This window comes from Acomys russatus, chromosome 21 (assembly GCF_903995435.1).
Source record: "Acomys russatus chromosome 21, mAcoRus1.1, whole genome shotgun sequence".
NCBI classification, from domain to species: domain Eukaryota; kingdom Metazoa; phylum Chordata; class Mammalia; order Rodentia; family Muridae; genus Acomys; species Acomys russatus.
This window is the reverse complement of record NC_067157.1, coordinates 6,932,593-7,004,225: the sequence shown is the minus strand read 5'-3', so window position 1 is coordinate 7,004,225 and position 71,633 is coordinate 6,932,593. Positions and strand designations below refer to the sequence as shown.

Here is a 71,633-nt window from a genome sequence, read left to right as displayed (position 1 = left end):
ACACACTTATACAACTACTAGTTAATTTTCCTTCTCTGTGCTTTTCGCCCATTCTAGACATTCTAGGAAACTAGGAGGATGATACACAGTCCTTTGTGTCAGGTGTCTTTCACTTGTATAATGTCCCAGGTTCCGGTCTGTAGTAGATCAGGATTGCTCATCTAGAGTGACAGAGGGTCTTTGTACGATGTTGCCCACTGACAGGCATTTGGATTGTTTGCTCCTTGGGGCTCTTCCGACTGTGCACCCTATGAGTGTCCTTCACAGCTTTTGTGGTGATCACTTAAACTCACGTCTCCAATGTGGGCATTTAAAGAGCATAGTTGGCAGGCTGTGTGCTGACTGTGTGGTTAGTGTTTGAAGCACTGTTAGTGTGTTTTCTAAAGCCTCTTCACCATGTTCCTGCCCACAGTGAGTGAGGGTACCAGCATCCTTCCTTGCCAGTGCTTAGTTTTGTCATTTTCATCACAGTACTCTCCCACGGTCCAAGGGCCTCGCTTTGCAGTTTTGATTTTATTCCTCTAATTACTAGTGATGCTGCTAAGACACCTTCCCCTGTTGCTTCGTGTGTATCTTTTTATGAGATGTAGCTTTTTTGTTGTTGGGTTTTTGTTTGTTTTGTTTTGTTTTGTTTGAAACAGGGTTTCTCTGTGTAGCCTTGTCTGTCTTGGACTCGCTTTTTAGATCAGCCTGGCCTCAAACTCAGAGATCTATCTGCTTCTGCCTCCCTGAGTGCTGGGACTACAGGCGTGCGCCACCACGCCCGTCTTATGAGACATATCTTTAAATTACTAGCTTTTGTTTGGTTGGTTTTGTGGTTTATTTATTTAGTTATTTTGTGGGGAGGTGGGAGGATGTTTTGAAACAGGCCTGCAGCTCAGTAGCCTAGGCTGTCCTTAATTGTGCCTTGTAGTTGAGGGATGACAGTGACCCCTGCCGCTCCATCCCAAGTACTGAGAGCATAGGTATACCCAACATGCCCAGCTGTCTCTGCTCATTTACTTAGTTATTATTTTTATTTTGTGTGTGTACACATGATACATATGTGTATCTATGTATATGTGGGCACACATGCCACAGGGCACATGGATAGGTTAGAGGAAAACTTTGTGGAGTCATTTCCTTTACCTTATCTGGGTTCTGGGTACCAACTTGGGTCTTTAGGATTATGCAGCACACACCTTTGATCATTTTTGGGTGAGATTGTCTCTATTGTTTTGAGAATTATTTCTATGTTCTCTAAATACCAGTCTTATCAGATGTATGATTTACAACTTTTCCCTCTTATTCTGTGGATTTTCTTTTCTTGATGGTGTCATTTGAAGCACATACTTTGTAGTTTTTGGTAAACTTCAGTTTATATCTTTGTTGCTCATACTTTCAGGTTGTCCTAGCTAAGAAAGCCTGGCCTAACCTTGTTGACCCGCAGCTGCAGGCTTCTTCTTTGAGTTTTTTTCCAAGAGTTTTGTGCTTTTGTTCATTACTTTTCTTATATTTCATAATACTCCAGTGCTTTATTTTTAAACTTACTAATCAGCATTCACGACTATGAAATATCACTTTTATATACTGCTTCAAAACTTTGAACAGGAATTTTCCTATAAGCTCTTGGTACTTCATTGGTATATACTGAAAAATTATATACATCATCAATTAATTCTGTCCCCGCACGGCATGGCATGCTCGCACTCACTGTGAAGCTCGTGGAGCGTGTTCGGAGGGTGGGCGTTAGCGGCAGTCAGCTTCTGTGCAGAGTCACGGGTTCTCGGCTGGGTTTAGACTCAGCATGTCTCCTGGGGGAGACAGTTGACTGGTCTCAGGACAGCCCCACTTCTGAGATCAGCATGGCTGCTTTTACTCACACGTTTCCTCTTGCTACTTTTTTTGTACAAATTGAAAGTGCTTCTAATTTACTTTATGTTAATGTCTGTAAAGATAAAAACTTCATGCAAAACTGCCCTTTGGCCTTTCAGAAGAAAATAAGCACACTATTAGTTAGTTACATTATTCTTGTATTCATCTAACTTTTTTAGTGTGGCATTCAATAAAATTAGCAAAACTGTTAAAGCCATTAAGTAGAATTAAATTTCATGATTCTCTTATAATGACTCTGAATTCTTTTAGAGAAAGTTCTTTAGCATATTAAGGTAACTATTTCTAGACTCCTTAATAGTACTTTCTTTGAGTCTTTTTCCTCTGTCCATACTACTAAAATTTTCATATAAAAAATATATTGGGGCTAGGGAGCTGGCCCAGTTGGTAAAGTACTTGATGCACAAATATGAGACCCCGCGTTCAGATCCCTAGTGCACATATAAGCCACAGGTAGCTGTGTACTGCTATAAATCCACGGCAGGGTATCCCTGAGTCACTGGCCAGCAAGGCTAGCTGAAACAGGGGGTTCTGGACTCAGTGAGAGACCCTGTCGCAAAAAGTAAGGTGCGGCTGGAGAGATGGCTCAGTGGTTAGGAGCACTAGCTGCTCCTTCAGGGGGCCGAGCTCACAGCCATCTGTAACTCCAGTCTCAGGGTATCCAGTGCCCTCTTCTGGCCTCCATGGCAACCAGACATGCACATGGTACACAGACATACATGCAAATGACTTACAAAAATACATGTAAATACATTAAAAATGCACCAGGCAGTGGCTCACGTCTTTAATCCCAGACTTGGGAGTCACAGAGGCAGGCGGATCTGTATAAGTTCTAGGCCAGCCTGGTGTGCAGAGCGAGTTCCAGGCCAGCCAAGAGTACACAGAGAAACCCTGTTGGGGGTGGGGGGATTAAAACATAAGGTGGAGTTATTGTTGTATTTTAATCTAGATGTCAGCCTCTGGCCTGCGTGTACACACGAGTACAGCACGCATATACAAAAACACTAAGCAAATATTCTTGGGCAGCCCACCTCTTCTCTCTGTAGGCTCAGCATCGCGTTGATCCCAGCCTTGTACCACACAGTTTTCAGTGAAAGGATGTGGAGAGGACCCAGACTGTTACCTATTTTTGCTTTAACTATTGTGTGACAAAGTATACTTGGCATTGTCTAGACAGAATTATAATGAATATAATAATTTCAATGAGACAAAACAAACTTTAAACCAGATGTGAGGATGTACTTGGATGTATGCTGGTCGTTTAATCATAGTCTCAATTAAGACTCTGGTGCTTTGGAGATTAAGTGTTCCTAACTGTAATAATGACAGCTTTTCAAATGCTAATTATTATTTCTTGGTGTCGTTAGGAATATTAAAAGTAGGCGGCAGAGTCTTCTAGCAGGACCACTCACCATGCTCCATTTCACTCCATAACGGATAAAGAAATCAATCCCTCTGTTCTTCTCCCTGGCCCCCCACGCACCGCCCACCTGAGACTTTACTGTAAAGTCCTCAGCATTGATTTAAACCACTCTGTTATTTTTATTTAATGCATCTTGTAAGTGTCTATATTCTTAAGCTAATTTAAATATGAGCCTGGTTCTAAAAGGATGTGATGCAAAATTTGACATGCATGGATATATCTTCAGCCACATGTGCCTGTGACAGTTTGAAGCCCATGTCACGTTACTGTTGGTAAAGTCTGGCAGCACGTCCTGTGTAAAGCTTCTTCTTTGACTTTGTGCCATGAGCACTTACTTGAATTAATAAAGTATCAAAGGAAACTTAAGGTGGAATGTTAATTACTTTTGTTTCTCTCTGTAATTGGTTCTGTAACAACTCCGGTTCCTTTTATTTAATAGTGCTTTAAAAGTCAGAAGTGAAGAGGGTTAGCCTTTGTTACCACCTGCTTCATATTTATTTTACGCTTCAGGTATTTTCTGTCTTATTATATCAAAATAATTTTGCACAGATAACATTTCCCAGCTTATCACATTGAGAAATGGACGCCCAGTGTTGGATTTCACTTAGGGACAGCATTTTATGTTAGGAGGTTGGGCTCCATCCTTGACTGGGTTTTGTTATCCAATAATTTCTAACAAGTACTCTTATTCCAGGTCCCCATGAAAGAGGAAATGTGATCATCTCTTTCTGTTTTAAATTGGAAGTTTGCCAGCCTTATATATGTCACCTTGGTTTTCATCCTCTTTTGAAATGATGTGCTTTAAAAGTTTGCATTCAGTGTGCTGTGCAGTTCCTGCTGTTACTTCATGTAGAGGTGTGTCTCTCACTCTTGGAACTTAACTTGCTTTACTTTAGTCTAATGGTCCTAAAGACTCAGCCTGGTCATGGCAGATGAGCATTTCATCACTGAGCTGAGTGTGACCTGGGCCTCTGAGGGAAATGTTTTGCCCTTGCCTTATGGTATTTTCTCACAGCATCTAGTTGGTGTTTCTTCTGTCACGTCACTTACTGCTGTTACAGTTACTTACATGCATGCTATCCATGTAGGAGCGTATTAGCATAATACATGTCCTACTAAGTACACGACAGGTCTTTAATGAAGATTCCTAGTGTAATCCTCTAGAGATCCTAGACTTCAGCCTCGGTCCTGCTTGGACAGCTCTCCCTGTTTTGCCACCCGTGCTTCTGTTTGTTTGTTTGTTTTTTAAGATTTATTTATTATGTATACAGTGCACATCAGATCACATTATAGATGGTTGTGAGCCACCATGTGGTTGCTGAGAGTTGAACTCAGGACCTCTGGAAGAGTAGTCAGTGCTCTTATCCGCTGAGCCATCTCTCCAGCCCCACCTGTGCTTTTGTTACAAGCAGTCTTGAAGCTGTTTTAAAAAGAGGAAACATTACTGTCCTTTGCAATGCTGTTCTTTTTTTTTTTTTTTTTTTTTGGTTTTTCAAGACAGGGTTTCTCTGTGTAGCCTTGGCCATCCTGGACTCACTTTGTAGACCAGGCTGGCCTCGAACTCACAGTGATCCGCCTGCCTCTGCCTCCCGAGTGCTGGGATTAAAGGCATGCGCCACCACGCCCGGCTGCAATGCTGTTCTTCCCAGCCTTTGTGATGCCCTTATGATTATGAATAGAATAGCAGTTGTCTGGTCTACTATAGAGTCTTTCAGTGAAGTAGGAAAAAAATTCACTACTAGCAAGGAGATTTGGTGGCCTATGTATCATTTGTGCAGAATTGGGCATGCTCGCAGGTTTTGTTTTTTGTTTTAAGGGTTTTTAATTTAAAGCATAGTTACTCTAATTCCTGAGAGATGCTAAACCTTTAGGGAGACTACTGTTAGGAAATTCTGCCCAGACTTCAGTAAATCAAGCCCCTGTCATCATTAGGCTATGCCGAAGAGAAGTCTCAAAGTAGAAGTCTGTCTAAGACGCTGTTCTCACTTACCTTTGAGTTAAAGCTGTTTCTAAGTTTTGCTGTCCTGTGAATTATTGTTGTGTGACAAGACTTTTCCTGGGGAGACATAACACACACATCTACTCACCCCAGGTAGGGATCCAATAACAGACCAAAGTATGGACACCTCCAGAGTCCAAGTTCGTGAACCAGTGAGGTTGAAGTTATTTATAGGAGTATAGATGAGGGGTTACTTAACAGGAACAGGAGTGACTCAAGGACAGCAACATCACCAGCCTGACCCAGCATGAATGACCGTTCACAAAAGCCGAGAACCTGGAAACACTGTGCAGGCTGCAGGCAGCTTAGCAGGTCATAGAGTATGCTTTGTGCCTCAGTTGGTCTGAACCCCCTTCCAGGCAGCTAATTTTTTCTGAGTCATCTTTGCAGCTCAGCTTGTATGAAAGTCTTAGTAGCTCAGCTTGTATTGTTTGCTGTGGCAGGGAGAGGCCTATTGAATCTGCTCAGTTTCAGGGACTTCCTGAAGCTATTTTTAATCGTTTACTTTCCTGCTTGAGCTTTTCCGCAGGGTGGAGTGTTTTACCCTTTTTTGTACACAGCCGTGTGTGTTTGTATGTAGTTACTTTCAGAGAAGTTGGGTCATGGTGTCCATGCTTCTAAAATAAATGACAGCTGCCCACTAGCTCTTTAACACATCAGTCTGTGACAGTACCTTGAGGTTTTTGCTGTATAAATGCCCAAAACTCAGACTTGGTTTGTGTGAATGTGATTCTTACATGGTCTATATGTTTTCTAATTTCTAATACTAGAGTAGGTCTAGTAAATGGACTGAAACAAGCTAGAGTTGTCCTGTCAACACTGATGCAGTGCTCGGCTCTGCTTGGCTTTTTCTTTGGTGTTTTGTCTGTGATAGATGCAAACAGCACTTTCCTTTGCAGAACTATTGGTCACCACTTTATGGCATTGAGTTAAGATGTGTTGTTGTGCAAAGTTTGGCCTTTATTGTTACTGGGAGAGTGAAAGCAGGAGCTATTCTAAAAAAAATAAATAAATAACAGGACATTTTTTTCCATAGTGGAATTAGAATATCTTTTCTAACGTGTAACCATGTCTCTTTGGCTTTTCCTGTTTAGCCTGTTGTTAAGTAATTTTATTATAACTCAGCTACCTCATGTTTCTGCTGCTAATTAGGAATGAGTGCCAAGCGAGCGCCCTAGAGTTGGCTGTGTCGTTGCTACTTGCACTCCAGCTAGTGTGTTCTGCTTGCCTCTCCTAGTTGGGAATGCATTGCTGCCCTTGCACACCTCTACCACCCCACCCTGCCCCTGCCGCCTACCCTCAGCTCACCCCTACCTAGGCGTCCTGTGCTGCTCTCAGTAGCCTGGAGAAAAGGTGTCTTTCAGCACTTTACTTCCTTTACGTAAATAGTCTTAAAAGCCTCTTGGTGACCTGGAGGACAGACAGCCATAAGTGGGTGGTGGCGATTTTAAGTGACTGCCTTAGTCCCTTTCCATTTCTTTTCCTCTGGGCCTCCACAGTTAGCCACTTGCACACGACAGGTTGGTGTGTGTGTGTGTGTGTGTGTGTGTTTAATGTATGTACTAAACTATAGACTTGAAAAAAAAAAAACCCAGTAAAATTGTAAACCCCTGTGTGAGCCAGTTAGTGAAGGGCACCAAATTATTTCTGATGCATGTTGCTGAGCTTTTATCTTGTACAGTTTGCTTTTGTGATTGCCACAATTTCTCAGCTACACTGTTCACATACAGCTTTCTGAGTTGCTCACGTTGACACATTTTTCTCATGTTTTAGTTTCTATTAGTTCTTAAAGTAATAGCTATTTCAAAAAAAAACTGAGAGCTTCTTCTGATTAAAAGCTACTAATATACTTTTTTCCTAAAGGTTTATCTTTTTGAGTAGGTGTTTAAAGTTATATTCTTAAGTTAGGCATTTTTGTTCTTAGACTTTTTGTGATTTTTTTTTCATACCAGGAGGCTTAAAATTAAAACTAAACATTATAAAATGAACTAACAGCCGAGCATGGTGTCATATGCCTTTAATCCCAGCACTCGGGAGGCAGAGGCAGGCAGATCGCTGTGAGTTCGAGGCCAGCCTGCTCTACAGAGTGAAGCAGGACAGCCAGGGATACACAGAGAAACTTTGTCTCGAAAAAACAAAACAAATAACATGGCTGACAGCTGAAAAATATTTTTTATTCTCTGAATTTGTTCTTGGCACAGTCTTCTAACAACAGACAAAGGAGATGGGGATGTTGAGCTGGTGTTGCTAGCCAGCTCAATCCCAGCACTTAGGAGGTTGAGTCGAGGTAGCATGGTAAGTTCCAGGCCGGCCTGGGCTACTTGGTTACAGAGCTCCTGAGCTATGGTCTTTGAGGAAAAGAAAACACTCTTAACAGTGGGTAGAGTGCTCTATTAGGAGTGAGTTCTGTTGTACTGATATCCTGATTCTTTGTCAAGCCTTAGTAAGAATTCAGTGCTCTCAGATGCCTTGCCTGTTGCCCCGTGCCCTCACCCTCTCACAGTGGCCTCCTTCAAGAAGTTCCCTTTGTACTGCAGGAGTTACTGGGGTTCTTTTATTTCAGATATTTGTTTTTGAAGGATCTTATTGCTTATTCTTGAACAATTTCATATAAATGCAGTTACCTTGGTCATACCCAATCCAAATCCCAGTATTTCTCTGTTTCCCTCCATGTCTCCTTTTCCTTTTATTTTCCTCCTCTTCCTCCTCCTCCTCCTCCTCCTCCTCCTCCTCCTCCTCCTCCTCCTCCTCCTCCTCCTCCTCCTCCTCCTCCTCTTCTTCTTCTTCTTCTTCTTCTTCTTCTTCTTCTTCTTCTTCTTCTTCAAGAAACTCACTCTGCCCAGTTAATATTCACTCAGTCCAGTTAATACTGCCTATATGCACATACTGAGGCAGGGCAGCCTACCACACACCTCAAGAATAATAATTTTGCTATCAGCCAACAGCTGTCAGCTCCTCAGCTCTGGATGGGCCCTACTGAGCCCCTCCCCCATCTGCACTGTAACCACAGCCATGTCATGTCCAGAGGACAGCATTTCGCAGCACTCCTCTGCATTGTCTGGCCCTTAATTCCCCACCCCACCCCACTGCTGGGAGCTCTCCGAGCCTTGGGATAAGATGATGATACAGGCATCCTATTTAGGAATGAGCACTCAGCACTTAAGCCTGTGCTTTGACCAGCTGTGCATCTCTGTATCACTGCCTACTGCAAGGAGCTTCTTGCACCACAGTTTAGAGCAGCACTTCTCCATAGGTGGAAATAGAAATGTGTTGAAACCAGTCCAACAGTGTGACGGCCTAGCAAAACAACAATGGTGGGTTCTCCACTAGGGCTGGCAGCCTCCCCAACCAGGGGGTTTGACCACGTTTACAGTCAGGCTTGATCTCCTACCTGTAAAGGAGGCCTCGGGTCCTGTTAGAAAGCACATGGCACCCACCCCCACCCCCATAAGGGTCACGCCAGTATTTCAACATCTGGGCATGTCTTGTCTGGCAGGTCAGTGATGTTGCAAGCAGGGACCACCACTGGGTAATACTATTGATGGTTTTTCTCCCCCAGTGGCCTGTGTAGCACCTTCCAGCACTATGAAAACTAGCAAGCAGGGAGGAATTTTCAGGTCAGTTCCAAATTGATTTCTCTATGTCCTGCAACCAAAGTGTGTGGTGTCTTTAGGAATATGACCGCCATATCTAGTTATGGTGAGCAACCAGGAGCAGTGGCATTAGCCTGAGTTTTTTGCGTGGTCTCTGGGGCCTACTTGACCAATAACTTGCAGCGAGGTATCCCACACCTGGCACTGAAACCCTTATCTCTATCAAACCATGGGCGCTTGCTGTGAATGCATTGTTATCAGATGGCTGTTGCTCCACTTAACTCCTAACTCTCTTACAATAAACTCACTTGAAAGCTTCTTTTTAAAGATTTAAAAAAAAAAGGGTGTGAGTGTTTTGCCTGTGTGTATGTGTGAACACCACTTGCATGCCTGGTACCCATGGATGCCAGAAAAGGTGTTCAGTCTCTTGGAATAAGAGTGGCAGGTGGTTGTGAGCTATGTGGGTGCTGTGAACCAAACCCTGGTCCTTTGCAAGAGCAGCCAGTGCTCTTAACCCTTGAGCCATCTCTCCAGACCTTTTAAAATCTTCCTTTTTAGCGCAGTAGTCAGCCATGTTCATTTCTGTATTTGGTGATTGTATCATATCACTTAAGAGTGTCCAACATTCCTTACTGCATGAATCTGATTTATGGGCACTTACGATGTTAGCAACCCCCACCCCCACCCCCCCACGTCCCGCTGATATCGCATCAGTGATACTTAGGATTATTATGTGTATTTATGGTCAGGCTACATTAGAAGACACTAATGCCGGGTTCATGTTTGTGATCTGTGTCTTACTTGCTTGGACTGTTGTTTTTTTTGTTTCTTTTTTCAAATAGACCACCACTGAACGACCCTTCATTCAGAAGCTGTTCCGTCCTGTGGCCGCAGATGGACAGCTGCACACACTTGGAGATCTCCTCAGAGAAGTCTGTCCTTCTGCAGTGGCCCCTGAAGGTAAGGTACTTAGCAACCACAATGCATTGCAGTCATGTTCTCTTCCAAACCTTCGGTTGCTGACGTGAAATGAGTATTCTACATGGGTATATTTTAGGAATAGTTTTTCTTACCTTTTAAGGGGGAAAAAATCTTTTGTAACATTTGTAAAACATTTGTAACAAAACAAGAAGGCAATTCAGTTTGACAAAATAAAATACACTTCTTGTACTCTGAGGTTTAGTAAGGACTATTCTAATGAATTTCTGTTTTGAAAATCAGCATACATGAATGTGTATTTGAGATGATTGGCACAAAAGTTATTTCACATTTCTTTCAGAAGCTGAAATATTTGCATACATGCAATGAATTATTTTGGGGATAGAACGCATGCTTAAACACCAAATTTGTGCATGCATACCTATCCACCTACCTATACCTATACGCACAGCCTAAAGGTGATTTCCATGGTATTTTTAGTGCGCCTACATTTTTATGTGGGCTGTCACGTGTGGTCAGCTGTGGAGTTTTTCACATGTGCTGTTACATCAGTGCTAAAAGCAGGGTGGGCATTTCAGATTTCCACCCAAGAGCTGCTCTGAGTGTGCGCATGGGCACATGGATGTGGACGTGTGTGCAGGTGTCCTGTTGCTGCTTTTCTAACTAGGCGGCCAGCTCAGCCCTGTGGTCCATTACAGGCTCATTATTGCTGCGTTTTTAAGAGGACTTTTCAGTGGTCTTTGACCATGTTCATTAACACTGAGCAGCCTTGGTCTTTTTGACCTGGTAGGAAGGAGGTAAGGAATTATTAAATGTGAAAGCAATACTTCAAAAGTTTCTTATGAAATAATCTGAGGAAGTGGTTTCCTAAGAAATAGAATTAGAATCAGAGTATTGGGAGGAGGGGTAGGGGCGAACAGGACCAAATCAGAGGGGGTTAAAAAAAAGAGATTGTGACCCACAGCACAGAATCACTGAACTCAGACAAGAGTTACTGGTTTTAGAGGTTCTAAGTATGCTTTATGAGGTCCTACTGTGAAACTGCCTTTCCTGAGCTCCTCTAAGCCTTGTCCCCCTAGGAGAGGTACTGACAGTTTGAATTCCTGGGTTGTGGTGTAAGGCGTACCCCAAATCATATTATTTATGATAACCGCGCTTGAAGTAACACTAAGCTATCGCATGGCTGTCTCTCTTTGCTGTTTTACAGTCTTACCTCACATTGAAGGCTTCCTTCCATTTAATATTTTTGATATCTCAGCAGCTTTTTAAAATAAACTCTGCAGAGCTATATAGCTGTTCTCATAACTTGAAATAGAACATTTTTGTCTCCTCAGACTGTTGCCTTCTACACACTTGGAGCTGAATGCTAGTCATAGCAACCGCGGGGCTGCTTTCTAGGATTTGCCTCTTAACATAGTTCATGTAAATTGAATTAATACAGTAAGTAGACTTGCAACATGACAATGTTTTTTTACTTTTTAAAAAACAAGTCTAAGTAGCTTCTTTTTCTGGATGAGTAATACTACTACTGATGTGGGCATGCCACATTTGAGCTGCCTGTTCACCTATTGATAAGCATGTGGATTATTTCCAGGTTTTTACTTTTAGGATTAATTCAGCGTGAGCACTGGCATGGATTTTTCTGGGAACACGGTTTCATATTTCTTAGGTAGATTCCTCAGGGTGCAATGACTGAGACCAACAGTAAGCTGAGGTTTTTTTTTTTTCTAATGTGACACAGGAAGACTGGTTTCTCCCCATCGCTGACATGTTTTATAGTGATCCTAATGGTTGTGTATTAACACCTCACAGTGATTAGACTTTGTGTTTCCCTAATCTGAATTTTCCTGCTGCTGACTGTGCCCGCTGTGTGCGTTTGTGTAAAGAGGACTGTATGTCTGGTGTCGGAGGACGCTGAGGGCGGTGGGCGGGTGGCAGCTCCTGTTCCCATGCCCTTAAGTCCGCTTGCAAGTGTTTGAGGAGCTGGCCCTCATTTTCATCACTTTCCTATTACTCTGTTTTGAGAAATATTTATATATTTGGGAAAAACTTTCTCTGTAGATCCCTCCCCCCCAAATCTATGAAAAGTAAATGGTTTTAGCCCTGATGGAGTTCTATTCAGTTTGTAATGGGTTGTGTTTAGATTTTTTTAATGTCTTCCAGTAGATTGATTGATTTATTTATATATATATATATATATATATATATATATATATATATATATATATATATATATATACACACACATACACACACACACATATATAATGTAAGTATGAATATACATTTATAAAATAATGAAAGAACTCAGAACACTCTCTGTCTTGGGTCCCCTTTGGAGGCAGAGTCACATTTTCCCATGCGTATTTCCTTGTTTTAAATTAAGCCCTGTAGTCCCAGGGCTGTCCACAGTATCTGGCTTTCAGATGCTAATCTCTTTGCACTAAATGTTTCTATTTTTGAGTACCTTGTAGTACGTTTTAAAGACTTTTATCAATTAAGAGTCAGTGAAATTTGAAGTTCAACTGTGTCCTAATTGTGTTCAGTTTTTTGTTTTAAACAATTCCTTTCCTTGACCTGGTCTCACTGTAGCCTCAGCTGGCCTACAAGGCACCATGTAAAAGGCGACAACTCCTCCTGTCTCTCAGCTTCCTGAGTGCTGGGCTCACAGGCATGCACTACCATACTTGGCCATAATCTTTTTCCAAAAATAAGTCATTTTAAGTTTCTTTATATGGCCCTCTAGGATCCTTGATTATTGAGTGTGAGAACATTACATTAAAACCCAGTCTTGCCTCTGTTGGCTGCAGGACATAAGGGCTTTCCCTTGGTACACTTGTGCTCTGTTTATTAGAGTAACTTAAGAGTTCTTTTTAATCCAAGAAATAGGATTTGAAATTGAGGTTTCTTTTGCTGCCTTGCTGTTTGAGTTCCTTTACTTCCTGGTTGCCTGTTTCTTGCTGTGAGGTGAGGCTGAGGAAGTTTACAGGTGAGGAATGGAGGGTAGTCGGAAGCCCTGGCACTTGTGCGGGGGTGTGTAGGGTGAGCCTTTGCCTTCAGTTAGCCCAGTCTTTGCAGTTTTCAGACATTCCTGTATCTCCTGGCTATTTAGTTGGGGAATGAAGTTAAGAATTCCTTCCCTCCCCGCTTCTTTTCCTTCCTCCTTCCCTCCCTCCCTCTCTCCCTCTCTCCTTCCCTCCCTCCCTCTCCCTTCCTCCCTCTTTTCCTCTCTCCCTCCCCCTTCCTTCCCTCCTTCCTTCCCTCTCTCCCTCCCTCTCTCCCTCTCTCCCTCCCTCCCTCCCTCCCTCCCTCCCTCTCTCTTCTCTCACATGGGGATAGGGGAGCAATCACAAGAGCTGGAGTTCACATAATTCATGTCAAGTTAGAGGACAACTTTGAGGAAACAGTTCTCTCCTACTGCTGTGGACTCCAGGGATCAAAGTCAGCTTGTCAAGCTTCTGTGGCAATCATTTTCACCTGCTGGGCCACCATGCTACTTAGCTGTGGTGCCACCATGCTACTTAACTGTGGTGGCCATTGCTTTCATTTTCTGGGTTTGTTGTTGTTTTATTTTGTTAAAAATCTTAGTCTTTGGGCTGGAGTGCTGCGCAGGGCTCAGGAGCACTTACTCCGACTCTGCAGAGGACTGTCTTTGTTCTCAGTACTGTGTTTTCTAACTACATTTCCAGAGATTCTGTACCTTCTTCTGGCCACTGCAAGTACCCACATTCATGGTACACCACAGTCCTTAAACAGAACCTTAGTCTAGAGGCGTTCTGAAATGTGTGGTTTTTCCTAAATTCATTCTGAATTTTTTACTCTGTTCTCTTGACTTAATTCAGTGCGACCCTAGGAATCCTAGCTGCTCTGTTTCTTTGTTGTGTTGGCATTTGACAGTACCCTGTCAAATGCACTAAAGTGGTGACTGTGGACATCGAGCCAGTCCAAGAAAGTCTGTCACCCTTTATCGGAGCATTTTTGTGTTCACTTTTGCCATCCTCCACCCAGGCCACAGTGACGCATACAAGATTCTCGTGGCCTTGTGTGAGTGAGGATAGTGAGGAAATCTGTAATGTTCTGGCAGAGCTTCTTTGTCCTTCCTGATGCAGGCCCTACTTGCATGCTCTTTGCTAGAGGATGTACAGCATGCCTTTGCTGCTGACAAGGAGAGGCATGAGGAGAGCCACTCGGACTGCAGCCCACGGTCTGCCTGGGCCTCTGCCAGGTGCTGTGGGTGAGTGGCAGACTTTCCCATTCTACCCCTAACCCACCAGGCGCCAGAGAGGGGGCTTAGAAGCTCCGAGCACTGGCTGCTGTCCAGAGCACCTGAGTTCAAGTCCTGGCACCCACATGGTGGCAGCTCAATGTAGTGCCCAGACATAGCATGCAGACAAACACCATATGGTAATAAAAATAAAAATAACAGAAACCTTTCCCCTGCAGGTCTGCTTCAGACTGTCTCAGGTGCTATGAGATACTGGCAGGCTTCTCCTCCCCAAACCAGCCAGCACCCTGGTTGATGGGAGGACTTGAGCTTCAGTGATAGGACGCAGGTTACAGTGCGTGCCGGGGAGTTGCCTCTTCATTTCATATTTATCTTGAGAAAAAAGGAAACGTTATTGTTTAAAGTCTGTGGAGAGTGTTGAGAACTCCAGGGCTCTGAGCACTGCACTGTGCCGTGCAGTTAAGGATACCTGTACTGTCGGAGTGGAGCATTTTGGCACACCTGCACTCAAGCTGAAAGTGAAAGACTTGAAGTTTGGGTGTGTGTGGCTAAGAACTAGCTGTCATCACATGATAAAAAAAGAAAGTACGCACAGACCCATGCGCCACATTGCCTGTTCCTCCCTGGGAGAAGTGATTTGGGCGTGGAGGAATCCAGTCCTATTTCATCATGACAGTAGAATGTGCTGCATTATGGCAGTGAACTTGGGGTCATTGGAGTATTGCAGTGAGCTGTTTGTGTTCTTTTCCTTCTGATCTGTATGTAGCTAGGGGAATTAGCCAAGATAGAAAGAACAGGAAGCAAACCAAAGGTGAGCACAGGTACATGTTGTCTGTGGTTTCAGTGGAATGACTCAGAGAGCTGCGCTTCTGTTCTAGGCCCAAAGTCCTATACCTTCCTCTTTCAGTACACTACAGTGTCAGCATCAGCAACCAGGCCCAGCCCAGTGGTTCAGAGTGGCTGGGCACCTGCCACCAGATTTCCAACCCGACCTCAGTCCCTGGGACCCACGGTGGAAGGAGAGAATAGCTCCCAAAAGTTGTCTTCTAATACGCCTGATAAATAAACTTAATGTTAATATTTTTAAAATAAAAAATCATATGCTTAATTTTTATTTAGGAGAATATAAGATGCCTATAAACCTTCCTGAGTCATACTTTATTTCCCAGTGTACCAGTATAATTATAGAAACCTGGCAAGGTACATAGTTGTAGCAAGTCTTCATTTTTTTTCAACATATTTTCATTTCTTATTTGCGAATTTTACACAATGCACCCCTATCACACTCAACATCCCAGTCCTCTCAGGTCCACCCACCACGACAGCTCTTGTGCCTTCCTCTCAAAAAATGAAAAAGGAAAGAAATATATCAAGTCCAGTTTGTGTCACCATGTACTCCATGGTCAACTCCCAGTGGCCAGCTGCTTAAAGATAACGGAGCCGCCCCCCAGCTCCCTGCGTGCGCCCCCTCCCTGTGTGCACCCCCCGGCCCCCTGCGTGTGCCCCCCCCACCCCCCGCTCCCTGCCAGAAGCCATCAGCTATCCCTGCCACAGTTCTTAAGGACTCTCTTCAGTGGCTTCCTGTCTAGACTGACAAACATCCATTCTTGTTTTTATAAATTTCCTTCAAGGTGTCATTGACTAGTTCTCTGTGCTGGGCTATTTCCCCTGGCTTTATATTTGGAGTTACACGGGCAGCACAGGTGTAATGAAAGACCAAAGTCCATGCAGTTTAGTACTAGTGTCCTGCAGCTCTCTGGAGGGGTGACTAGTTCAGTAGTGTCTACTTTCCCTTTCCATGTCCGCCCAACTTTCTTTGCGCTTATTTACTCCTTAATATCCTTCCTTGACAACTATAACTTCTCAGTTCCATGTGATGTCATAAATTTTATTTCTGTCATTCATTTTCTTTGTGTTGTATATGTGTGTTGTCTCGTTGCTCTAAGATACGAAAGATACTGTGTAGTGTTCCCTGGAGAAAGATTTGGTCCAGTGGGAATGGACAGGAAGATTGTACAGCTGTGGAAGCTCCAGACTGAACATGTCAGTTCTGAGGAGAGAGTAGGGAGTGAGTCTTGATGAATATGTATAGAAGTGAACAGCTGGACAGAGAAGGGGTCAAGTCACACATTCCATGTGCCCACTGTGGAACCCTCCCCAGCTGCCTTTGTGCAATATGTAGCATAGAAGACCCTGCCCGTTCTGTTTGGGATCTAACTCCAACATTATTTTGTTTGGGTGTGGTGTGGTGTGGTGTGTGTGTGTGTGTGTGTGTGTGTGTGTGTGTGTGTGTGTGTGTGTGTCAGAGAGAGAGAGAGGAAGAGAGGGGGCAGGGAGAGAGTGTATTACCATGTATCAGTCCTAGCTGGTCTAAACTTGGTGTGTAGACAGGCTAGCCTGTAACTCAAGAATTCAATTGCCTCTGCCTCACAGATGCTGAGATTAAAGACAGGTGTGTGCCACCATGCCTGGCAATTATCTTATTTTTAACACACTTTATGAGAAACCACAGAAGTTTAAAAAAAATCATATTTTTCCTTGTTCTACATGGTTTCTGTATAGTGAATTCTCTTTGGTGTGATGCAGTGTTTTCAGCCACGGGAGCTGGGGTGGGTGACAGAAACGCTGGCGGCAGATCCTTCAGGTGTTGCCAGGGGTTAAAGTTGCCTGCGTGTGAGCTGTTTCTGCAGCAGAGCCGCTGCTCCCAGAGGAGTTAGCATTGAATGTGTGACCGCTTGTCAGAACTACACCCCCTCCACCCTCAGAGGAGTGTTGAAGAATGAGGGAATGGTTTTATAATGCATGTGTCTCTGTGCCCTCCTGCCATTTGAATTGGGCAACCATCAAAAACTTATTGGATCTGCGTTTCTTATGAAATAAATAAGTTTCCTGTTACAGTCTCCTTGTAGAATGTAGTGAAACAACCTTTTCTCACGTGAGACTTCATGGTCTTCTACTTTTCTTTCCAGGATTTTACCATTAGCCTGGGTTTTCTTTTGTACAGATTTGTTAATATATTTTTATAAACAAAAATCCATGGGAAATTTATAAAGGCCAATTATAACTTCACTTATGGCAAGACTTCCAAGCCACTGATTGACTTTTCTTAGGAACTAGCTTCTGGACAGGATTGAAACGCCAGAATTGGGCTGGGGAGATGCCTCAATGGTTAAGAACACTGCTCTTCCAGAGGTCCCAAGTTCAATTCCCAGCAACCACATGGTGGTTCACAACCATCTATCCTGGGATCTGATGCCCTCTTCTGGCCTGCAGGTGTTCATGCAGATAAAGCACTCATCTACATAAGAAGAAAGAAAGGAAGGAAGGAAGAAGGAAGGAAGGAAGGAAATGGCAGAGTTTCTGGAAGGAAGGAAAGAAGAAGCGAGTTTGACTGTAGCTTCTCTACCATCACTGCGTCCCCTATAGCAGGCTTTGGTATCATACAACTTGCCAAGACATACTAGCGAGGCTCAGAAGTCGATTGCCGATGCTCTCAAGTACTAATGGAGTGTTTGCCCTTCACTATTGTAGTAATTCTTGGAAAAGTGAATCGCCTCCTGTAGTGGACCCTTGCCTTGCTATTTATTGTTCTTTATTCTTGATTGCATTTGTTTTTTTATGGAAGAAATGCTGTCTATAGTGGGAAGTCTAAAAGCATTTTAAATGTAATCATCGATAAGGTCCAGCCTAAAGTCGGTAGTTATGGTTTATTATGTAAGTTTGCATCGCTGTTCTCCGCCCCTTCATCCTCGTGCTTCGTCCAGCGCGCAGGCACTGCTGCTAGCCTTGCTGATGCAGAACCTCTTCAGAGCTTCATCCCTTGGCATATGTCTTTTCTAAAATCGAAGAGCTGGAATGGTTATGTTCTTTTTCTACTAATGGAGATGAGGTAATGCTAGATCCAAAAAAAAGATGCCTCTGATTTCCTCTCCTTAATTATTTTTAACTTAATCTCAAGAAACTAAGTGAGTTAACCTGGCCTTTCTAAAAGTAGAAGGAATAACTTGCACAACATTTACTCTGTTGAGGGCACTAGAAAATGGAGTGATACATGCACACAGTTCAGTGAAGCCAAGGAGTTCTGTGGTCCTCAGCCTGCTGCACAGTGCAGCTGTTCTGTGGACGGTGAGCTCAGGCTGCTTGGCCATCTTATGCAAACACAGCCAGTGGCTTGAGGATGAAGAAGAGGCTCATAGGTAAAGGTGCCTGGTGATGAGTTCAGAACCCAGAGTGGAAAGAAAAGTAATTCCAGTTACCCTCCTGCTGCCATGTGTGCACCTTGGTGCATGCACTCATGCTCACAAAGTGCACCGACAGTAATAACGTTTTGAAAGAAAATATTTTAAAATCTCCATTTTGTAAAGTGCATCTTTTTTAAAAATGTATGGTCAGGAGGCTCTTAATCAGTTTACTTATACTTAAATGATCTAAACACTAGCTGCAGTTTCCATTCTTAGGCTAATTTAAAATTTAAATTTTTGGTTTATATCCTTCTTACTAAGAAATACAATGGCTATAAGCAAAAGTCAAGAGAATGCACATATTTAGAAGTTGATGATACTATCTAAAGAGCCAAGGATTTGGAAATATTTTAGAAATAAAATTGTATTTTTCTACACACACACACACACACACACACACACATGCACACGCACAGTAGATAGTTTATACCTGGAAAAAGATGCATGGACTGTGAGTGGCTCATTAGACGGGCACTGAGTGAGCGTAGGCCCGGAAGACGTTAATGGAGAGCTGTAAAAGGCTTGTGGCTCTCTGATAAACAGCACTCTCCCTCTGTTTGTGATCACGGGATAAAAGCCCTGTGCTTGTGCATGCTCAGTTTTACCACTACAGCATATAGTGTGCTCTTAAGATGGAGCTCTCACTCCCCAGGAAGCATTTCTGTGGAAGATTAATTGCCCTTTTAAGATCAGTGTTTGATGTATTCCTCCGGCCATATCCTGGCTTGCTTTAACCCCCTCTGACCTGACCTCTCTGGCTGTTACCACTGCCGCTGAGTCAAGGCATGATGTATGCGCTGCAGACTTCAGCCTGGGCTTTCTCAAGCCAGGCGATTCGCTCGGTCCACATTTTATTCATGAAGATAGCCGAGGTTGGGGAATTTGTCAGGTAGAGAAAATTTGTTCAAACTAGTTGGTGGTAATCAAAAAGTTTGTCTCTTTATTGGTCTTAAAACTTTCTTAGAATTATTAAATGATTTTCAGAAAATTTGTTCTTCATAAAAGAGCCCTGAAGCCGCAGTGGTTAAATTAGATGTCAGTCCATTTGGTCTGTTCTTCCATAATAAGATGTGTGAACCTCAAAAAAGATTAATTCGATTGAAACGTTCTCATGCATGCCTTTGTTCCTTTGTCATCACTTCCTTGTTTTTAAACTAAGAGATTTCAGTTGTATCTTCAGTTAGAAAGAGACTGCAGGATGTCCCTAGAAGCCCAGGCAACGTGTATTAAAGCCCACAGTTAGGCGCCTTGTAGCTGTGGGCGTGAGCCTGAGGACTGGCTCTCCAGCAGCAGTGTGAGGAGAATGAGCAAAGCTTCACAGCAGTGAGATTGTTTTGTTTGATTGGGTTTTCTTTTGTTTTGTTTTGGGAGTGAAGGTGTTTGTTGTTTTGTTGTTGTTGTTGTTGTTGTTGTTGTTGTTGTTGTTGTTGTTGTGAGACTTGGTTTCTCTTTGTACCCCTGGCTGGCCTGAACTCCTGCTGGGTGTGCCACCACTTTCCCACTGTTTTATCTTCCTAAAAAGAATCTAAAAGTCTTTCAAACAACATAATCATATTAAGTTAGGTTTCCTTTGAATTTTAAGTGAGGTGTTTCACTGGATTTTTATGTTGAATATATTTTTATGGCTTTTGAATTTTTTGAGTGTCATTTAATTTGTATAATACTGAGTCTGGGATTTTGCTGTCCCGCCCCACCCCCACCCCCAACAGTGCCACTGAGTGATTAGAGAGTAAGTTCTTACAGCCTTCTGGCTGGTGGGCACGTAATTAAACCCAAGCTATCTTACATATCGTGAGGAATATCTAGTGCCAAAGGTTGGGCTATTACCATACCTTAGAGCGTAGCCGTCCCTTCTCCTGACCCCTTTCTCTCCATGCCCTCTCACTGGCTCCCCACCCTGCCTGGCCTCAACTTTGTGGCGCCATCTTGACTTTCTGATTCTTTTAGTTCCCCCCCCGGCCCCCCGCCCCAAGTCCCTGGGATTGCGGGCGTGTGCTGCCACATCTGACTTACGTAACTGCTGGGATAAACCTAAGGCGTTGTGCACACAAGCAACCTCTGTGGCCAGACTCAGTTCTCTGATATTTTTCATGCCCCGAGAAAGGTGGAGAAATGAGTTAACATTATTGACTAGCTGCCGTGCCCAAGCCCTCTACAGACTCTCCTGGGCTGCAGCCCTAGAGATGAGCCTTGATTCAATCTCTAAGATGAGGAACTGGAGACTGGCAAAGTCAACTAAGGATTCAAAGCTAGTGAGTGCTGATGGCTGACATCTGAAGGAAGGATTTCGTGCAAGAGTGAGAAACTGCCTAGAACGGGAAGGTCTGTTAGGATTTTCTGGACTAGAGGTTTGCAGTCTGAGACCCTCGTTATATGAGAAGTGATATTGGGTTCCGAGAACCAGGCAGGACTTGGAATAAGTCTCAGTCACATATCAGCCTTCGCTGCGTTACCATGCGGGCCTCCTCAGAAATGTGAAGAAAAACAGGTGGAAAAACAGGCTTCCCTGCAGAGGCCTAGAGGGGGTCAGCTGATGTGTTTGTTTTCTGTTAACTTTGCTGCTGCTGCTGCTGCTGCTGCTGCTGCTGCTGCTGCTGCTGCTGCGGGGATCAGGTTGTCAACTGTGACTCTGACACCTTTGCTTCCTATATAAGGAAATCTCAAAGGAACACAGTTGCTCATTCATTCTCAGGGTGGGAATGCAAGTGTTTGAACTTCCAGTGTGTCTGTTAGTAGCCCTGTCTACATGATTGGCCTCTCTCCTTTATGTCTATTTATAGTGTTGTGTGCATTTATATTTGTAGTATATAAATCTGTATGCTGACAACATTTTTATATTAGGCATCAGATATTACCATTGTTTTAAGCCTGTACTTTTCATTAGCAACTTAGCCAATAGGATTTTTCCTTTTTTTTAAATTTTTTTTTATTTTATTTGTTTCTGTGTACTTCTACCATTTTCATATAGCGAGGTGCAGTGGCACACACCTATAATCCCAGCACTCAGGGAGGCAGAGGCAGGTGAATTGCTGTGAATTTGAGGCCAGCCTGGTCTACAAGCAAGTCCAGGGCAGCCAAGGCTACACAGAAAACCAGAAGAACAGAAAAAAGAAAATAACACTGTTCACTTTAAGGTAGATAGTGACTTTTACTGTGTGGACCCCTTACAAAATAATACTGTCTGGTTTTCAAAATTGGACATCTAAACCCTGGTGCAGATTTAGGGGATTGGAGCGTGAAAACCCGGGGCCCCATGGGAACCCTTCCTGTGGTTAACATGTTCCCCAGATCCCTGACTTGGAAGGTTCCTCTGCAGCGTTGTTGGGGTGAGAGCCTTTGCAAGGCTGTGGCTGTGGACCTTCTCTCCCGCCCTTTCGCTATCTGGGAAATCAGATGAAGGCTCACACCACTTGCTGGTACCTCCATCTTCACCTTGGCTACACAGCCTGAGACTGGACTGGACTAAGCTGCAGACTGGGAACAAAAACATGTGGACTGTCGATAAATTTAACTGTAGACTACCTAACAGTTTGATATCATTTTTAAATTTTGCTAAATATATTCTTTAGAAAATTCACGTCATAAATGGAAATTGTGTGTATGGCTGAACCAGAGTCACCCTGCAAAAAGTGGCCTATGAATGCTCGCAACGGCTCCTGATGTCTGGCTTACATGTTTGTCTCGTGTAAAGCTCCTGTTCTGTGAGCTTTTCCTGGGGAGACAGCTGCCTCCTGCTCATCTCAGATAGGACCGGGGACAGATGTAAGAAAGGATTCCAAGTCTAGCTTGGTGAGCCAGTGGGACGGGAGTGAGAGGTGCACTGCCTAGCAACCCCCTCCCCAGCTCCATGGCTAATGGCCCAGTCCTGTAAAGACCTTTCAGTCCTCACTGCTGCCGACAGTTCCCAGAGCCGGTCATGCCGCAGCAGAGGACAGCACTCCACAGACTGTTTCAGAGACACCAGGGGGGGCTGGGCTGAAGCTTGGTGATAGTGCTTGCCTTGCAAACCCAGTGTTAGTCTTGTATTGACCAGCAAACAGAAAGCCACATCGCAAGTGGGAGAGGTGTGCAGTGCAGTCCTGAGTCATCTGTTGGAGTGATGTTTCCAATTTCAGGTATGAAGTCTAGAGTCTCATTTGGAAACAGGCATGTCTACCAAACATGTTCAGTTTAGAAAGCTCATTGAGGGCTTCCTTTCTCGTGTTAGGGGAAAATATGACTTAATTAATTAGTACTCCTTTTTCTAGTGTAGGTAGATCACCCAGCGATGCTTTCTTGTTTTTTACGGAAGCTTAAATTAAAGTGAGAACATGCACACTTGTTATTTATTGCAGTCCCGTATTTCCCGGTACTGGGTGCTGCCAGAAGCATGTGCTACTCCAAGTGGAAGTCCTACCGCAGTCAGCTTCCAGACAGAAATGGATGAAACTTGGAGTCCCAGGTTCTGCTTTCTTTAGGAACGGCTGGAGCAGAGAACTAAGTCCATACGACAAGACTTCTCTTCTCACTGGGAATGTGGAAAAGAGTTTCCACCTTGTTACAGTTAGCTCTTTTTAGGGAGGTTCCTATTACCAGGTGGCAGCAGAAACTCGGAGTTCCAAAGTCATGGTGACACTGCAGAGTTGCAGCCCTTTGGTTAAACTGCTGTCTTAATGGCGGAGGGTGTCCAAGCTGACTGGATGAATCCAGCAGCTGCCTCAGAGCAGCTAGACAAGTGGCAACCCAGTCGGTTCCACTGTGGGTGCCTAGCTGGCAGTCACGCCCAGAGATCCGGCTCCGAGTCCTTTGGGGAGAAGGGGAATCTCCTTTCCCCAGAGTAACAATGAGCCTAAGACGGTCTTTGGTGGAATAGATGGAGCTCTCCATTCAGTTCATGTGAAACAGGGACTAGTAAACGTTGGGCAGTGGGAGGAGTCTTGAGGATGAATCCATGTCATTGGGACTAGGATGCTGGCAGTGCTGTGTTTGCATGGGAAATGAGAGTAGGGGAGAAGCTCATGTGACTGACCACCTGTAACCTTGGGGCTCTATCCTGAGAGAGAGAGAGAGAGAGAGAGAGAGAGAGAGAGAGAGAGAGAGAGAGAGAGAGAGCGTTTTGTCCCTTACCTTCTGTTTTCAGGATGAGATTTTTAAGTCTTAAATGTGAGCCTTCCAGGGTTTGAGCATACTCCATGCCCTTAGTTCTGTGCCAGTTGCCCTGCAGGCGCAGTCCATGAGTCCCGCAGTCTAGCTGGGGCGGCCTTTAACCTTTCCTCATACCTGCAGCGGTTCTGCAGTCACACACAGCACGATGGCAGGCGTGGCGGCCATCAGACCCTCTTCTAAAGGCACTTTGCCAGCCCACCCCACCTGCAGCTGTAAAACCCACATTCCATAGTCACAGTGTGTCATGTCAGTACCATGCTAGTTGCTAGGGACATCCATGAACAACAGGAGCTTTGGTTACAGTCACAAGGGAAATCATGACCCACCCCAAGAATCCTCTGTTTTCGGTCACTTTTGGAGAGAAACTAGAAAGCAAACAAAAGGATAAATACTAGTGAAGTGTTTGGATCGGTGCATGCTATGACAAAATGTTTTACATCTTTGTCTTGTTGTGGTTTTCTGTTTCTTTGTTTTGAGGTAGGGTCTTAGTCTGCAGGCTAGGAGTATTAAGAGAACCTTACTGGAAATGTGTTCAGAGCTCTTCTCTTGGCTCTGCCTCCCATGCGCTCCGATCACAGACACAAGCCCCCATGCCTGGTCATATCTCACAGCTTCGGCTGTTCTAATGAGAGGCATGGAGAGGTAGGTCCAACCTAGTCAGTCAAATTTAGAACAAACTCACACAAGAACAAAGAGTGACCCCAACTGCAAGCTGGAGAGCCAATGCTTGCCCCCCAGTGCCGCAATGGCATGCAGAGTTGGGACGGTTCTGATGTCGCAGCTTGCACATGTGACTCCAACTCCATGTGTTGTGTTGGACACCTACCTTCTTAAGCACACGTGAGTCAGTGGATGGGCACTCTCAGGGTATTCACTCTCATATTTGAATGCTGCTTTAGGAACTGTGTTGCGAACTGAGTGGTGACTTGTGAGTTTTTACTGTCTCAGAAGAAAGATGACTGGCTGCAGAACCTGTACACAGCAGGAACTTTTACTCTCACCACGCTTTCGGTTTTTGACTCAGTTCTAAGTAGGTGGAAATTCTGAGAATATTAAAATAGCTCAAAGAAATATATAATAAGAATATTAAGAGAAACCATACTGGAAATGTGTACATTCTAAGAAGGATTTAATATAGTCAAGCCTTGGCAGTCTAGAACTTAGAAGGATGAGTCATGGTACAGAACTTAAGTGTTCCTCGTCGTACGCTGGTTCTTAAATCTTCCATGTTCTGTGTACAGCTTCATCTTCGGTGTTTAGTGTTCCCAGCAGTATTCTGAAGCGGGTCATTGTATTAATGCTGTGATTACAGCTGTTTAAAAGCATTTGTAATAGACGCAGCAAAGATGGCTAGAGGCACTGGAGGGATGGCTCAGCTCTTAGGACGCTGCTCCTTCCGAGCACCCCATCCAGAACATCCAGCACCCTCATCTGCCTCTGTGAGCACTACACACAGATTCTCACTCAGACACACGGACATTAACTAAGCCTTAGAAGCAGCTGGCTTGTTTGTTTAAGATGGGAGGGAAAGGAAAGCAGGAGAGGCAGATTTTAGGTTCTGGGGTCCTAAGGCAGCGGTCTTTCCCCAGAGTTGTGCTGAACTGTGACAGGGATGTGGGGAAGCTTTGTTTGGTTGTCTTAGGAATTGTAGCGTGCTTACCAGATTTCTCACGTGAGCATTCTTTTGACTGTAGTGTTTCTGTGTCCTCTCTTGATGTCCTCCTGCTCACCTTCCCTACTGCCTCTGTTGGAAGGCTGACCTTAGAGCGGTGGGGACTGACCAGCCAGATCCACCTGGACCCCAGAGCAGTGGGGTCTGACCAGCCAGGCCCTCCTGGACCCTAGAGCAGTGGGAACTGACCAGCCAGGCTCTCATGGACCCTAGAGCAGTGGGGACTGAGGAACACTTGGAATAGAGCAAAAAAAGCATCTGGAGTGCTCCTGTCCCATCAGAAAATTTGGCCCCAATGTTGTCTTTTGTTTTCAAGTTCCTGAGGGGCTGCCGTTATCAGTGATTTTGAAGACATTATTAAGGAGCTGTACTGAAGGGTAACAAATACTCCCTACTTTTCTTTTTTGATCAATTTTTGTTTGGGTTGGGGTAGGTTTTGTTTTGTTTGGTAGGGAAGTGTTTCTTACATTAGGTTTTTTTCCCCCCTTTCTTTAAGTGTTAATAACATTTAAATTTAAAGGTGTTAATTGCAGCGCCCTTTAGATTTTTATAGTGTAGGGGTGGTTGCCCATGTACCATGGTCAGAAGGCAACTTGGCTGACTGGGTTCTCTCATTTACCATGTGGGTGTCAGGTGTAAAGCTCATACCATCAGGTTTTTAATCTATTGAGTCCTGCAGCAGGCCCGGTAGTACTAATTTAAGTAGCAGTTGGTATTAGCAAAAACCCATCAGGTTTCATGACTCTTAAGACAGGCGCTTCAGCTCAGATCATTGGTCCTCTGTGATCACTGCTTCGCCTGTGTTCCTCTTCCTTCCAGCACGTTAGGGTGCACCTGAGCCCGTCCTGATGCCCAGCAGAGCTGCTGCAGCTGTGAGACATCCTCTCAGACTCTGCTCACACTCTGGGTCACTCCCAGCCATGGTCTGCATTCTGTGTTCAAGGGTGTGGCTTCCACAGCCTTATCATTTGTCACAGCCTTCTGTAGTGGTTTTAAATGAGTCCCTAGAATATTTTGGTCAATGGGTTCACCCTGCTGTTTGCTTCAGGATAGTTTCACTAACGTCAATCTTGGTCAAGCACAGTAATTAAGAAAGAACAAATGCTTTCGTACAGCAGCAGAAGTTTGATCAGAATTCATTGCAGCCACCGGTTTCTGTTTAGGATGAGACATTTGGCAACATTTAAACTTTCTCCTGGTCTTCACTTCCTGTTGAGGGGATCATACAAGTTTGAAATCCATTTACTTCACTGAGGAATCTGAAAAGACAACAGAATATCTTTTCTTTGTGGTTTTCCTTTCCATTGATCACTGTTGGATTTCTTTCTTGGAACAGAGGGAGGAAAGAAGAACCAGGTGATGATTCACGGAATTGAGCCGATGCTGGAAACCCCTCTGCAGTGGCTGAGCGAGCACCTGAGCTACCCAGATAATTTTCTTCACATCAGTGTTGTCCCCCAAGCAACAGATTGAAGAGTGGCCCTCCTGGATGGAGCCGCCTGCCAGAGGACTTAGCGGAGCATGCCACCCTTGCTTCAGTCAGCTGCGGTGGAAGCAGCAGACACCCGTGGCCGCTGCGAGCCGAGGAGGAGGAGGAGGAAGATTCCACGAGAGATAGGGCACTGGGCAGGGCTGACTGCACACTGCAGCTTTGCTCCACTGAGACACGACGAGACCAGTGGAGCCTCTTGTCTTCTCGTGAACTCCAGTGCAACCGAAGCCTTTGCTCGATGAAAGAATGGATATGTGCCACAGTTTGTATTTCTGATTAACAAATAAGTGGGGTATTTCCTAAGGTGACCATGGTTGAACCTTAGTCAGGAGAGTGGAAACAGTGGTTGAATCTTCAAGAGAATTAGACTTAAGAAAGTAAAAGAGAAATTCTGTTATTAATAACTTGCAGTAATTTTTTGTAAAAGATCAAATTACAGTAAACCCATCTTTCCTTAATGAGAACTTCCTGTTTACAGTCAGCCTATTGGTATGCAAACAATCCTGTAACTTTGATAATGAGCAGTGAGAGATTTTTAAATAAAGCCTCTAACTATGTTTTGTCATTAATACCATACAGTTTGTCACTTTCAAGGACCTTCTGAATCTCACACAGTAAACCACTTTTTATTCTGTGGTCCCACTTCTCACTGGCACAGCAAGGGTGCAGGGCATAGGGCAACTTGTCTCAGGATTTCTGCGACTTGAAAATCTGTCTTCTGTACACTAAAGATAGAAATAATACTGTCTTTGCTGTTCTCTTGGTCACTGTAAACCTGTCAAATCATATGCCGAGTATCTGTCTACAACGATTTTGCATATTTCGAATCTCCTGTTCCTTTCCATTTTTTTTTTTTTTCTCTCGGCTCCTGGACTGGTATGTCATTGAGGTCCCCTGGCAGCCAGTCGTTAAAGCCTGAAGCTGACCTGTCTCTAGACTGCAGCAGCCTTCCCTTATCATTACCAAAAACATCCAGAGGGTTCTGGAACTCTCCCACAGTAAGGGAAGTTTGCTGCGCTCTGCTGACGGCTGCTTGAGACTCCCACAGTGTGAGCCAGCTTGCTGTCCTCGGTGAATGTCTGCCCATCTGAGTATGCTAAAAGACGACATCATAAGATAACGGTTTTAGATTCTATAATAAAAATGAATGTTTTCTTATGAAAACTGTGTGATGACTCAAGTGTGATGCTGTTGGAGCCCCTTGCCTCCTCTCTCTCTCCTCCCCCATTTGTGACTGTCACTGACTTTACAGCAGATTTATTCACAAGATAAGGTAAAGCTGGCCAAAGAGCAGATAACCCTAGAATAGAGCCGGTAAGCACAATGATGAAAGAAAAGCCATTGTGAGCCAATCACAGCAAAGTAGGGGCAAGTAGAAAACAACGGGCTCGCAGGGCACAGTGCCCTTTAGGAAAGGCAGGGAAAATAGCGAGGCCTCAGTTACATAAGGAAACTCCACTCACTTGTGTTTTTGTTAGACATTGGTCTGAGTATGATTGTTCGAATTACGAGTGTTTATTCGTCTGCTGGCTGTGGGGATTTTCCCCTTTGGTGTTTTGACAGACTAAAGAGAGCGTCACTGAGCAGAGGGATCAGGTGCCAGGGAGGGCATGTGAGGTGTGGTCAGAAGGGTGACCATTGCTGACTTTACAGGTGACTCTGGGGTAAGGAATTCCTGGGGAACTTCGGAGTTCCTGACCTCCACTTCCAGATTAACGAGGGAACCCCTGCCAAGCCACTGCCAGCCGCCCTCAGGAACACCGTAAACAAGCACTGTAAAGCCAAGTGAGCCAACAGCCAGGGACCAGATAAAGAGTAAACTCAGGAGTTAGTTAGTGCTGGCTAAAATACCTAATTTTAATTTTAACATTTAAGTCTCATGGCTTACTAAAAACTCAAGTGAGTATGTCGTCATTCCTAGAAATTTGAAGTGAAATATTTATAGAACAAGATCCGGATTTCCCTCGTCTTCACACTGTAAGTTTCTAGGGATAATAGAGAACAGGGCTCCAAGTCTCAGCAAGTGGCTCCCTCTCAGGCGGAAAAAAAAGTTATGTCTTGGCATTGCTGACCAGGAAGGAGTTCAGAGCACAGTCAGTTACTCATCACCTAGGTGACCTCAGCTCTGACCTCTGGTCACCTGCTGGAACTCAGCATAAGCCACAGTGGCGTGTGATAACGATACACAGAGTGGTTCCCATATGAGTGTCCCTGGCCACCCTGTTATGATTTCCCCACTCAGGGAAACCAAGTGGATTATGCTAAGAATAAGGTTTCACATTGAGAGACTGACTTTTTTTTTTCTTTCTTCCTTATGGGGAGTGGAGCACACATGCATGCCACAGCATATGGGCGGAGGTCTCTCCTTACACCTACTAGGTCCCAGGAATCGAACTCAGGTTGTCAGTCTTGTCAGCAAGCGCCCTCAACCACTTAACCAATTCTTGCTGGCCCATCAATAACTTAATGGTCATCTTTCTACAGTAGGTTGACTTAAAAGTGTATTTTTCAGATAACCTATCTTCTAATTTTCAAAAACTTAGTTCATGTGGCTCATATCAGAAATTGCCAGATCACTTCTTACCATACTGTTGGTGCTTAGTTCTGAGAGCAGTTGGGTTCCCTGTTGCTTGTGCCAGCATAATTCAAATAATAGGATAAAATCTTTGGATACAATGGGAGAAAAGTCAAACATGTTCATATTTGGAACAACTCAGGCCATTTGTACACAGCATGATGACAGATTTGTTCAAAATACGAGTTCTGTTCCTCTGTGTTTTCTTCTTTGTTGTGTTTGTTCGGCTGTGGTTTTTTGTTTTGTTGTTGTTGTTATTGTTTTTGTTTTTTGGAGAGTGTTTTTCTTTGTAGCCTTGGCTGTCTCCTAGACTTGATTTCCAGACCAGGCTGTCCTCACGGTGATCTACCTGCCTCTGCCTCCCAGAGTGCTGGGATTAAAGGCATGTGCCACCATGCCCGGTTTTGTTGTGTGTGGTTTTTTGGTTTTGGTTTTTTGTTTGTTTGTTTTTGCTTTTTGTTTTTTGTTTGTTTGTTTTTTGACAGCCTTGACTGTCCTGGAACTTTCTCTATAGACCAGGCTGCCCTCAAACTCAGAGATGCACCTGCCTCTGCCTCTGCCTCTGAGAGCTGGGATGATTAAAGGTATGCACACTACCACCTGGCCGTCTTTTGTTTTGTGATATATTCGTCTGACCTGAGAATGTGCTGGGAATGGAGGAATACATTCATCTTGTTCAGATTATTGGAGGTCAAATGGGCACTCTGTAATTACAGGTCATCTTTGGTGAAACAAAAATGGCAGGCAGGTAGTATGGGCTGCATTTCAGAGTTGTGATGGCTTTCAGGCTAGCCCATGTGGTAGGGGTGCTCTCTCCAGCTGGGCAGCAGTGGCAATCCCCAGGACAGGCAGTCCTCAGAGCAAACATAGCATCCTTCAGTGTGCTGTGCTGTAAAGCTACCAGGTTCACAGATCAGTACATCGGATGTGTTGCTATGGAGCTGGCCTTGCCCCCCGTGTAACTAAGGGTATCCTGGAGCTGCTGGATTCCTGCCTCTACCTCCCAACTCCAAGTGTGCATCACCCCACTTATTTTCCAAATGCATTTTTTCCTGTAAGCTATTCTCAGCTTGCCTGTCTGAGTGAAAGCAGCTACAGAAAGCCTTTTTACCATTACCCCTTCCTATGATGAAAGGGGCCTTCAGACTTCCTCAGATACAAATTATAATTTTTCTCCAGACATACTAGCAGAAGTACTAATGTCTAGTATTATAGGCCTAACCTTGTAACCAGAGTTAAATAGTCTGTGTCCGATCCTAACGATACCCACTGGGTACTTGGATTTTTAATACTGAACCATTTTAATTTTGAATATGTTAAAATGGTACAGATAAAAGTGTGTCTAGGAATTCAGTGTGCTCTAACACATCATGTGACCCTCAAAGTGCTTGGTGTATAGCTTTTTCCTACTCCCCCAATCTCAGAGCCAAAATTTGTCTACAGAAAAGCAACATTAATGGTAATGACTTTTTTGTTTGTTTGTTTGGAGTTTTTTTTTGTTTTTTTGTTTTGTTTGTTTGTTTTGGTTTTTTTTTGGAGACAGGGTTTCTCTGTAGCCTTGGCTGTCCAGGACTACTTTGTAGACCAGGCTAGCCTTGAACTCAACAGTGATCCGCCTCCTGAATGCCAGGATTAAAGGCGTGCGCCCGCCCTGGGTAATGACATTTTAAAGTAGGTCTTGTATTCCTGTCAAAGTTACCAGCTATAAAAATAGGACGGACCTTGTCATTTAGAGATCAGTGTACAAAGTTCAGTTGGTTGGGGTTGGCATCATCAGTGAAGACATGCTTACTCAAATCTGCTCTCAGTAGGAACCACCGTGGACCAGCTCCTTGCGTCAGCCCACATTCATTTTAGCTGTCGTGTCGACCGCAGCGCAGGCCTGGTTCAGCCTCACTTGGATCAGCCAGCCCCTCGGTTGCTATTCTCAGCCAACATCTGGAGGTCTTCATTAGTCCTGACCTTTTCACAGATGAGTGCTTGTGACTGGCCTGTGCTTCTGAAGATGATAGTCATGGAATCAGGTGGTGCCCTAATTCCCGAGGGTCTTCTCTCCTAGTACCCTAACAGCTACTAACGCAGGGCTGGAGTAAGTGACTGGGTCCTGTGTGAGCTTTAACCCCCTCTCCCCATTTACAGACAACTGCTGCAGCTGTTCCACAGGAGCTCAGGCCTCCAACTCATCGCCCAGCCAGCTATTCTAGAAATCCAGCGTCCCTTCCAAACTCATTCTCTAGGTTTATACTGAATAGCTAATGTCTAGTCAGCCAGGCACTCAGTCATTCGGAGAAAACCCCTTCTCAGTCTCTGAGCAGGAGGAAGGGAATGAGGTCTGAGCCTTGCCTCTCAGGCACGTGCACTGCAGCAGCTGGCTCTGGACCTGCCGGGGCCAGCAGCGACTGTCCTGTGTCCCGTGTCACTGGAGGCCCCACTGTTCATGTTACCTGCTGATGGCAGCTCTTCTGCAGAGATGACTTGAGGTGTGGACCTATGGCGACGGTAGCATTTTGTGAGAATTTAGAGAAACTTGTCATCCCATACCTATCAGCCTTTTCCTGAGCCTCTTAGCCACATCTCACTCTTAAAATGTCATCCTAGGGGGCTGGAGAGCTCAGTGGTTGGGAACACTGGCTGCACTTCCAGAGGCCCAGCATGGCAACTCATGGCTGTCTGTAACTGCAGTTCCAGAGGATCTGGCACCCTCACCCAGACATATATGCAGGCAAAACATCAATGCGTCTAAAAGTAAAATATTTAAAAAATAGAAATATAAGATGCCATCCTGGTGCCTGCTTTTCTCTCACATTTCTGCTCAGTGTTTTGAAATTCACTGCCATCTGAAGTCTCTGGTAGGCTTCAGTGGTGCTGAGTGTCAAGTCTGTAGGTATCACCAAGGCCTGGAGCAAACTTTAAAAGGTTAGGGAGCCAGTCAGCTTGGGCTAAGTGATTTGAGGGCAGGGCAGGGCACGAGACATTAAAAGTTAAGAAAAAGAAAATGCCAGGAGGATGTAATTAGCAGCGGGCCGCCTCAGATGCCTGTCAAACCCACAGATTTGGTGTACAAGTCTATGGGAGTCTGTGTGACATTCTTACTCAGACATTTAGAAAAGTGATAGCAAGTATTCTGGGATGTGCAAGTCTCTGCGAAGGCTGCGGATGGAATTTAACTGCAAGGAAATCTTTAGAAGGGGCAATGAGAAAAAAAAAAAAATAGAAATGAGGCAGCCAGAAAGACTAGCTTTGGGCTGTGGTAGATGACACTGGCTTGATTTGACTCTAGCACGTTTGCCAATTGACCACACCTTGTTTCATTCTTCACTTTCTTCCCTGGTCACCACACCCTGCAGCTTTTCTTAGCCAGGCCCTTTTTCAGTTTCCTTCCCTTCTCACCTAGATTGTGGTGTCCCAGCGTTCACCTTTGGGCCTCGTCCTCCATGGACTTGAACTCATCCCAAGGCTTGCTTTCTTTCTTTCCTTCTTCCTTCCTTCCTTCTTCTTCTTCTTTCTTTCTTTCTTAAGTTTTTTTAAAAAATGTGTTTGCATAATGGCTTATGCCTTTAATCCCAGCATTTGGAGGCAGAAGCTGGTGGATCTCTGTGAGTTCAAGGCCAGCCTGGACTCCATGGTGAATTCCAGGAGTGCCAAGGCTATGTAGAGAGGCAGTGTCTCAAAAAAACAAAGTGTTTGTGTGTAAGCTTTTGTGAGGACTTGCTTACTCTATCTTGGCAGAGTTTGGCCGGCAACTCTGCCTGCATCCAAGCTTGCCCATTTTTAGGCAGAATTCTGTCTGTGGCAGAAATGAGGACATTTTGCCTAGTGGCTGATTTGCTGCATTTGAAGCCGTCCCCATAGGGAGGTTCTTTGAGGTAGGCTGGGTGTTGGCAGGAGTTAACCTTTTGATGGCTGGGCCTGGGGTTCAGCACCTCAACCCACACCCAAATGGCACTGGTGCTGCTAGCCTTAGGCCTTACCTCTTGGTTCCATGAGACGTCCTCCCTCTTTTTAAAATAACAGCAAGATATATTTCACATTTGGCCTAACCTTACAGTGAAAGTTTTCTTACAGTGTAAGAAAAATGGAATATCCTTGCCTCTGAAGAAAAGCAGAATGTGATTGCAGGAACTATGGTTTTAGTAACTCCCAATTTCTGTGTATACCTCTGGTTTTACTCCCAGCACTAAGCAAGGAGTTATCTTTGGGATTTGAACTTATATTGTTCTGGAATATGAGACTAGGAGATTGCCTAAAAGCAGCATCTGATCTTGATGAATATTTCCCTGGAGTGAAATATTTACTGGTCAGTTTGAGGGAGTTCTGTTTATTAATTCAAAGAGACTTGGGACAGACATTCCCTGAAAATAGGTTCTATTGTATGATTTTTGTTTGTTTGTTTGCTTCTGTTTTCTGAGACAGGGTCTCTCTGTGTCACTCTGTCTGTCCTGGAACTCACTCTGTATGTAGACCAGGCTGGCCTTGAACTCAGAGATCTGCCTGCCTCTGCCTCCCAAGTGCTGGGATTAAAGGTGTGTGCCGCCGCCAGCACCTGGCTCTATGATTCGTTGCTAATGGTAAGAAATGGTTTTAAAGTATGTAAATCGGACAAGGAAATGCTTGTTTTGTTGTCATGGCTCCCTAAACACACTGTAACTCAGAGAAATCTTGAACCCATGGTTTCCTGTGTCAGGCTGAGTGCTGGAGCAGGTATGCACTGCCGTGCTTAGCAAGAAATATTTATCAACAAAAAATGACAGTGTGTGCTATTTACAAATCTAGGACTTACTTCAAAATGTATTTCCGAATGTGAAATATGAACTACGATGAGTATGTGGAGTTGCCCAGTCCTCCTCCCACTCCCTCTCCTTTCACCATGTATTACTACTGTATACTTATCACAACTAGCCAATTTTGATACATTATTGTTAACTAAAGGCCTTGTTTTATTCTGATTTATTTGGGTCTACAATCCTAAGATACCACATTACATGGGAGTGCTTTCTTCCTTAATGTTTTTAATTTATTCTTTGGAAATGTCGTACATGTACATAATGTATGATCATATTCACTCCCCTACCACTTCCCAGCTTTCTCAGGACCCCTTAACCCACTTCCCTCCTGACTCAGTAACCTTTTAAAAAAATAATAATATCAATATTGTTATTACTATTATTATTATTGTTGTTGTTGTTGTTATAACCTCCTGAGTCCAACTGACCATATAGACATGGGTGGAGTCCATGCACTGGAATGTGCACAGCCTTTCAGTGGTCACATCCTTAAAGAACTGTGACCCTCTCTCACCAGCCCTCAGCTGCCGATAGGGCCTCAGTGAGGACTCCGTCCCCATCCGCGTGGCTTTCGTGTCTCCTTCATCCTTCTATCATGTGACAGTTTCTAGTTCTTCATGTTTTCATTGATACAAAGAATACCAGGAAGCCAGGTGTGGCGACACACGCCTTTGATCCCAGCAGAAGCAGGCAGATCTCAGAGTTCAAGGCCAGCCTGGTCTATAAAGTGAGGCCAGGGCAGCCAGGACTATTACACAGAGAACCCACCTTGAAAAACAAAACAAAACAAAACAAAACAAGAATACTAGGCAGCTGTGTTGTAAACTTCCCCACTAGTTGAATTTCTCTGGTGCTACTTTTCTGTCACTGTGAGGTTCTGGGACGAAGGCCGTGGCAGCAAGTGCCTTCCTCACCCTGTCATGTATTGAGGTACATGCTGTCATGACGTCATGGTGGAGTCAGCCTTGAGCAGGGCCAGGGCTCTATCTGCCAGCTCTCCCTACTTTGCATCCTCTGTACCTCCCCCACTTCTGTTGCTTAGAAGCCAGCATTTCTTCCTCTTGACTGGGCAGAATTAACTCCACCTCCTTGAGGGTAACATCTAGATAAATCATTTGAAATTCACTTGTGAGGAGATTTTGACTGTTCTGCATTCATTTATTAAGAAGACCTTTGTTTATGTAAATATAAACTCAGATATTTAATGCTTTGTCTAGCAGTCTGATATGTTTGTGTATCTTGCTGCTCAGAATGTCCCAGTGTTGGCCACTGGGCCAGATGACCTCTGTGACCCTGTCATGTGCCTTTTCTCTATAAGCAATTTCTTACTTTCTGGCATTTAGTTATGTATTTCTTGTCTCAGCCTTAAAGTTCAGTACTTCTCCAAGGAACCCTGGTCTGTTTGGATTTTTGTTTTGTTTTGTTTTTTGTTTTTGTTTGTTTGTTTGTTTTTTATTGAGAAGGCTTGTTTTTACACCCAGACCACCCAACCATCCACTCACTCAATTAGTGACGACTATATTCTACTCTGATGCTGTCATTGGACCAGAAGCCGGACTTACAGCGGGGAAGAAAGCAGATAAAACCCCTGCTTAACCTAGGGGCTATGAAATAGCCAATTACTACTTAATTAGAACTTTGATACATTCTCTGCAGGGAAAGGAAGGAACAACTGGCAGAGATTCAAAATAACTCAAGTCTGTGGTTGGAGAAAGTCCCGTGAGCGGCTGATATTTAGGGAGAAGCCAGAAGATGAGAAAAAAAGAAGTCATTTAAAGAACAGATTGAGGAAGATTTCTAGACTATAGCTTAGTAGGTCAGAAGTTGCTGTTCAAAAAAAGGAATAGGGTTGGCAAGATAGCTCAGTGGGTAAGGGCACTTGGTGCCAAGCCTGAGTTTGAGCCCTGAGACCTAAGTGTTGGAAAGAGGAAGTTGTCCTCTGGCCTGCACGTGCCTGCCTACATACACATTTGAGCATGCACAGATGCACAAACATAGTAAATTATATTTTAGCTCATAGATGGAGCAGATGTTGGGGTGGGCCAACTCAGAGTCCTGGATCTGGCCCTGGATGGTCAGCCCGCCAGCTCTCCTGTACCCTCACCACTGGGTCCAGCCCTCCAGCACCGCCCTGGCTAGCTCACCCAATGCAAGAGGCAGGGCCAGCTCTCCTGCTTTCATGCCCTGGGGTCACTCACCTGCACCCATGCCACCAGGGGCCAGGTCTACTGTGCTGACCAGATGAGGTTCAGGGCCCCCTCTCCCAAGTGCTGCAGCTGGCAAGGGGTGGGGTCAGTTTGTTTCTTTTTAAATTACATTTTTTTAAATATGTGTAAGTGGGTGTGCCAGTTGGTTCACCATGTAGATCCCAGGAATTCTGGTTATTGGGCTTGGCAGCAGGAACCTTCAACCACTGAACCATTTCACCCACCCCAAATTAGATGGTTTTAAACAGGAGAATAATGGATGTCTTAGAAAGATCTTTTCTGTTATTGTGTGAGAAGGGACAGAAGAGCAAAAGGCAGAGTAAGTGCCTTTTTTTATCATAGTCATGTGAGAGGTCACCAGCACTTGTTCTCTGAGCCACTGGAACATGCCTGGAGCACAGGCAGCCTGGAGTGCTACACAGGTCCTGACTGCTGACCAATATTTATCATATGACTAGGTTACCCAGCACTAGTAAAAAGGGAAAGAAATCAAGTCATACTTGGAAAACAGCAAGCCTTGCTGATAGACGGGGTGTGGAGGAATTGAGGAAAGAAGTGGTTCCCTTACACACATAGCCCATTACACTCATCTGAGCTTTCTCACCTTTGAGCTACAGAGGGGTTGATCTTTAGCCATCAGTCATATTGGCCAGAAGTGGAAACAACAATTTTCAAGAGAAACTGTGATTGAGTAAAATCTCAGTTCTCTTCACAGATTTCCAAACCCGTATGACTTATAAGGTATGATGTCAGATGTCTAAACTTCTGGGGCAGTCCTCTGCCTGCAAATAAGAGGCCTAAACCGTTGGAACTCAAGGCTCTGTCCCAGCTCTGGTAAAGAAATCATTGTTCCACAGAAACTTCTGCCTGACTTTACATTATATGACCTTCCTTGACGCTGTTCTTGTCGCTACTGCTACCCAGAGCCTGCAGCTGACTGTCCACCCCCCCCCCCTTACTAGTGTTCTTTGCAGAGGACAGTGTCTTTTACTTGTTCCTGCCATAGGACTTTTGGAAGAGCATTGCCTTCATCTGAGCTGAGCTGAGATGAGGCAGAAAACTGAAGAAGCCAGATCTCAGGAATAGAGAGATGGGGTTGGGTCTGAAGCAGGAAAGGCATGTGTTTCCCCCCAAACTAATGACAGGTGTCACAGGACTGGCTTCTGGCTGACTGAGAAGCCAGGCAGCATCCAGATGTTACTGGGCTTTGGCAGTGTTTTTACTGGTTCTCAGTTTTGGGGTGACAGAAACTCAAATTGTCTAAGTACACTAGGAGATTGCTTTTACTTATATTCTGAAAGCTTGAAGCCCCACTAGTGCTTGGGTACCAAGTCTGTGTGCTAGCTTGGGTCCTCAGGCTGACATTTTTAGCACAAACTATAGTTTAGGGGATGTGGACTTTGAGTTCTCTGCTCATCCAACAAAAGAGAGATCGCCCCCTCTAGTAAGACAACTGAGAACCAGGGATGCTTGTTCGCAGAAAAGCTAGCAAATGTTCCCTCAAACCTCATTGGTCAGAATGGAGCCAGTCACCTGTCCTGATGCTCACTGTGATGGGCGTCACTGGCACAAGTAGAGAGGAGCTTCCTCAAAGGCTGATGGAGAAGTGGGTGGTGAGGAGGTAACCCTCTGAATCCTAACTGCACCAACCTCACTACTGTGGTACAGGCCAAGTTAGATCAGGAGCAGCACAGACGTAGAGAGAAGTGTCTTTCCTTCTTTTTTGTCTGGGGAGGGGAACAGGTCTCCTTGGGTAGAGCAGACTGGCCTTGACCTTGTCAGGATCTTCCTGGCTCTCCCAAGTGCTGCTGGGTTTACATGGCCACCCACCTTTCCTGGTGGTGGATAAAACTCTTTCTGTTCAGAGCCCCCAACTCTGCCTGTTTCCAGCTAAGTCACCTCTTCAAGTCCCAGTGTCTTCATCTGAAAAAATGTGACTGATAGCCAGACTTGTTGGCTCATGCCTATAATCCGAACACTTGGAAGGTTGAGGCAGGAGGACTGCCGTGAGCTCCAGGCCAGCCTAGGCTACAGAGTGAGCACTTCTCCATAAAACAAAACAAAACAAAAAACCAAAACACCCCAAATGTAAGTGGTAACCCCTCAGTAAGATCAAATTCATATATTAAAATACATGTTTGGCCCAGCACTTAGGTGGCACAGGCAGACAGACCTGTTTGGTTTCAAGGCCAGCCTGGTCTACATAGGGAGTTCCAGGTTAGCCAGAGTTATGCTGTGAGACTCTGTCTACAATCAACAGGAAGAAAAAAAGTACTTACAGGGTGTGTTGTGAAAGTGTATAAGATTATATATTTGAAAAATAAAAATCAGATATGAAGTATTTTTGTCGTGGTTATTAATGTCACATAGAATTGCTGAAGCCAGCAGTGAGGGTCATTTGTACCCCACAGGACAGCGAGCATAAGGGAACTGGCCCTGGCAGAGTCAGGCATGTCAGGGCTCATCCGTGTCTTCACTGCAAGGCAGAGGGCTCACTGGTTCAGAACCGAGCTTAGGCAGCAGGTGTTCAGGGCTGGGGGCGGGGGGTAGAGTTTCAGCTTGGATTTTTTTCTATGAACTCTTCAGGTTATTAAGATGTTGACCCTGTTCTCTTGTTTGAGAGCCGGTTTCATTTGTAATGACACAGCACCATCGTGCCATTCCTTGATTTAGTCACTAGAACCAAAACTGAAGTGTGGCTGGTTTCGTGTTGTTTTTATAGCACTTAGTACAGAGAACAACAGGCCCATGTGAAAACAGATGTATTTGCTATCTATCTCTTCCTCTTCATCGGCTGACTCCCAGACTCACAGCCCATCTCTGCCATAGCCTGAGCCTCAGTTTTGGTTCTTGTGGCTGCTCTTTCCAGGGCTAGGGGCATCCTTTTTTTTTTTTTTTAAAGAGGAAAAGAGTCTTGCCATCCTCCCAAGCCTTTCACAGTTTGGAAGGGAGTATCAGAGAGAGAGAGAGAGAGGGAGGGAGGGAGGGAGGGAGGAGAGAGAGAGAGAGAGAGAGAGAGAGAGAGAGAGAGAGAGAGAGAGAGAGAGAGAGAGAGAGAGACCCTTGCTGCCCATTATGACCACCCAGGAGGGCTCTTGTTCGATGGGGCCACTTAAGTATGAAGGCCTCATGATGCTGAGCCAGAACAAGAGTTATAGTTAGTTCTCTGGGGGGGGGGGGAGGATATCATCTCAATAATAACAATAAAGTTCTCATAATAAAATCGTAGTCTCAGGCTGGAGAGATGGCTCGGCTGTTAAAGGCCAGGCTCCCAGCCATAAATAAAACCGTAGTCTCCTCACAGAAATCTTGTCATTGGAAGTGTTTCCATAATCAGGTTTAAAAGTGAGTGCTTACAAATAAAGAAACAGAAATGGGCTAAGGCGGGAGGTAAATTAGCAAAGTGCTTATCTAGCACATGATAGGCCCCAGGGTTTGATCCCCAGCTCTGAAGAAAGCAAGCATGGTGTCACAAGGCTGTAATCATAGTGTTTGGAAGGATCAGAAGTTCAAGGTCACACTGAGTTTGAGGCCAGCCTCAGTGATACAGATATTCTAAAAAACTAAACATAAACATCTAGTCCTCAGATTCAAGAATCACAGAACGGAGAACCCCAAGCTAACTCCCACGTAATAGCCCCTTTTGTGCTCAGGATCCCCTGCATATAAAATACAATTAATAGGAAATGCCTCACAGGGTGAAAGAAAAGTTACCTGAGCAAGTAGCATTCAAAATGCCTGAGAGAGCACCTGGCACAGAGTTTGCACTCTGCAAATGTTGGCTGTCCGTGCCTGGGGATGTAACTCGGTTGGTGTGTGCTCACCTGGCATTCATAAAGCTCCAGGTTCCATCCCAGCTCCACGTAAACCAGGATGCTGTGCCTCCGTCCCAAGCACCGCAAACCAGGGCACTGTGCCTCCGACCTGCAATCCCGTTTTGGGAGTTGGAAGGATCAGCTCAGAACCATCCTGTGCCACTCAGTAAGTTTGAAGCCAACTTAGAATGCATGAGACCCTGTCTTGAAAAACCAAACAAACCCATACATTTTAGGTGTCATTGTCATTCATGTTTTTGTCAGCTATACACACACACAACTTAAACACATACACACACACACACACACACGCGCGCGTTTACCTCCAGGTGTCATTGTCATTCATGTCTTTGTCAACTACACACAAGCACACACACACGCCCCCCCACGCATGCACGCATGTGCATGCGCACACATACACACGCGCACACACACACACACACACACACACACACACACACACACGACTACCTCCAGTCTCCTTCAATACCTGCCCACCCTCCATCAAGTGCAGTTACTCTGTACCTTGGACCTCAAGCTGTCCTCTGAAGAGTCTGTCTGTCCTGTCCAAGCCAACAGATGAGGGTAAGCCTTGCTTCCATGCAAGCTGGTCCCTGCGCGATCTGTCTACTAACCAATGTTTGTTGCTTTTTAATGGTAATTATAATTCCTGGGGGATGTGTGCTAATTTTAAAAGCGTTTTTAAAGGACAAACACCATATTTATGCTGAGCCAGCTCACCAGGAGATGGGGATTAGTGGCTGTAGCTCTCCATTTTGGTTTTGTTATGCTATCTTCAGGCCCACACACTGGACCCACTTGGTCCAGTTGTCCATGTTTTCCTATTTGACTAAATTGTTTACCTTAACCCTGCATTTAAGAAAATTCTGACTAAGAAGAGACTTGATACCCTATGAGCGTATACAGGGGGAGGAAGTCCCCCTCAGGAACAGTCATAGGGGAGGGGAATAAGGGGAAAATGGGAGGGAGGGAAGAATGGGAGGACATAAGGGATGGGATAACCATTGAGATGTAACAAGAATAAATTAATAAAAAATTAAAATTAAAATAAAAAAAAAAGAAAATTCTGTGATGTTGTCAAGACAGCCACTTTCCACTTAATTTTTTTTTCTCTTATTTCATCTTCCATGATTATTTTCTGACTTTATTCTGTCTCAGCGGCCTGAATAACACTGACTCACTCCTGAGAGGGCCCTGCCAGGCACATGACTCTCTCTGGGCCATCCCTGTTGTCTCCAGAAAGCCTGCGGGGGGTGGGGGGGGGGAGGCTTTCTGTCTGAATTTACCTCAGGCCTTGAGCAAGTAGAGACAGATTTTAAGGTGAGGGATGGCTTCGCCCCTGGGGCCGGGGTCTGAGGGCGATGTGTGAGGAGTGACAGTGAGCCTGGATGCCACTCTCTTGCTGGGTCAGGACGTTTCCTCAGGAATAACGTCTTGTCTCCGCACCTATCTCACCGGTGTGCCTCTTCGTCTGGTTTCTTCCTCCTCCCCAGTCTTCTGTGCCTGCTTTCCCCTTTCCTGATCCCCTGCCAGGCCACCCTCCCCCAGCTTGTCTTTGTTGCCTTCCCTCCTCTTACTCTTGCTTGGTCCTCTGTGTATCTCGAGTCGGTTTCTGTTCTCCCCCCCTCGTTCTTTTTCTTTCACTTTCCCCCACCCACCAGTCCTCCTTACCAATGTCATCATGACTTACAGTGTGGGAACATGGGACTTGGCGTCTCCCACATTACCCAGCCGACTACGGATTCCATGTGATCAGCATTCTTTCCCTTTGCTTCTAGAACAAACCTAATGCTCCCCGAGGACCAGCCTTCTCTGAGCCCTGCTTCCTGCCCATTGCAGAGGGCAAGGCTAGAACAGAAATCCCCCACAGTGCCTGGCAGGAGCTGTTGGGCAGTGTGAAGTGGGAATGACCCCAGTCGCCCCTCAGGCCAGCTTCCCTCTGAAACACAAGGGTTGGGGGGGGGGGGGGGGGTGGGGGAGGGGCAAGGGGGGGGGGGTGGGTAGACCTGAAAGGACTGACAGGGCTGCAGGGAAGATACTGGGCTGTGTGTATAACAGAGAGCAGAGTTTCTAGTGATGACTTATGTAACTGTCTTTATAGTCGACAAAACTCAGCTGAAACATCCAAGTCAAATGAACATGGTCCCAGTCATATGCAGAAAAAAAAAACAAAAAAAACAAAAAACAAAAAACAAAAAAACCTCTTCCTTTTTCCTCCCCCAGCCCCACACATGCAGGCTTGTGCAACCAGTTCTTATATAAAAGTTTGCCAAACAGTCCAACTTGAAGTCAGCTCTGGGATGTCTTGGATGCATTATACCTCCCCTTCAAAGGTCAGCTGTCACCCAGACCAGCTAGAGTTATTATGGTAGACATTTGATTTGGATATTTGGATGTTGGAGTTGGAGAGGGGAGCCACGCCAAGGCTGCTGGGAATGGCACCTTCTTAGACTCGGGTTCACAAGGCAAGGAACGTTGTGTATGTCTTACATGCAGACCGGATTTGGTGATTCGAATGGCATTGTCCCTTTGTGACTGTGGTAAAGATGGAAATAAAGCCTCTCTCTGTCTCAGTGGGTGGGTTTCTGCCATGTACTCTGCCCACTGCTGCTTTGCTACCTTGGCCTGTTGCAGCAGCCTGGGGCGTCTGCTGCAGCCAGCACCCAGCCAACACAGTGAAAGTGATCTTTGCTCTCAGCTCGGATTGCCTACAGGCCTCTGCAGGCATCTCCTGCCCTAGCCTGCTTGCAGAGGCCATCGGAGCCAGGCTCCACAGGCTGGCTGAGGGAAGAGTGAGCCAGGGCTCTTGACATCTTTCCAAGTTCCAGAAAGGAACTGCACCTAATCCTGCATCTCCTTCCTTTCTCTTCAGGTGCAGGTGGTTAAAGCTCCCCTCCCATGGTTCTGCTGTACTGGGAAGCTTCCTTCCCAAAAGTGCCAGGGGTGGGGCCTGACTAAAGATGATTGAGTTGTAAAAAAAAGGGGGGGCGGCGGTCAGCCACCTTTTACTCTCTTTGTTCTGCTGTGGGATGCTGGACACAAAGGCCCTTGGCAGTGCTACCCTGTCAGTCTCCAACTTGCCTATCCAAAGAACCGAGAGCTGAAACATTCTCCTGTTCATTTTCAAGTAGCCGGTCTCATATTCTGTGACAGTGGCTTAATGAAACGAATGCACCGCCCATGGCTGCACCTTCCCGTGACACCTGCAGGAAAACAGCCACAAACTAACAGGCCCCAGGTTCGCAAAGATCTTGCAGTTGCCCCTAAGGCCCAGTCAGTCCTGGTGCTGAGAAGGTGTGTAATGTTTATAGACTGAATGCACAGGTAAATATGGCCCGAAGGAAAAGGAAAAAATAATGAAAATCTTGCTGTGTAGGAATGAAGTGTTTTGTTTTGTTTTGTTTATTTATTTCAACACAATTCAAAAAGAACTATTTCTAGGGGATGGAGCAATGGCTCAGCAGTTCAGAGCACTGGGTGCTATTCCAGAAGACCGAGGTTCAACTCCCAGCATCCTCGAGGCAGTTCACACCTGTTTATGACTCCAGTTCCAGGGGATCCAACACCCCGCCAAAGACATACATGCAGACAAAACATCAGTGCACATAAAATAAAAATAAATATTAGAAGAAGAAGAAACGAGGAAGGAGGAGGAGGAACAGGAGGAGAAGTGCTGCTCAGGAGGCAGAGGCAGGTGGAGCTCTGTGAGTTCAAGGCCAGCCTGCTTTACAGAGTGAGTTCCAGCACAGCCAGGGCTGCGCAGGAGAAACCCTATCTCAAAAAACAAAAAGAACTATTTCTAGAAACCTGTAGCTTTCATTGGTATGCACTGGAGCGCACCAGTCTACCTCTTTAACTTCTCTTATATCAGAACTAAATGTGTAATATGGCCTGGACTGAGTATTTATCATAGGTTCCTTTCAATTTCTTTTGAAAGTTTCAGAGCTGAGTTTCCTAAGGACTTTATTCTGGACCTATGAAGTGCAAGAAAAAAAGAAAAAAAAGAAATCTTTTAACCTCCATTTATATTTTAATCTGAAAAAATAAGAAATTGATCTTTAGGAGGAGGAGGAGCAATATGTGACTAACATTTACTGACCCGCCCACAAGTATACTATCTACAGCTTATAAATGAGTATAAGTGTGATGCAGATGCAGGCTCAATTTCTTTAGTTAGTTGATATGATCAAACACGTTTGCTGCGACTTCTGCTTCTGGCCAATATGGGGTAACAGATCAAATTCCTCTTCCCTCTTGCAACAATGTCCACAAGAAAAGCAGACAGAAGACACAGAATACTTGTTTTCACAACACTAGACCTCACAGTAAAGAACGGTGCTCCCGGAGAGCTAGGGAAGGAATGAGAGGCCCCTGACTTGCCTTCACTTGTTAGGAGGTACTCACGGTGCGTAATCAGTGGTATGTGTGTTTTGTTTTTAAAGTTTGGCACCTTTTTTTTTTTTTTTAAACTAGACTGTAAAGTCTTTGAGGCTGGCTGTCTTGGGCAGCACACCCCCATCATGCAGTCATCACGAATTGTTTGCTGAACAACCATTCACTTCCTTAAAGCCTGAGGCTCTCCCGGGGTGCAGCGTGGTAAGATCAGAAGTGACGGGATGTTGGAGCTCAGTGCATCATAGAGTGTGTAGTCTGCTCCCTTATTGCACAGATGAGGAGACAGGTCCAAGCCGTGCTATAACTTGTCAAAGCCACACGGGCCCCTCAGTGGTGAGAATTAGTGGCAATTGTCTTCTCTGTACACCATGCTCAAGAAGTCAGCAAGGCAGAGCCTCTAGCTGCGTGGTATCTTCTTTAGGAGGCTGATTGGACTGTTCACAGAACAGGGGTATGGCGGAGCACTAGAAGTTAAGGTAGCGCGTTCAGAAGCAGACAGGTGCTGAGAATAACTGTGGACAGGGCCACCGTTAGAATTCAGACCTGGGAGGTCTCCCAAAGGCACACGTTGAAGGATTGGTTCCCAGGTTATGATGTATTTCCTTGCCTCAAAAGGAACAGGGCCAATGGGTTATCGACTGAAACTTGAAAACGATAAGCCAAAATAAACCTCTCTATAAGTTAATTATTCCAGGCATATGTTACAGTAATGGAAAGCTGACTGTCACAGCAAGCTAGGGTCAGAGGGATGGGCGGACACTGCTCAGTTCTAGAAAGATATTGGAGGAACTTGGAGGCCTCAGTGCAGAGGCCAAAGCAGGGGGGAGGGGGGGAGGGAGCGCATTTCTAAAATGAGCCCAGAGATTCCTGGGGTCTTTGAAGGAGAAGTTGGACTCTAGATCAAGGTTAAGCGTTTCCTAGAAACTTTAGAAGGCCACACAGAGTGATCAAAGGCTTAGGGCCTGTCCTTGGCCAGCCATTGCTCCCAGCACAGTCCTACGAGCTGGATGGCTCTCCCGGGAGCTGGAAAGGGTGTGATCATACGGAGAAGGCCCTGTGGCAACTCTACCCACTGCCTCAACCCTTGGCTGGGCTCTCTCTGGAGTCCACATAGACAGGAAGTAGTGCCCCAGGCAGAGCCAGCTTGCCTGTCAGAGATGGAGCACCGTCAGGTCATAGGATGTGTTCTGGCACAGAAAGCCCTGCCTACTCAGTATGGAAAGAACCCTGACAGTGTGTTCCCATGAGGTAAAGCAAAATCTGTGCATCAGTTCTGATTGCTTTCTGAAGCCTGGTTCACATTCAGGCAGTTCCAACTCCATCACTTCTCAAAAAAGGGTTTATCCCAGAGTTTTCTGGGAAGTGGAAGCTGTCATCAAATCCTTCCCCCTTGGGTTTTTTTTTTTTTTTTTTTTTCCTGAATTCAAACCATTGCCAGCTCCTCAAAGCCCTTGAAAGGCAGCCTGGTTCTTTCGAAGCACTTTGTCGGGACTCAAAACTTCTAAGACACGTCAGTGAGTCTTGAGAGTTCTGAGACTATCCCGTGCGGGGAGCAGACTGATGCCACGGTGACCACCCAGCAGAGGTGTGTGTGATGTGTGGGCAAAATTTCATGTATGAGTTATTTCACAGATTATTTATTTATTTATTTGTTTATTTTAGAGTGATATTTGCCTCACCGAGAATCGGAAGAGTCTGGAAGCAAATGGAGATTTAAATGTGGGGGTGGGGGTTGCTTCTCCACTCTAGAAACACCACAAAATTCCTCTAGAATGGAATCTAATGAGAGGTCCTGCAGCTTGACGGGGTCCTCTGAGCACGGATTGGTATCTGAGCCCTAGCCAGTTTTGGTTGGATCTCCTGAGGCTCAGAGCCTCACTTGGGAAGGGGGTCTTTGAACAAACTCAGCACCCAGGATCCCGCCCAACAGGCTGTGCTCCGCTGGGCTTTGCTCCCTGGCAGCAGGGTGTCACTGAGCAGAAGCCACAATACAGGAGAAAGGCAGGTTACCAGCATCAAAGTGGGCTTTATGTGTGCCAAGTAGACTGAGCAGCCCAGAGCTGTTAGTCTCCGATTTATAACCCAGGAAAGACTGATTTAGGGTCATTGTCTTGTTTGCTTGGTCTTTGGTGTTTTGTTTCACTTTCTTTTGTTTTAATTTGAAGTGCACAGGACTGAACACTGGGTTTGATCCAAAGTACTAAAAATCAAATAAACAAGTAAAATCAGTATTAATAATAAAGGAAAAGAGCCTAGTCATCTTATTCTCTCAGGTACTGGCAGTCACAGGACCAGTCAGAAGTACAGTGGGTTCCAGATGCAAACCTGAGACCCTCTGGGTCAACACTGAGCTCTGTGCTAGCATCTGTACTATGGGGGTGTACACACTTTGCTTTATCCATTTTCTTCCTTGTGAGAGGCTGTCCTTGCGGGTCTTAGCCTAACCCCGTCTGCTCAACAGCCAAAGCCCTTACCTGCTTCAGTGTCCTTGAGCAGCACTGTCGACCTTCCTGAGGGGCTGTGCAGCCTATATATCACTCCCACCAGACTCTGAACTGACCCCAGCATGACCACATATAAATGGTTCCCTCGGCCCTTGGTGGTGCCATTGGCTGGGCCACATTCCCTCCCCCCACTCTATGGATCAAAAGCCCAGCGCAGCCTTTGCTTACAGAGATCTTTCTTCCCTAAGTGAGCCTGCTGCCCACACTCATTTTTGGGTCCTTCACCCACTCCCCAAGCCTTTCCATCATCACCCCACCTCCCCTTACTGGCGCCTCTCCTTCAGGAATTCTAGGCTCCTCCCAATTTTACAAGAATGCCCAAGCTTTCCCTAGTCACAGGGCAGTCTCTGTCCACACCGGAGAAATGCAGTGGCCTTGTCACTCTTCCTGTGTAGGATTGGCTTTGTCCACTCCTCTCCAGGCAATGACTGCAACTTATGTACAAGGTGATATGGCAGGCAGAAGTCAAAGATGGACTCACGCCTCCCCTGTGGACCTTCCCGAACCTGTGATGGGCTTTACTCCTGTCTTTGGGTTGTGTTTTACAGCACAACTGACTACCTATAAGAAGAAGACAAAGAGCCGGGTGGTGATGCAGTTCTCAGGAACCAGAGGCAGGCAGGTCTCTGTGAGTTCAAGGCCAGCCTGGTCTACAAAGTTAGTTCTAGGATATCCAGGGCTACACAGAGAAACCCTGTCTTGAAACACACACACACACACACACACACACACACACACACACACACACACACACACACACACACCAGAAAGAAAGAAGGAAGGAAAGAAGGAAGGATGGAAAGAAAGAAAGAAAGAAAGAGAGAGAGACTGGTTTGATGGGCCTGATCTAACTATATTGGGGACCTGAGCCCCAGGAAGATAAGGAACCAGACTCTATGAAAAAGAGCTAAAAGTGTGTGTTCTCCCCACCCCACCCCCACCCGAGTCCATCCAGACAAATTCTATGGCCAATTTTATCAAAGAGAGGAGAAGGCCAGGCCATATTATTTCAGACTTAGGACTTCATAGGGCAAAGAACTAATAAAAACTGTTGTTCTTAATCCACCAGGTTGTTGGTGATATGTTGTGTAGCAGTGGCATCGCTATATTTTTAATCATGTTGGAGTTATGAGCTGTTTTCTTTTAGACAGAGTCTCCCTGTACAGTCCAGGCTGGCTTCCATCTTGCCATCACCTTGGGCTTCTGAGGACTGAATTACAGGCACGTGTCACCATTTTTTAAATCTTTTTCCTGGTCCCGGAGGCTTAGGTGATAGGCTATGGTCTTTGTAGGCTACAGATATCCAGCAAGTTGGAGGAAAGTTGGCAACCCGGTTCAGTGGGGGTGTCACTCATGTCCGGCTGAGGCAGAGATGAATTTGGCCTTCCAGGGCCTGCTGTGTTCTGCTTTCTCCTTCCTCAGAGGCTCCGCCCCTGCGATGAGAACAATGTATAAAGGGCCTCATGTAGGGGGTGTGGAAGGAGGGGGAGACATTGAACAGAATATGTTGGTAAAGATCAAGAGTCAGGAATTACACCTTGTGGTGGAACCAGATCCCTCCAGGGTGGCCCTCGTGTTCCTTGAAGACTGGCTAAGGCTTGCTTCAGGGAAAAAGCTAGAAAGCGAGATGTTGAGATGCTCAGGGTGGTCAGCCATTTGACAGCGTGGGCTAGGATGAAAACCTACCTGGGTCCCCAGTATGAAGGCTCTTGACTGAGAGGCAGCATGAAGTCTGGAATGGTTTGGAAAGGAATGAGGGTCCATGAAAAATCTGGGCGCTGAGAGGATAGAATCAAAGCAAAGTGAGCACGTGAGGTGGACTGAGGTGAAGGCGCAGGAGAGGAGGCTTCTGTGTAGACAGAGGATAGAGTGAGAACCATCATAGTAGCTTTGCAGTGGGGACAAAAAAGGAAATGACATCACAGCCATGGTGTATATAGACTTTTGAGTGACACCATAAGCACAACTCCATCTCTCAGTGTGGCCTTCCTCCATTCAGCTCAGTACTGTCATCGCCACCAAGTGCCCAAAGGACAAAAGCCACTGCGTTTGAGGAGCTGACAGTGACTAATGCCAGGCAATAAATGTCGTCTTTTGTTGCTGTTGTTGCTGCTGCTGCTTTTGTTTTGTTTTTGAGACAGGATTCTCTGTGTAGCTCAGGCTGTGTTGGAACTTTCTGTAGACCAGGCTGGCCTCGGACTCAGCGATCCATCTACCTCTGCCTCTACCTCCTGAGTGTTGAGATTTAAGGTGGATACCACCGGGCCCTGCTAAATATTAAGCCTTATAAGGATGGGCCTAAAGAAAGACAGCCTCTGGTGGGAGAGATAGAAGCCAGCTGCAGCCATAGGGCCTTCAGGGAAGAATGGCATGGGGTGGCTGATTTCCTTGATTTTATTTTATTTTTTTGTTTTTGTTTCGTTTTAACATGAAGTACTCGGGACTGAACAATGGGTTTAATTTAGAGTACTGAACAAAAATTAAGTAAAAAAAAAATAATAATAATGGGAGTCTAGATATCTTGATAATTCTCTCATTTATCGATAACACTTGGCCTTAGCCTGTGATGCACATAGACACGCTCAGCTATGGCCGGTTGTCTCCAGTTCACACCGCTTTTCCAGCTATGGTCAGAGAAGCATTTATTGAGCCCATGTTCCTTAGTTGGGTTGTTCTCGTAGCCACCCTGGTTGCCACGGAACAGTCTTTTGAGCTCTTAGGCACCGGCTCCTGTCGCGCCACTCCCTGGCTGACTGGCTAAGCTATGGAGAGTACACTTCCCAATGGTGACGTTACAGGGTAAAAGACACACAATGTCGCCTTTGTTCATCACCAGACCAGTCAAGGACAGACCAGGCCAGAGAAGGGCTGTTCTTCCTTCCCGCTCGGCTCCGGGTAAGCACACATCTTCCACCCGTACTTTAAAGGCAGACAAATTGTTTTTATCATTTGCCAACACAGCTGAGGATGATTATTAATTAATCAAAAACACTGACTTTTAACTTCCCACGCTCTCTCCAGAGATGCTCCAGTGACAGCCTGCATCTGGACTTCAGAGCTGAAGTGTAGATAGAAGTGGGCACCACGCAGCAAAGACTTGGGTTGGTTTTTTTTTTCTTTTTCTTCCTGGTTTATTCTTCTTAAAACATAACTCTAGCTTAATCCCATTTAGGCAGTAAACTTGATTTTAAGGTGGTCTCATTTTGTGGGGTTTCTCTTGGCCCCTTTATTTGATTTCCTTTGAAACCAGAAATGCTGTGTCAGGGCTTCATGGAAAGGAAAAACGAGTTCAGAAAATATCCTTCTGTTCTCATCAAAAGCTTAAAGCAGAGCGCGCACACGAGCAGTGTGTTCTGGGACTAAGGAAAAGGCATCGTCTTCTCGGCTCCCTGTGCGACCCTGTGGCATTATCGTCCGAGTTCAAGGTCTTGGACGTGAGTACTTTCAGGTCTCCAGAAGCAAATGTGAAATGTTACATTCGAAAGGATCGTCTGAGGTGGTCAGCTGAGGGCTGAGCCAGAGAGCCCATGCCAGTTCCTAAGGTGGCACTGCTCCATCTTTATGGCCATACTGTGGTTTTCAGTACAAAAGAGGACGGAGAAGGCAAAAGACTTACACCTCAGAGCAGAATGGCTGCCCTGCACAACAGGGTGTTTACTGTTGGTTTCAGTGTTCCGGTAGAGGCCAAGAATGAAAACAAAAAAATTGTTTCCCACAACTATGGGAGCAACAGGGATCGGCAGCGGATTTTAAACAAAAGCGCGCCTTGCTTCTTTGTCAACCACTTGCATTTTTCCTGGAGGAGTGTAGGGGAAACATAAGAAAATGTAAACAAAACAAAACAAACCACCTTCCACTTGTCACAGGCCCTGCGCTTCTTGTCACAGCTCTGGTGAAAGACAGAGGAGGAAGCTATTGGAGTGGGTTTAAGATCTTCAGACCACCTATAAAATTTATTCACTTGTGCTCACTTCGGCAGCACATATACTAAAATTGGAACGATACAGAGAAGATTAGCATGGCCCCTGTGCAAGGATGACACGCAAATTCGTGAAGCGTTCCATATTTAAAAAAAAAAAAAAATTCATTCACTCACTGTGGCCCTCCCGGTCACCTGACAAAAATGGCACTGCATGCTGGCTGTCCTGCAGTTTTTTGTTTTGTTTTGTTTTAAGAAGAGCGAAAGATGTAATATGAATAAATTAATAAAATATATTTTTTAAAAAAAGAAGAGTGAAAGCCAATAACAATTGGGATGTGATCTGAATAAATTATTTAAATTAAAAAAAATAAAAGAGAGTAGAGTGAAAGTCTTATGTCATCTCTAAGAACCAGGCGGAAAAATTCAGGAGATAAAACTAATGGAGCCACCTCGTATCTTGACAATATTAAACCAGTGCAGCAGTTCAAAATAGCAAGGCTCCGCCCACTACTTAGCTCTGTAGCTAAGGGCCCGAAGAACAGGTGAATCTGCCTACCTCTGGTTGGTCAGGTGAAAACTTAAGTCACGGGCTAGCCAGCGCCTCTGGCACTTCTGCACATCTCCTGACTGAACAGATGAGTATGAGCAATAGAACTTAAGTGAAATCAGCAAGCCCCAAAGTGAACTTGCTAGAAGCTAGCAGATGGAACCCGGATCTCCTGCGTACACCAGCTCCCTTGCCTATCCAGCTTTTCTCCTTCAGATACAGGGCAGAGGAGACACCAGCCCCAGGGTCCCAGATTCCCTTGGTGACAGTGTTACTGTGCCTGTGATAAACACCCTGATCTGCTTGATTTTACAGCTTATATCATGGAGGGAGGTCAGGGCAGGTTCTCAAAGGCACCAACCTGGGCGCAGGAGCTGATGCAGAGACCATGGAGGGGTGCTGCTTACTGGCTTGCTCTCTGTGGCTTGCTGAGCCTGCTTTCTTATAGCACCCAGGACCACGAGCCTAGGGTTGGTACCACTCATCATGGGCTGGACCCTCCTGCATCAGCCTTCAAACAAAACAATGCACCATGGGTATGCTTATCTGCTGATGGAACATTTTCTCACTTGATGCTTTGTCCTTGAAAATGCCTCTAGCATGTATCAAGTCGACATAAAATTATGAGCACATCAAAGAAAGGAATCGAGTTAACAGTTCTCAGAGCAAGTGTCTGATTGGGCTAGGTTAGAAGGGCCGAGATCTTGCCAGTTCTACTCAAAGACTGGGGTTGTTGCTGGAGTTATGAGGGTGACAATAAGCCAGGTTCTCAGCCACCTGTCTTCAGTATGCCTATAATAGGGACAAACCAGTGACAAGCAGAAACAGTGGGAAGAAGGGCAGAATAAAGGGGTCCAGTGACCTCCAAGTCTGTCCTTGGCCTTCTGACGTGAGGCAGATGTATCAAACCCTTTGAAATTCAGCCGCAACACTGACATTTCCAACAAAACAAAAACAACCTCATTAATGTTTTAAATATGTTTACAGTTTAGTGTTAGGCTGCTCTCATAGCTATACATGGCTGCATGCTGCCTGTGAGGTTGCACACGCTTGGGGAGGGCTAGAGGCATGCATAAATTAGGCAGTCCTGGTCAAGGTGTGGTCCCACCCATCAATGACCCATCATTGTCTTGGCTCCAGTCTCTCCTGCTAGGTGGTCTGACAAGTTGTAAGAATGGTGTGAAATCTCTTCCTGGGAGGCAGGTTTTTCCTCCAGGGCTGGCACCTGCCTTCAGCCTTCCGTGGACATTTTAATCCTTTGGGGGTCTGTTGTTTAACAGTCTTTAACAAGAAGACCTTGGCTTCTGCCAGGGTGTGGAAGATAAGGAGTCTAGATTTGGCCCCTTAGGCATGGAGGGAAGAGTGTTGACTGCACCCAAAGAACAGCACACCCACTCTTCCCTCACTCGCACCCACTCTCTTCTCGCTCACAACCTGAGAGCTAACGCTTTGGTGTTGGAAAACTGACCATTAAAGGAGTTTAGGGCCAGTTGTTAGGCGGGGGTGGGGTGGGGGGAAATACTGAATTAGAATGAACTCTTAGGAAATGCCCAGAGTGTCCGAGTTTCAGTAACATATTTAAAGTGTATAAAATAGCACTGGAAGCAATGAACAGCAGTGAGCTACACTTACTCAGTTTGGAACGGGTGTCTCAAAATCACAGTGGTGTGTGAAGAAAAGCGAGTCATGGGGAAATGCACCCCAGACAATTTTATTTTATATGTGTTTTCTACATGTTTTCAAAAGCATGCAAAAGTGGAAAATATACTTAGGAACACATGTGTATTATAGTACCACCAAGGCAAGAAAATGATAGGCCGAATTTACGAGAGTAGTCACAGAGTATGGTGGCATGACCAGGAATTGACTTTCAGAGGGCGCAGCGCACAGGCTGTCTCGGTTCTGTTGAGCTAAGCAATGGCATTGGCATCTCTTTCATATGCACCTTCCTCATTTGTATATTTTATATCAAACACAGAAATGAATGCTATTAGGCAAGCATTCTTCCATGAGAGCATGTCCTTGGGCCAGGTGATGGCTGCCTGTGATGTGCTCACAAGCTCGAGTGTAGCAGTAAGCAGCTCTGTTATTTGTCAGGTGGCTTTCTGTTTCCTGTCTTTGTGATAACCACCCAACAAGGAAAGTGTTTGGGGCAGTCTGTCAGAACCTGAGTCGAGAGTGCCTGAGGCACAGCGTTTTCTGTGTGCTGGGGCCTAATATCATGAAGCGACAATTATTGGTCTCTGCTTCAAGCTCAACCATCCCAACCATAGAGCGCCCCTGGTCAGCATTTCCCTCACAGCATGACTACAAACTGGCTGACTGCTTCTTCCAAAGCAAGGCATGGAACCGCCACGTGACCCAGGAATTCCACCCCTAGGCATATATCCAGAAAAAAAGAAGATGCACACTTGAACAAAGAGACGTCACTTGTATTCCGTGGCATATGGCAATATCAAAAAGTAGAAGCTGCTCAGACGGCAACCAACACATGAACAGATACACACATGTGGGGTACCGGTAGCCAATACTATAACAACATGGGATGATCTTCTTGGGAACATGCTAAGTGCAATGAGTCATACACAAAAAGACAAATATTGTCTGATTCCATGTACATCGGTATATAGAATAGACAAATTCATTTGGACCAAATATAAAATAGTGTACACACAGGGGTAGGGAAGTTATTATTTAAGGAGTAGGAGATTTGGCATAGTGTTATGGCTCTACAATACTGTAGGTATACTTGATACTGTCTAGTTCTACACTAGTAAATTCAATTATACACTTATATTTAAAATGATAACTATAATGTTTGGGTTTTTTTTTTTTTTTCTGAGACAGGGTTTCTCTGTGTAGCCTTGGCTGTCCTGGACTCACTTATAGACCATGCTGGCCTCGAACTCACAGAGATCCACCTGTCTCTGCCTCCCCAAGTGCTGGGATTACAGGCGTGTACCACCACGCCCAGCATAATGTATTCTTTTAAAATTTTATTTACTTACATATGAGTGCTGTTTTCATGTATGTCAGCATGACAGAAGAGAGCATCAGATCCCATTATAGATGGTTGTGAGCCGCCATGAAGTTGTCAGGAGTTGAACTCAGGACTTCTGGAAGAGCAGCTGGTATTCTTAACTTCTGAGCCCTCTCTCCAGCTTCTATAATGTACTCTTTACCACAGTTAGGAAGAAACACAGTCACAGAGTACCACAGTCACAGAGTACACATCTGGGTGAGAGAAACGGTGTTGGGAAGGCAGAGCACAGCACGACATCCAAAACCTTTCTTGGTTTTCTCTGGAAACTCCTCAAGGGTTACTGCCTCCCCAGTCAACTCCCCAGAGGTCATCTCGACAGCAGTTTATTCCCAATCCAGCCCTGTAGAGCTTTCCATTTGTATGTTTTCAACATCATAGAATGAGAACATTTCAAGGCCGTGGGGTTTTTGTGTTGTGGGGCTCAGTGCCACTAATGCGGACCAGCCAGGGTCCACAGTGGGGCCCTGAGTGGAGTGAGGCCTGGAAGGAGTCAAATTGTGGTCACACTTCAGAGATGTGGTGACTACTGTGGTCATACACTCCTTTGCCAACAGTGACAAGGAGACAGAGAGAATACATTTGATCAAATATATCTTCTGATATTTTTTTGTTGTTGTTAATATTTGTTTGCCGACACTAATTGGTTGCTCTGACAGCAACAACATGATTTACTATTCACCCATTTATTAGTTTTTGTGGTGCTTGGAGTTAAGCACTGAGCCCTATGCATATTATGGAAGTGTTTTACCACTGAGGTATAATCTTACCCCCCTTTAACGATTTATTTTGAGACAGGGCCTCAATAAGTTAGTCAGGCTAACTTTGGATTCACTTCATGGCCCACGCAGGCTTTGAACATGTGAGCCTCCTTCCTCAGTTGGAATTACAGGCCTGTTCCACCAGGCCTGGCTTCTCCACTTGCCTACAAGAGACCAGGGTATATCATTCTCTCTCTCTCTCCCTCTCTCTCTCTCTCTCTCTCTCTCTCTCTCTCTCTCTCTCTCTTTCTCTCTCTCTTTCTCTCTTGCTATCTCTTTCTCTCTCTTCTGCCCCTCCCCCCAGCCCTGTTCCCATGACTCATTCTCTTGGGGTAGGAAAGGACTTCACTTTGACATGGCTTTGTGCTTCCTCCCACTTCTCATGCCAGTAGGTTTCTTGCCAAGACACTCTTGGCATTGGAATATGAACAACTCCTGTCATTTGTAGTCACTCTAATTGTAAAAGCCAGTTCTTAATATGGAGTCATGAACTAAGTCTACATATCTGTCAGTTCTAGCAAAGGCGTCAAGTTTCCCCTGAACTGGAGTAACACAGAGCAAGTTTGAAGACCTTGGAATTTTTGAAGACCTTCTATTGTTAGTGCTTTGTTCCATGTTCAACACCTCAAGATCTTGTGATGACATTTGCAATGTACCCTTCAGTCTGCTGGTGCTTCCCTGAATGTGTTCTGTTGAGAGCAATCATCAGCATCGTCATCATCACCTTCATCATCATCGTCGTCATCATCATCACACTTTTAAGGCAAGGTCTCATGTAATCTAGATTGGCTTTGAATTCGCAGTAGCCAAAGATGACCTCGAATCTTGATCATCCTGTCTCTAGGTCCAAAGTGCTGGAATTGCAGGTGTGTCCCACTGCCCAGCCTGAGCACAATTCTTACCTCTGTTCCACCAGCATCCCACGTTATGAGTGCCACTCATTACTTGGCAGATCACTTAGTTCTTGCCGCTAACCAGGCAGTTAAACCCATGAGTTCTCTTTTCCATCCCAAACTGAAGTTAAACCAGTCTCTCCAGGATCAAGCTGCTGGTGATTTTTAACTCTATTTTCTTCCCAGCCAGACACTGTATGTCCTCTCTGAGCTGCTCCCTTGAGATCACATTGAGGTCTCTATTCTGTCTTCTAGGACGGCGGCCTTTCTTCCCACGCTTGGCCACCGTTTGGGGTGACAGGCATGCCTATATTCATCTGAGAATGGCAAGCAAAACTTTTTGGTTATCAAGATTGCCAGCAGTTTTTTTTTTTTTCTGTTATGAAATTGAACCTAAGGCCAGGCGGTGGTGATACATGCCTTTAATCCCAGCACTTGGGAGGCAGAAGCAGGTGGATCTCTGTGAGGTCGAGGCCAGCCTGGCCTACAGAGCAAGTCCAGGGCAGAGAAATCCTGTCTCAAAAAAAACCAAAAAAAAAAAAAAAAAAAAAAAACCAAAAGAAAGAAAGTTGAATCTAGATCCTGATGTAATTGGGTTTCTATTTTGGATTTCTGAATTCTTGTGAAGAAATAAATTAGCCATGGCAGCTAATTTATCCTTTTGTTCTTAAGGGAACCCAATAAATATTAGTTTATTTTTCTCCCTCTGTCCCCCTTTCTTCTTCCCTCTTTCCCTCCCTTCCTTTCTCTCTTCTGTTCTTCCTTCTTCCCTTTCTTCCTCCTTTCTTCGTGTCATCATGCATACGACTGGATTTCTGAGACAACCCTTCAGGAACGATGGACTGTCCTGCATGGCAAACCAGTGCATTGGTGAGGGGGGCCCAGAAAAAGAAGATCAGCAGCCAGTGAGGGAGGGGACTTCTGCTTGAAGCATCTCTTTTTGCTCTGTAACCCCTTGCTGTGTGCTGGACCCTTCCAGAAATACTCCCAAACCTCTGCCTGTATTCACTGTGCTTGAAAGGGGCAGTGGAGACACTGATGTCCGGACAGATCATGGGATGCTAACCGGGAGGGGCTGCACAGTGGAGCCAGTGGGAGAGGGACAAGGAGTTCCTCCTGGGTCGTCCCTGGAAGAAGAACGAGAAAGGAGAGCAGTGGGTATTATGTCATGGTTATTGGGGACAGGGTGGCTTTTGAGGATTGGAGAACAAAGCAATGCCCAGACTCCAAGTTTACTTCCCTCAAATACAGCATTTACCAACTGATGTGCACATCCTGCCCAGCATCCTTCTAGCCATCCGGTTCTCTCCTTCCTCACTCATCTATCTCTAGGCTGTCTGTGGACTTGCGGGCTTTCTTCTTCTTCTTCTTCTTCTTCTTCTTCTTCTTCTTCTTCTTCTTCTTCTTCTTCTTCTTCTTCTTCTTCTTCTTCTTGGTTTTTTGAGACACGGTTTCTCTGTGTAGCCTTGACTGTCCTGGACTCACTTTGTAGAACAGGCTGGCCTCGAACTCACAGTGATCTGCCCGCCTCTGCCTCCTGAGTGCTGGGATTAAGGGTGTGCACCACCTGCACCCAGCTTGTGGACTTTGTTCTCAATTCAAGAAGTTCCCTGTACTCCTCGGGAACTTCCAAATGGAGTAGAAGTGTACTGAAAGGCTGTTGACAGATGTGATGTAAAAGTCAAGCTGAGTCAGGCGCGTGTCATTTTCTCATCTTTCTCTGACAGTGAGGACCCGGTCGGTTGGTATGCTTGTTATCTTCTTGTCTGTCTGTCTGTCTGTGGCACAGAGTTCCTCAGCATCATCAACAGAAGCGTTTTGAAGGATTTGAGACATGCAGGCTAGTGGGAGATCCACCTTTGCCTCTCCAATTCCTAAAAGTGGAGTTAGTGATAATATTCAGAGCTGAACTGGAGTCTCTCGCGTGGGACAGGAAGAGCAGTTGGGAGACTATTGGGCGGTGGTGACGTTTATATTCCTACCTAAGGTGTGGACAGCCATGGCACTTATCCGCCTGGCATCCTTCCCCTCTCCTGATTTGGGAAACTTCCTGGCCCCTGAGTACCACACCCATTCTCCCCACCACCACCCCCCGCCTGTGTGAACAAGCATGCCCAGGCCTTGACAGCCTAGGCGCAGACAAGAAGCACGGCCAATTCTCCTACCGAAGTGATCTCAGAGGGGTGTGGGGTCCAGAGCCAGGCACAGGCGCCTGCGGAGCTTCATAACTATACTTCCATGAAGGAGGGGCTTTACACCTGCACAGAGGCAAGGAAGCAATGTCCACTGGAGGAAATCTGAGCGACCTTAAGCGGCCACCATCCGCTCCCTTTCTGGGTACCCAGACTGAGACCAGTGTGAGACCATGAGATGGAGAGACTCAAGTGCCAAAGACGTGCTGATATGTTTGCTTGCAAGTTCATGGTGACACGCAACACTGCCTTGGAATTTCTGTCCAGACTATTTTGAGTAGTTTTTTCATGGACGTGGTCTGTGGTCTCTTTTGGCTGTTCTCATTGACAACCAAAAAAAAAAAGAAAAAAAAAAAAAAAAAAGACTTGAATGAGGTTGTTTGTATTTTTATTTTATTTCTTGAGACAGGGCCTTGGCTGGCTGGAACTCACTGTGGAGGTCAGAGTGGCCTGGAATTCGGAGATCAGCCTGCCTCTGCCTCCTGAGTGCTGGGATTATATTCTTTTTTAACATCGGTACTAAGGATTTTATCTTCTTTGGGGGGGGGGGAATTGGCTTGGTAATCTTATTTTTATCTGTTTAGTGCTGGAATTCATTTATTATTATCTCTGAGAATAGGGGTGGAACAAGATAGGTGGTATTAGAAGTTTTAAGTTTAAGAAGTTTGACGACATTCCAGCAACTGTTAGGTGAGGTGAGCACAAGCCAGACGGAACCCACGCATTGACTAAGATAAGAGAAGACGGTTTCATTTTAGCATAGGACAGACTCAGGTAATCAGTTAATCCTACCAATCCCTTACCAAACTCCAGAAATGAAGGCGGCAGAGAGAGGCCAATTACATTCACATTGGAATAGCAGTTATTTGGACCACCAATGCCTTTCCTTAAGCAGAGAGTAGGAGGTTGGATGAACTGGCAGATGTCTTTGATCCCAGCACTTGAGAGGTAGAGACAGGCAGATCTCTGAGTTCAAGGGCAGCCTGATCTAACTGAGTTCCAGAACAGTCAGAGCTATATAGTGAGACCCAGTCTTAAAAACAAAACAAAACAAAACAAAAACAAACAAACAAAAAACAAAACGAGACAAAACAAAAAAACACCTAAAACAGAAACAAACAAACAAAAAACCCACAAAAAAGAAAGCAGAGAGAGTGCTGCGAGCCTAGGGCTTGCTCCCCGGGCTGGAGGCTGCACAGTGGCGGCAGGCGATGGACTGAGTACTGATTGGAAGAGCAGTGTCACATTTCAGCTATCACTTTTAATTTTTTGATGTGTGCATATGTAACTTCGTTGTACTTAAGCCTTTGATATGGAGTAAGTTTAATTGAAGCCCCAGACTCAAAGACCAAGCTGTCGCCCTATATTTTAACATTGGGTGTGATGGAGAGTCCTTGTGTGGCCTTTATAAAAAAAAATCCTTCACCTCTTGGCCTCAGTTTCCCTGTCTGTAAAATAAGGCTCATAATCCAAACCCTGGTGCCTTATTGGGTTGCTCTGGTGCATTAATTATTGTTTATAGTGCAAGTGGAAGTTGGACTGTGTTAATTATTATTATCATTCCTGACTCTTTCAGCCAAACTCAAACCAACGTTCACCTTGCTTTTAGTTCCTCAGATCTGACAAGAGACAGCCCAAGGCCACCAGGAGGGCGACAAATCAAAGGCTAATGGCAGATGGTGCATGGCCTCCCCTGGCTGAAAGGCTTGACCAGCCAAAGCTTTTGATTTTAAAGTTCTGGAGCAGCCCCGGGGACCCTGAGGGCTGCTAATCCAGGGACCCTGTATTAGAACCTCATTCTGACCGAGCAAGCTTTCTGAAGCCACGGCCGCACGTCTGTCCTTTGCCTCTTTGGGTGCCTGTCATTTAATTTACTAAGAAGTCTGGGGATCAATGAGAGCTCGCTCACCCTGTTATTAGACAAGCCCTAAATTGCAAGTTACAGTGGAGGAGCTCTCAGACAGGTCGCGCTCGCTCATGAAGAAAGATAATGAATGCTTTCTTCTTGTCACCCTTTCGGCTTATGACTTTGCTTTCTGCTCTCTAAATATGATAGTTATCAGATTGCGTGGTACCCAGGCAGTGACAGTCAGGATGTCCAGTTTCATCTAATGCACCTGTGACTTCCTTCCTTCCCTCCCTGGAGATGGAACTTAAGAGCTTTGCACACAGTAAGCAAGCATCCCACCCCAACCTATCTCTCGTGTCATCTCCTGGGTAAGAATTGATGCACTTGTTTTGGGGGGGGGGAATCCTCAGCTCCCCATGAAGCGGCACCCTCTTGATAGATGAAAGTCTGTTGTCTAAGGGCAGCTCATGTCCCCGTGTGTGAGGTTGGTGTTCTCACTGTGTCTGTGCCTGCGCCTGTTGGCATTACCCTGTAACTGTCTCGTGTGAGGCAGTCCTTTCATCTAGGCCCCCCAGCCCTCACTTTCTCTAGCTTGGCTATTCCCCACACGCAGGCAGGTCCTGCCAGCCTCTTTTGTCTGCTCAGCACTGCAGGCTGGTGGCGGGAGTGCTAGGTAAGTAATTAACAACTGTAAAAACACTTTGAAAACACAAAGAAACTAGATAAATGCCCAGTATTGTTGTTATTAACGAGGCTGCCTAGCCAACCCTTTGCTCTGAACTCAACTCATTGCCCGACTGTGGCCACAGGCTCATTTGTGAACTAGGATGAGAACTCTCCTCCTCCTTGCAGGCGCTGTTTCATACTGAGTCAGTGACCAAGGTGCAGGGCAGAGGCCAGGAAACCTCCCCTCCTCATCTCCCACCTGCTCGCACAGCATTGCCGGCTTTGTGGCTGTCAGGCCAACATTTACCGAAAGCGGGCTCTGAAACTGTCTCTGTTTCCCATTCACCTCGTTAGTAAGCTCGCTCCTGTTTACGTGAGCTCTGCTGGCCCCTCTGAGGACAGGGTGGAGCTTGAGGTGAAGGCCCACTTTCCATTCGGTCGGCCTCGCTCACACCAGTGACAATGATCTTTCACATGCTGTGGTGTTTTGCTTTCTTCTAAATTCTTCTGAGGGTGCTTGTCCCTTTGACACAGTAACTTGGATAAGGACAGCAGGTGTCATTGTTCTTATTTTACAGATTGGAAATCTGAGGCTCCGGGCATTATGAGCCCCGTGGAAGACCCTTGAGGCATGTACAATCTGGTGATAGGGCCAGAGTTCACCTCAGCTCTTCTGAACCCAAGCTGAGTAGTATCCTCTGACACTTGTGGTGGCTGCAGCCAAGCCACCCAGAGGGTGTGTGAGGACATGTTAAACATCCTGCATGGGCAGGAGCAGAGCAGACACTTTTTAGGAGCACTCCCATGCCTCTGGGGGCCACCTGGTCCACAGCCTGGGATACTGCAAGGCATGCCGAGTGTGCTTTGTCTGATAGGGGCTTGGGGTCCCAGAATATGACACCCCATGGTACATTAGAGATGGAGGTGGGGTGAACCTTAGAGTTTTATCTCTGGGGTCCCAGAATCTAATACCCCATAGTACATCAGAGATGGGGGTGGGGAGTAGAGGGTAGTGTGTGGGGGGGACCTAAGAGTTTATCTCTTGGGATTCACACCTTCACAGATGATCAATCAAAGTCCAGAGAAGCCACAGGGTTCCCTTGCAGTTGCAGGCCCGGCACAGGAGCGAGGCTTGCCCTAGGCTCCCCAGCTTTCCTTGTGGCACCTTTCTTACAGTCACTCACAGTTCACCTTGGTAGCTAGTGAGGGGTCTGGGTGACTTTACACTGCTTCTCCAAAGCTGGAATATTTTTCAAGATCCCTTCTGAATAGAAAGCACAGAAATAATCAGAAAACCCACTGCTGTGACTGCGTGTTACAACGTGCAAGCCAACTGATATCTGTGTGCATTTTGGTTATTGTGATTAGGCGGCTGGCCCACCCAAGGATACAACGGAGCTCCATCTCTTCTAGTGGATGGGTCAGCTCTACCAATGACAACGGTTTCTTCATTTGTCTCCTAAATGTAATACAAGCAGCACTTCTTTCTCTTTTTTAATCTTTTTAAAATTAATGTTTTGAGGCTAGCACACAAAGTAACGAGCTTCCCTTTGGCATTTCCATACACGTGTGGCAAGGTTCTTGGCCTTCAGGCATTGCATTTCTCTTCCCTACGCATAAATCTCTCTCCTAGGTTGGAAGACAATCTTCAAAAGTCCCGATTCTCTCCACTTAATTTAGGTCCCCAAGGCGGGGTGGCAAGCCTTGGGGGCGGCTGGAATAGACTGTGATGACAAGTCTCGGGCTCAGGACCATTCAAGGCTCCTCCATGACCATCAAATGCACGGGAACTTCTGCCTCTACCACATGTAGTGTACTCCCTTGACGTAGACTTGTGGCCTACCACCACAGCCTGAGATCCTGCGAAGCTTCTTTCAAGTAGTAAGTTTATGGTTGACCAGATGTTTAAAAACTGAAGCTTCAGAACGCATCAGAGCTTGCCAGGTATCCCTAATGGGGTGGAGCTCTGCAGCAAATGGGCCCAGGCCCAGCCTTGGGTCATGTCTCTCTGTCCCTCCCCTCCCTGTTCCCTTCTCAGTTCACAGTGGGCCCGTGAGCCACCTCAGCAGCTGCCCACTTCGTGGGGACATTGCCCTCTTCCCGGGAGATGTGACTGTTTGGAGTGAGAAGATGCTTCATCCTGAGGGATTCTGATAGAAAAAGTGCATCCAGGAAGAATAGGCCGACAAGACCAGAGGTGTCAGACTCATCGGTCAAGTGGAAAGGAAGCCCAGGCCTCTGGTTCCAGCGCCGTCAACTTCCTCTGTGTGTGTGTGTGTGTGTGTGTGTGTGTGTGTGTGTGTGTGTGTGTGTGTGTGTGTGTGGTTTCTGACATGAACACTCCAGTTCCGCAGAAAGCTAGCTTCTCGGAGCTATAGGTCCCTGCTTCCAACTCTCTCAGCAGAGCTAATGTGAACCAAGAACTTAGGGTGCCAGACACTATTACAGCCTCTTGTCTAATTGTGTCAACCTGGAAGCTCAGTTTATAACAGAGCCACCCCTGCCCAGAAGAGGAAAAGAGGCTCGCCTGAGGACACATAGCTAGTAGGTGGTAGAGCCAGGATTTAGACAGTGCCTTCCTGGCTCCAAAATCCAAGCTCTGTGCGGCTCCCTCTAATCTCACTAACCCTCTCAGTCTGAAAGGCAAACTGCAGTGAAATGTCTTGGGAATCTCTGGTAAGTCTGCTAAGAAGGTACAGGTATTGAGGTGCCTGTCCCCTACACCCCCCCCCATATTATGCCACCTGACTGGTGACTGCCCTGGATGCAGAGAAGAAATCCAGAGGATTATTGGAAGTGCGAGGCAGTGCCTACAAGCAGCCCTCGTACAGGGTAGAGGGGTCAAAGGAGCCGGGACGGGCCACTCGGACACCAGACCCTGTTCACTGCGGCCTGAATCCTCTTAGAGATGCTTTACAAACACGAAGACGTGGGTGCCTGGAGACAAGGTTTTCTGCATGGCTTCCCCCACGTCCCACGTCCATGGGTCCTGTGTAAGCTGCTGTGCCTTCGTGTAATCTCACCTGGTTCTGCCTTTACCCATCAACTCCTCCGTGCCATGTTTAACTGGCAAGTTCTGTGGGTTGAAAATGCAGTACTGGGTAGCCTGGGTTGAGTTATTAATGGACTCAGTCCTGGAAGCCGGCCCTGTTTTGCGTGCGCTCCATCTGCACATGCTTAGTCCTCTCCCGGAAGAGTCATCTAGGTGGAGGGTAGCAAGCCGGGAGGCCTAGAGCTGAGGAGGCGCCATGTGTACTCAGCCCCTTCTCTAGAGAAAGCCTTTCATCTGGCTGGCTCAGAGCACCTATGAATGATAATTTACTCCTTGGGACACCTCCTGGGGAGGTAAGTGTGTCACCTCAGTGTCACCTCGTTATTTTGTTTTTTTGTTTTTAGTGGATTAGAACAAGGTGACATAGAGTTATTAAATGACCCCTTCAGTCAGCTGGGACTGGTCCGCTGAAATGGGAACAGAGGGCAGAGGCCGGGCAGCAGTGGGCAGAAATCAGGTCCTGGCACCTGGCTACCCTTCGCCAAGCCATCACACACCTATGCCATTAGGTGGTGAGCTTGCCCACTAGACAGGGCACCTCCAGGACGCTCTCACAAAGTCAAAAGTCAAAAGAAGTAGAGAAGAGAAAGAGAGTACAAAGTGAGAAATAGCCCAGGCGGAGGTTAGAGGCTCTCTCTGGCTTCCTGTAAGTGTAATCCTAAGTAGCCACATGCGAGGGAAACCAAATGTCATGTGAAACAGTGAAATTGTCACCCTCAGGAGGTTGGGCCCCAAGGCGAAAGGTCAGAACGGTCCCCTCTCTAGCAAGGCTGAGCAGTCCCTTACACTTATTTTTAGCAACTCCTAGAATTTGCCAGCTATTTTTAGAAACTCCTCGAATTTGTCACCTTGCCCGGGTAGAAGAAGAGCCAAAGAATTACAGTTTGCCACTCAGACAGGCGATGTCAAGTTTAGCTGATGGGCCTCTGAGAACTGGACACAGGACAGATGCTGACGGTGACTCACACCAGAGCCTCTGACAGTCAAAGGCCTTGGGTGGAGAACAGCCAGTCATTACTCCCCTGTGAAGCTCAGGGTCAGCCTAGTGCTTAGCAGTGTGGACCTTGAAGTGCCGAGCCCCACCCCCACCTCGGTTTCCTTGTCTGCTAATCGTAGCTCACCGTGCCCTACCTCTCACTGTAAGCATCCTCGACCAGCAGCTGTTATTATGTTCTTAATGTTCATGCTTTTATGACATAGCATTCTTTATAGTGAGGAGGTTTTTAAAAACCTAAGAACGGCCATGAGGGCAGTCAGGATGCCATCCTTAGGGCTGTGAGCCATTCCTTTCCTCTGAGCTGGTGGGGACCGCCCTGTGAATCCTAGTCTCGTGAGAGGCTCCAAGGTTCTGCTTGTTTCACTTATCACTTCTCTTGGCATCAGGGCAGGTGAAAATGGCCATTGGTCTAGTGGCCTTGGCTGACCCAGTCTATCTTGGGCCCCGTTCTTGCAGTTTTTCCAAAGCTGCTTTGTTTCCTCACAATGGAGAGTCTGAAGCAATGACTGATGTGTTTTCAGGCCCTGATGAGCCCTGTAGTCCTCTTTTAAAAATAATGAACACAGGCTATGTGCTTATATCAATTCTTCGTATTATCCGGAGCACAATATTTCTGTCCTGTAAAGAGTCAGCAACCCTAAGTTAGCACATACTGAGCTGCTACCAGGGGCACATGGGTTTCTGTGAGCCTGCGGCCATAACTGGTCAACTGGTCAACATACCACCATGTTCTGTATGCTTCTGTAGAGAGATTCCTTCTTGATACATAGTGCTGATTTATTGACAAAGAACTAATGGTGAGGCCTAGGCAGGTGGCTCAGGGGGTAAGAACACTTGCCACACAAACAGAATGACCTGGTGCCCCAGAGCCAATGTAAAAAAAAAAAAAAAAAAAAAGCTGGGCATGGCTGCACATTCCTGTGACCCAGTGTTGGGCGATGGAGGCAGCCTGATCTTGGGAGTCCACTGGCCAAGCAAATTAGCCAAAATAGCAAGATGGCTTCAGGTTCAGTGAAAGACACTATCTCCTGGGAATAGCATGGAGAGTGAAAATGTTCTCCTCTGGGCTCCACATGTTCAGACAGGTAAACACACACATACACACACACACACACACACACACACACACACACACACACACACACACATGTCCTATAACCCATATTTGAATAAACCTTTTCCATACATTTGTTCTCTCTTTAAGGCCACATTTCAGCCTTCCTCCACTGAGGAACATTTGTGCCACTTCAGCGGTAGTGTGCTTAGAGTTGCCGTAAACAGTGACATCACTAACAAAAGGCACAAAGAGGCAAAAATCAACCACACAGGAGAAGTCACAGTCTGAGAGCGAAGCCAGGAAAGCAGGCATGGCTTCCTTCATCTCAGTGGGAATGGGCACTGAAATTTTGCTGTCCATAAACAACCACAAACCCATCAGGATTAGAAGTCAATTTCAATGAGATACATTTTCATGAGCAGAATCTGTAACTACTGACTACGTATTCTGGGATAATAGTCATGGAAGTTAACCCTGGGGCAATTGGGACAGAATGCAGAGTTTGGATGTTGTGAACCATGAGACTAAACCTAAAATAGGAACAAGCAAAAAATATTTCTATAAAATAATGACCATAACATTTTAAAGAAACTAATTTATTTAGAAACATGGTCTCATGTCCAAGGCTAGTCCTGAACTCACTATCTAACTGAAGATGGTTTTGATCCTCAGATCCTGCCTTCACCACTCAGTGCTAGGATACAGGCATTTGCCATCATGCTTGTATCATGCCTCCAATAGGGATTTTTTTTTTAAATCAAGAACTTTTTTCTTGATATTTTATACCTCTGGAGTTTGCTTAAAATCTGCCAATTACAGAGACATTGAAAGAAATGACTGAATTATAAAATGAGTATTACCTGGTGCCTTATATTTATTATTTTTATTTTTAGCAGAAAATTTTTATTTTGCTCAAACAAATATGACTATTGAAAAATATTCAAACATGACAGAATGAGCGGAATAGGAAATACACACACACACACACACACACACACACACACACACACACACACACATTATTGCATGATCTCCAATGCAAGGTTGTATGATCTCAGATGTAAGCAAAACTTAAGAAAAAAACATCAGGGCTGGAAATATATGTCACTGAACAATTACCTAATATGTATGAAGCTCTAAGTTCAATTCCTGACATCACAACAACAGAACAACAAAAACAAAAACCCAACAACAAACTGCTTTGATTAGAGTGGCAGACTTGGGAAGAAAAATTGGCCAGAGAAAACACATAAACACATTGTGATTAGATATCTAATCATCTCTCCCTTGGCAGTTCATCCATGTTGAAAATAAAAAAAGATCAAGCTTTCTCTCTGTCATTTCTGTTCTGCAGAGATATAGGCACACGATGTCTTTCTGCAGGCTCCTTGCAGGCTTCTCTTGTCCCGTGCTAAGTCCTGGAGTAGAAGGCTGTGACAGACCAGCTGCATGTAAATGCCACAGATAACTAGTACATCATGACGGTGGTGCTAGGAACCCGTGATTTTATAAAAACTACCAAGCGACATGTGATTTTATGAGAATGACTGTGGGGCGTGACCAGAGGGAAACTGCCGGCAGGAAAGCCTCTATTAGGCTGGTCGGCTGCAAGTGTGGCCTACAGCGAATGTGAGCACTGAACAATGGGCGTTGTCCAGGTCCAGATGGCCTCAGTGAAGGCTTCAGGAATCAGACAACGCGGATCTTTATTGAGCACATTTTATTTGCCAGACAGGGTCACGCATGATGACTTCCGAGAGAGATCAGACCCACTCCCAAGCTGTCAATCAATGCTTACTTGAAACGTTGGGGCTTAGTCACCAAAGAGGCCATTGTGTGAGAAGACTTCAGGAGCAAGACACTGAGCTCTTCTGGGTGCTGTGTCATAGCTCCAGGGGTTCCCTGGTGAACGAGAGAAAGCTCTTCAGATATTATCAGTGGGAGAGGCGGACGACGCACACTGCCGTTCAGACAGATCTGAAGGAGAGCTGTGCAGAGAAAGGCTTAGAAGGAAGGACCATACGAGGTGGACAAGATGAGCACCGCTACCCTTTAGACCATAGGTCAGCGATGCTATTTCCCCAGGAGACGTTCCTAATGGTCACTGAGCATCCTTTCCCACCAGGGCCAGGGACATTTCTGAAGCCGGTGCTACCAGTCAGTAGGAATCTATCTGCGAGCTGCAGGCTTTGCCACCTATTGCCAACAGCTGGGAGCCTTTTCAGAATTTGAGAAAGAGGGTATCGGAGTAAAAGAAAGAGTAAGCAGAAGATGCATGCTAACACAGCTGAAATAAGTGTTCTGGAAAGTCACCCAGGGGGAGGCAATGATTAGGGGCTTATGGTGTGCTGGCTCTTTATTGCTTTTCACTAACTCCAAAGGGAGGATGTCGTTCCCTTTGAGCGGAGGAAGGAACTAAACCTCAAAGACGCTGTCACATCCCAAGTAGGAAAAAACAAAGATTTGGAAACTTAAGACTTTCTATTCCAAAGTTGAGGCTCACTTTATTGGCTAGCGTTGATATCTTCACCATAAGGTGAGGAGACTGTGAGGTGGGAACGAACATATTGTACGCCAGTAAGAAACATAAAGAGAACATTCCTGGGAATTGGCTGGATTTTAAGAGGAAGGCAAGGGTAAAGACAAAATAAGATAAAATAACAGCAAGAGCAAATACATCCGGAGAAACAACCGTGGATGACGAGCGCACCACGTTGTCAGCTGCACTTACTTCTGAGGAGTAGAGCAAAGTATTCGGCTCTTTATGTATCATCTTCTGCATTCCTGCCCAGGAAACTTACATTTTACAATTTACAAATACATTTAAGGTTGTTAGTTTTCTGTATGGCTAAACGATTACCACTTGAGAATTCAGTTGGCAGCAGTTTTCAGCCGAGAGGTAAATTTAGTGTTTGTTTTTAGACTGTTAGTAGACCTTTAGAGCAAGGCAACAGTGGGAGAGGCCATGTGGCCTTGCCTCACTGGAATATATACATATACATATATATATATATACATATATATATATGTTTTTTCAAGACAAGGTTTCTCTATGTAGCCTTCGCTGTCCTGGACTCGCTCTGTAGACCAGGCTGGCCTCGAACTCACAGCAATCTGCCTGCCTCTGCCTCCCGAGTGCTGGGATTAAAGGCGTGCACCACCACTGCCCGGCTTGGATTTTAATTCTGATTAAAACTCATCATAGTTACCAGTGCTGACTCCTCTCACTTTGGGATATCGTCAATCTAGGCCTTGCTGTCTGCTGTGAGCCTGTCCCCATGAGCTGGGACATAAAGCTAAGAGCAGCAAAGTCCCTTGGTAACAGTCAGCCTGACATGTAAACCTGGGGCTGGCTGGACTGGCACCACTTTGGGCATATTGTTGTTGGCTCACAGTGCCCCAGACTGGTCTTGGCAAGTTAACTGGGAAACATTGAGAGAATTACCTCTGTTATCCCCAGGGACCATATGTGTGTTCATGACCTCTTGGTGCCCCACGTGGGCATCACCTCCTGCCTGTTTACAATAGAGCAATGGCTAATAAAAAAAAAAAAAGCTATCTGAAGGCTGGCAGTTTCTATAGTCACAACTATTACAAAAGCAATAACAACAATGCCATGTCCAGGAAAAACAACAGTTCTCTGAAAATTTGAGAGTAGATTCCTGGGGAATGGAGGTTAGATGGTCTATAATTATCTTACTCAAGCTGGTTTTGTTTGTTTGTTTGTTTTTTAATAGAAGACAATAACCAGAAATGAACCCATCACTATAAAGAATGCTATGTCATAAAAGATAATTGCCGGCTCGGCCAGGCTCTCTGGAGCAAGTCCCCTTTAGCCTACGTCTTCCTTACTGGCTACAGACGGTCTTGCCGCTGGGCCTGAGGAGTGCCTGGCTTGCAGATCTAAGCTGGAAGTGTAGTAAGCGGATACACGCTGTCCCTGCTTCTGGCTTCCGGCTTCTGAGCTGTGGGGAAGCTTTGAACTTCAGGAATGGACTGTTTCCTCTGTGGGAGAGAAGTGCGTAGGGGGACCCAGGATGAACACATGTCCCCTCCTGTTTGTTTACCATATGTGTGCCTTCCAAGCAATCTGGCCTTGGATGAGAAGTCACTAACACTGCTTGGGTGGGCTTCTGGGCAGGACCCCCAGCACTGCAAGACTCTAGATCAATCTCAAGCAGCTAATCTCCAAGGCACACACTACCTCAAAGCCTAGAGATGTGTGATTTCCCTGGGATCTAGCCTAAAAAACAACCCCCTAAAAGTCCCAGCCATCCTGCTGGCATTGGGGAAACCAAACAAGGCAGACCCTGCAGGGCCCTGCCCCTGTGTCACCTTGGCAGCCTATGGCCTGACATTTGACCCATGGTCTCTGTGTCGTTTTGGCTGCCACCTGGGATCCCACTTTCATTTTAAGAAGCGTAACTCTAAAGCACTGTTTGGCCCTCCTGGCCTGCTAACGAGGAAATGCCTCTTGAATAACGGCAAGCAAATCCTGTGGTCGCTGGGTGTGAAACAGCACTTTTACCTGCCTTGAACTACAGGGCTGACTGGTGAAATTTGGGAAGGATCCCAAGTTCTCTTTAGGAAACTGCATCCCAAGTGTGTGGGCCCTGCCCTGCATTACTCAGAGTCTCGAAGTTGATTCATTTCTGTGATACAGGGAACCGAGGAGGCCACCCTGTTACGCGTCTCTTTGTCACATTTAATCACTTAGAATCACCTGGCATAATTCGGCTGGTCTTACAAGGTGCTTTTTTAAAATCTCATTTATGAAGGCTGGAGGGCAGCCTAAGGCCTCTCTGCTGGGGACAGTGTGGGGAGCTATGTCCACGGTCTGTTTGCTTTCCGTCGTGGCTTCGTGGTTCGGCAGCCCCCGGCCTGCCCTGCTCCTTGGGTGGTTTGGTGGCATTCCTTTTCTCCTCAGAGAAATCTCTGCCGGAGCAGTTGCTGGCTCTTCCTTCCCTGGCAAGCCCTGTGAGGCAAAGGTAGACAGGATCTTCCTTGAGGAAGCTGTGCAGTCGGTAATCCCCCCTGCCAGACCTGGGGCAGTAAATCCCCTCACATTTCTTTCTCTCTTGGCTCTGCCTGGGCCTGTCTCTCTTCTCCGTTGACTGCCCACAGTCCTGACTGGGTGATTTAGGTTCACAGAACCTCTGGACAAGGACGTTTCACCCTGTTCCTGTTCCTCTACACCCCAACATGCCCTTCATTGCCGACCCTTTTTTATAAGAGAAGCATCCAGAACAGAGGGGTAAAACTGTTTCCCATGCAAGCTCAGTGGCCTGAGTTAGAGCCTTGCAGGGAGAGGACTCCATAAAGTTGTCCTCTTACCTCCACAGTAATGCCATTGCGTGTGTGCTTACACAGACATATCACACACACATGTGCATATGAACACACATACAACTGATTTAAATCTAGTACCTTTTTTTTTTCTTAAGCAGGAGCATCCACTGAATGTGATGGCATACTTCTTTAATCTCGGCATCACTCAAGAAGCAGAGGTGATAGGATCTTGGAGTTTGAGGCCTGCCTGGTTCACATAGCAAGGTCCAGGCCAGCCAGGGCTCCATAATAAAACCTTTAGAGAGACCCAGGAGGGGTGGCGACTCCACAAGTGACTCTAGATGAGTACCTACTGTATAAACCTTCCCATCCGCTGTGGAGCCACCGGCAATGACAGCACCATGGCTGTTTCAAAGTGAAACCTAAAATATCCACCATATTAAACCTAGAACCAGAAAACTCTCAA

At 45.7% G+C, this 71,633-nt stretch overlaps 1 protein-coding gene and 1 non-coding gene across 4 annotated transcripts in view; both read left to right on the top strand.

Moving 5' to 3' along the window:
- The window catches only part of Atg5 (autophagy related 5), a 94,489-nt gene extending 67,782 nt beyond the window's left edge, over window positions 1-26,707 (top strand). For all 3 annotated transcript variants that reach the window (XM_051164045.1, XM_051164044.1, XM_051164046.1), the window contains 2 exons: window positions 9,730-9,847; window positions 26,446-26,707. In XM_051164045.1, coding sequence (XP_051020002.1) covers window positions 9,730-9,847; window positions 26,446-26,469 — 142 coding nt within the window. In that variant the 3' untranslated portion in view covers window positions 26,470-26,707. The remainder of the gene's footprint in view (window positions 1-9,729; window positions 9,848-26,445) is intronic.
- Window positions 26,708-50,865: 24,158 nt separating this feature from the next.
- On the top strand, window positions 50,866-50,972 carry LOC127205427 (U6 spliceosomal RNA). The gene has a single exon (XR_007832638.1). It is a non-coding gene; the product is annotated as a U6 spliceosomal RNA (small nuclear RNA).
- Window positions 50,973-71,633: the final 20,661 nt, after the last annotated feature.